The sequence below is a fragment of the Mus musculus genome, chromosome 4, assembly GCF_000001635.26.
Source record: "Mus musculus strain C57BL/6J chromosome 4, GRCm38.p6 C57BL/6J".
Lineage (NCBI taxonomy): Eukaryota > Metazoa > Chordata > Mammalia > Rodentia > Muridae > Mus > Mus musculus.
In genome coordinates this window covers 130,961,489-131,033,290 of record NC_000070.6, presented here as the reverse complement: position 1 = coordinate 131,033,290, position 71,802 = coordinate 130,961,489, and the positions used below count along the sequence as shown (strand labels likewise).

At 49.3% G+C, this 71,802-nt stretch overlaps 2 long non-coding RNA genes across 4 annotated transcripts; one reads left to right on the top strand and one right to left on the bottom strand.

Annotated features, from left to right (window-relative positions):
* Positions 1-22,816: 22,816 nt before the first annotated feature.
* A930031H19Rik (RIKEN cDNA A930031H19 gene) lies at positions 22,817-32,459 on the top strand. The gene is made up of 5 exons (NR_130167.1): positions 22,817-23,002; positions 28,910-29,049; positions 29,401-29,498; positions 29,592-29,635; positions 31,979-32,459. It is a non-coding gene; the product is annotated as an RIKEN cDNA A930031H19 gene (long non-coding RNA).
* LOC108168713 lies at positions 31,099-58,074 on the bottom strand. Of its 3 annotated transcripts, XR_003955121.1 has the most exons (5): positions 58,028-58,074; positions 57,704-57,858; positions 51,553-51,623; positions 38,536-38,674; positions 31,099-32,084 (listed from the first exon to the last, which is right to left on the bottom strand). It is a non-coding gene; the product is annotated as an uncharacterized LOC108168713 (long non-coding RNA). The 3 variants fall into 3 exon arrangements; XR_001784454.2 differs by lacking the exon at positions 58,028-58,074 and having other exon boundaries at positions 57,704-58,014; XR_001784453.2 differs by lacking the exons at positions 31,099-32,084; positions 58,028-58,074 and adding an exon at positions 36,059-36,965 and having other exon boundaries at positions 57,704-58,014.
* Positions 58,075-71,802: the final 13,728 nt, after the last annotated feature.

Below are 71,802 nucleotides of genomic sequence, written 5' to 3'. Positions count from 1 at the left end.
AAATTCCCAAAGAATTAACAATTTTTTATTTTATGTATGTGACTGGTTTGCATACATACATATCTGTGTACCATATATATATATATATATATATATATATATATATATATATATATATATATATATGCCTGGTACCCATGAAGGCCAGAAGAGAGTGTTGGATCCCCTGAAACTGGAGTTACAGATGGTTGTGAGCCACCATGTGGTTGCTGGGAACTGAACCTGGACCTCTGCAAGAGCAGCCGGTGCTCTTAACTGCTGATCCATCTCTCCGGCCCCCACAAATATTATATATTTTCTAATTTATCTGCTTGTCTTCTGCAGCCTCAGAGTCAACACTATTAGCTCTTTAATGAGGACCCTGAGGAGCTCATGGCCTCACACAGGGACCTGGTGATGAGTTGTGATCTTTTCACAGGCGTCAGTGCCCCTTGCAAACACAGCCCCACTGCTCAGAAAGCTCTAAACCTCCCCCACCCCCCACAGGATTCTTTCCTAATCCATAAATGTGTAGCACTGGGAGCCAGGAGCAAGTCAGGGTGAGCCAGAAGGTAAGGGGCCCACGGAGGTACACTACGTGCCCGAACAGGGCAATACTTAACCTGCAGTGAGCAGTGTATAATGGTCCCACAGAAGCAGTGGGCAGTGCCTTCACCAGCTTAAAGGGCCCATGGCATCAGCATGACCTGCAGAACCAGCTCTTCCAAGACACATGACTCCCTCACCCTGCTGCAACTTTTGTCTGTTCCGGATACGAATGCAGCTTTGAACTAACTCACAGTGGAGCCATCCATGCCCTGGTTCCCGGCCAATGTCCAGTGTCTCCTGGGGCCTCTGAGGGGAAAAGCCAGGCAGAGGGGAAGTGGGGTGTTGAAGCCCCACCTCCAACTTGGACAGGAATCCCAAGGAAAAGAGCAAATGCCAGCCTCAGCTGAGGTGGGGTTAGTCAGGAGGGAGGAAGCCTTCCTTCTCCCAACTTACTCAGGGAATTCCAACATTTGCTGAGAAGGTCTGGGTCTAACTTGGAGCCATGTCATAGAGGGACAGGTTGGAAGGCCTATGGGAGGAATAGCAAGGAGGAAGGACCCTAGTGGTCCCTGGGGACCAGCCAGTGTGCACAGCAGCAGACAACCCCACACTACCGCCCACAGCAGCCTGAGGGGCTCTTTCAGAGACATCCACTCATCCACTCGACTGAAGCCAGACCCTTGACTCTGCCGCAGGAGGGGGTTTCAGAAAGAGCCAGCATGAATCAGCACTGGGGCTTATTAAAAGAAGAAACTCTGACATAAATTTAACCGCAGTCTCGACAGAGAGGTGCCCTGAAGAAAAGCTAGGCTGTAGTGGAGCGAGCCCCTCTGCCTCACAGGCCATTGTTATGCCTTCCCTCATGTGAAAGATGCCCTGGTTGCCAATAAACCCTTCCTTCTTTCTTGAGTCGTTTTGGTCAAGCATTTTGTCACAGCAAAGAAAAATATCCAACACACCTGTTTTCTTTCTCCTCCACTTCTTTTAAAAATGTATCTGTGGTTCCCAGTCACCCAAATAGAGTTCGATGGGAAGAGTCGCGGTAATAACACATCCTCTGGAGTCAGATGGACCTGGGATGGAGTTCCACTTCCTAGCCATTCGGCTACTACATCTCAGAAGAGCACCTGAGTTTCTTGCAGTTTGACCAATCCCATCCCAACCCCCACCAGGGAAAGGAACACACTGGAAAGGCTGCCCCACATGATTCTGGGTGAGGATTAAATGGTGTAATGGGCAGAAAGGGTTTGCACACTCCTGGTCTACATGGGACCTTTGTAGGAGTAGGCAGGGATATAGCAAGACAGGCAGATAGATAGATAGATAGATAGATAGATAGATAGATAGATAGATAGATACGTAGCCATTGGTGTGAAGCCAGAACCTGGCTCACAAGCTCCCTCGTCAGCCACTGCAGTGATGCGGATGGCCCTGTATGTGTGGCCAGTCCCAGGCTGTGTTTAAAGCACAAACCAGTGAGGTCTTTTGGTTAAGGTGAGCTCTTGTATTAGCATCAGCTTTTGGAGAAGTGGAAAGCATCTTTCTTGGATTTTTCTCCCAGCCCAGCCCTGTAGCCTTTCCGAGGAACAAGGCCCTTCTGGTTCTGAGGGATCCTCCCTGCTGAGAGAGCGGTCAGGGATGCAGGGATCGCCCTTCTTCAATTACTGGGTTCTGCGGAGCCACGGGGCTGCCAACCCAGCCAACTTGCTATCTCCTGGTAGGAGTGAATAAGGAACTGAATAAAGAGAGAGAGAGAGAGAGAGAGAGAGAGAGAGAGAGAGAGAGAGAGAGAGAGAGAGAGAGGGAGAGAGAGAGAGAGAGAGAAAGAAAGAAAGAAAGAAAGAAAGAAAGAAAGAAAGAAAGAAAGAAAGAAAGAAAGAAAGAAAGAAAGAGAAATCAAAAAGGAAAGGCTTGCTCCTGGGTATGGTGGAGGAGAAGGTTTAATGTAGATACAAGGGAGAGCACAGACAGAGACAGCGATACCTGCGAGTCCAGAGTGAGCAAGGCCACTCTAAACTGGGTCATGTAAAGGGAAGAGGGAACGAGAGAAGGGAGAGAAGGCACTGACCAAGTACAGCCTGGAACAAGAGACTGGTATAGCCAAACTAGATGCATAATCTAGGGGCCAGAGGAGCTGTGGAAGAGAAGCCAGGGCTGGAGATGGTTAGGATAGAGGGCAGAGTATGCTAGCCAAACCCTGTAACAAGTAGGGACTGAGGGATCCTGGGAGAACCTGGCGGCTAGACTAGCATCCACTTTGATATGTTAACGGGCTCCTCAGTTGGCTGTTTGTCCCAGGTTTGAGACTCAACAGGAGCCGCCTCTGTCCACTTTGGCCCAGGTGGCCAAGGAAGGTGGCCTCCCTGCAGAGGTGACATTTGAAGAGAGGCTATTATAGAACCCCAGGCCTACGTGGGCCTGGGCATTGGATCCTCTGCTCCAGGGTCACCTCCTGGAGCCCTTCAGGGTCATCAGGTTGCAGAAGTGTCTGAGTGGGTCAGAGGTGATGCTGTGCTCAGAGACAAAGACTTGAAGGCTGAGAGAGTGTCTGTAGAACCCTAGGTGCCCTTGTGGGACAGAACCTCAGCTCTCGGGTCCAGGTGAGGCCACATCCAGTATGGCTCGAAGTCCTTGTATTTCAGAAGAGAAAGTCCAATTTCTGTTCGCACAATCCCAGTTTTTAAACACTGCTCCCCACACCCTCCTTTCTTCCCTGGTTCTTTTCTCTCACTTCACACAGTTTGTTTTCAGAAATCCCCCCAAGCCTGTGACATTTGCTTTCAGAGTTAGAATATTTTCTTTTTCTCTATCCCAGAGCAAGGCTACTGGCTGAGATTTCCTCAGGGTCCTGCCTGCCCTGCTGGAGGGCAAGGGTGCGTGCAGCCCTGACTTTCAGAAACCAGCTACAGGAAGCAGTGTTTACACAGCATCTGCTGTGCACACACACAAACACACACACACACACACACATGCACACATGCACACATGCACGCACACATGTACCCTGAGAGATGAGGTCACCATCTGCACCCCTCACCAGATGAACAGAAACCTAGGGTATCCTAGCATCCATCCATCTGTGGCCACACAGCAAGTGGGGCTGGAGCAGCCATTGTGTTTCCAGAGCAGGGGAGACATGGCTAAGTGTTCCTCCATTCATTCATCCAGCTATCCACACAGTCATCACAAAGCGAAACAAGAGAAAGACAGAACCCACGGGGAAGCCATAGAAGCTGGGAGAGGACTGTGCTGGAGCCCTAAGCACACAGGAAGGGCCTGGGCACCATACTGGAAGATCACCCTGAGGAGATGTGAGCACAATTCTTGTTAAACCTCAGCACTGCCCCTGTGAGTCACATCTAAAATTCCATGGCCTAAGAGATCAGGCCACACCCCTAATTTAGGGTTTCAGCAAAGACTCAACTTCTCTATGTCCTTGTTATGTGTGCTATGTTGAACTAGGTCACTCGATATAAAACTTCCCAACAACTCCTGAAAAGTTGGGTCGTATTTTATTGAAGGCCCCTCGAAGAGTTTCTCTGAAGGTGCTTCTCTGGCCACCCCTACCATCCCTCTCATGGTCATACAATATGTTCTGTCTGTCTGTCTGTCTGTCTGTCTGTCTGTCTGTCTATCTATAGCTCTCCCTTCCTTTCTTATTCTCACTTTTTTAGAAAAAATATTTGTTTTGTATTTTACTTGTATGTTTGGCTTTGAGATAGGGTCTCATTATATAACTCTGGCTAGCCTGGAGCTTGCTATATAGACCAGGCTGATCTTGAATTCACAAAGATCCACCTGTTCCTGTCTCTGACTCCTGGATGTTGGTATGAAAGGCATGTGCCACCATGCCTAGACTATTCCAACTCTTCTTTATTTTAATTTTATGTTCATTAGTGTTTTGCCTGCATGTGTGTCTGTCTGTGTGAGAATATAGAATCCCCTGGAACTGGAGCTGCAGATAGCTGTGAGCTGCCATGTGGGTGTGGGGAATTGAACCTGGGTCCTCTGGGAGAGCAGTCAGTGTTCTTAACCACTGAGCCATCACTCCAGAACACCTCCCCCATTATCACTCCTAATGAAGCTCCCATACAGCACCCTACAGACCCCAACCTCAACCAAAGCAGACTCATTGTAGGGTACCCCACACCAACAGAGCAGAGAAATAAGGAAAGGGCAGGCATGGGTCAGGAGGCAGAGGTGATGGCTAGGAACAGTTCACTGTTTACAGCCCACTCTTTACACTTAGAGATTCCCCTCCTTACAGGGCATGCTCATTGAATAAACCCAACACCGAAATAAGAGGGACCCAGACAGGACACTTGCCTGAGATTGAGCGCTAACCACCATAGGAGTCACTATATCGTTCCTGTCCTGAGATAGGAGGCGGCCAACTTCAGAGTCATCCATAAGCCCAGCACAAGGACACCTCCTTGGGGACCACCTTCATGCAGTGCATAGCCAGGGGACTCAGGACACAGTAGGTAGATCTCTGCATTGGATATTGTCTTTGCCTGAGCAGGGAGATGGGCGTCATTTGGGTGATACAGTTGACCACTGACTTAAGAACACACAGTCCATTTGGGGTTCTGGCTGCAGGACTCTCCAGAGCTTTGGTTCCTGGGCATTGCTGGGCTGGTGCCACACAGGCAAGCAGAGACCCAATCACACATTTACCAGGTGAGAGACTGCTATGCAGAAAGTATCTTGGTTTCCTTATCCGGTAAAAAGGATCATGGGAGTTATTATTGAACTCTCTAAATGAGCATATGCTTACGTTCTGCAGTGCAAAAGCAAAACATCATGCATCGTGGATCAAACAGAGGCGAGGATCATGTCAGGGTGGAGGGGGTGTCAGAGGGGATAGTGACAGACCCGTGAAAGTCAGGCTAGCAGTTTTGATAATGATGGCTGGAGTTGTTGCTGAAAACCGTTGCTCTTGTCAGGATGCTGAAGGTGTGGCTTTGGTCCTTAGAAGCTGTTCCAGCTATAGCAGCAGTCCTCAACCCAGTAGGTTGTGACCATTTAGAGATCAAAAGACCCTTTCATAAGGATCACCCAAGACCACCAGAAAACACAGATATTTACTTCAGACTCGTAACAGTAGCAAAATTACAGTTAGAAAGTGGCAACAAAAATAATTTTATGGGGTAGAGGGGTGATCACAACATGAGGAACTATATTAAAAGGCCTCTCAGTCTTGGGAAAGTTGAGAACCACTGAGCTGTAGAATAAGAATTGAGCGCTTCGCTGAATCCAACCAGGAGGTCAGAGACGCTCCAGAGGGGAGCTGACAGTAGAAGCTGGGAGGTAGAGTGGGGGCTTCCTGGGTAGTTCTGGTGGAATGGGAAGGTCATCCCAGCACAGTCAAAGGCCTAGAGACTTCTGCAGGCTCAGTCTGCTCAAGATGAGAAGGGCTAGAGGATGGATGGGTTAGAGATTTGGGAGAGAGGCTGCAGAGGTGAGACTGAAGGTCCCTCTCCTGCCCACAAGCACCAATCATGGTGCTCACAGGTCTCCTTTCAATGCCTGAATCCAAGTCTCAGTTCTGCTTGACTTTGTGACTCTAGACAAGTGGCTTTGTGTCTCTGAGCCTAGCCTCTTCAGTGTCAAAAATAAAGATACCAGGAGCCTTGAAATCTCGTTATAGGTGTATGGATTCATTCATTCATGTGCGTACCCATCCATTCATTCATGCATTCATCCTTGCATTCATCCATTCATTCATTTATCCATCCATTATACATACATACATACATACATACATACATACATACATGCATGCATTATCCATGCATTCATCCATTCATTCATCTATCCATCAATTATCCATACATACATACATACATACATACATCTATCCATCCATCCATTCATTCACTCATCAGGTGCTTGTGGAGGCAATGGTCAATACCAAGCTCTGTGCCAGATGGCAAGGACACTTGGCCTCATGTGACTAATATGTTCTAAATGGTACAATGGTTAGACAGTCCTAATACACATGTGATTGTGGCATTATTTGACCATTGTTCAAACTGAGAGAAAACTGAGGCATGTAGTGAGTGGTGAGAGCACAAGGCTGCACCCCAGTTTGGGTGTGAAAAGAAAAGATGCTCACGGGGACATGGTAGGGGAACAGCAGAGAGCCAGGGTCAGGGAGTTCAACACAGAGGAGAAGCGCAGTGAGGCCCCCCGGGAGGGAGACTGCTCATAGTGTATTGAAGGAGCATCGATTCGCTCCCTATGGCTGGGACCGCTGAATGAGCTCTGAATATACAAAGCAAACATTGACTGAATTGAAGGGAGAAATTGATAGCAGCCACGTTAGCAGAAGACTTCAATATCCCTACTTTCAATAACAGATGAAACAACCAGACCGATGAGGGGAGGAAGCAGGCACCTGAACAGCCTTGCTGACCAGTAGGACTCAAATAAGAGACACTAGTGTGCATTCTCCAGGACAGGCTGTTGTGTTAGGCTACAGAGCAAAACACATCAATAAATTTAAGAAGATTAAAATCATGCAAAGAAGCCTTCCCAGTCAGAGTGAAATGAAGCAGGCAATCAATTCTAAAAGAGAAATGGAAATACAAATATGTAGAAGCAACATTATCAAGGGAGGGGGGTGTCTCTCTCTATAGCCCTGGCCTGAAACAGACCAGGCTGACCTTGAACTCACAGACACCAAGATGCCTCTCCTTCCCAAGTGTCAGATTAAGTGCATGTGCCACCACACCCACCAAGCAGTTTATTCTTAAATGACCAGTGGGTCACAGAACAGCTAAAAAGACAAACGAGAAAGTATCTTGAGGGAAGCAAAATATGGCTGAAAGGGTGGTTTTCCAGGCGTCTGCTGCTCTCCCAAAGGACCGGAGACCATTACCACACCTCACACAGCCTTGTACAGCTCCAGTTCTAGGGGATCTAACACTCTCGTTTGGCTTCTGTAAGTGCAGTGCACACACGGTGCTCATGCATACCCTCGGGTACACACATACACGCTAAATAAGTAAATACTTAAAAAAAAAAATACAGTGTTCCAAAATGCAGCCGGCATAGCAGGATGTGAGGGAAGGTTACACTGTAAGCATCCACAATGAAAGGGAAAGATCTCAAAATCTCAACTTCAGAACTCAGCAAGAGAAATAAGAACAAACTGAACCTACAGCCCCCAGAAGAAACAAAGTAGCAGAGACAGGGGCAGAGCTATAGGAAGTCAACGGAGAGGAAAGGAATACAGGCAAATCAATAGTGCTAACAGTTCATTAAAGATCAACACGATTGACAAACTCTTCACTGGAAAAACTAAGGGGAAAAAAATAGAAGGAAGAATCCGGTAAACAAATTCCGATATGAAAGAAGATATCACAATTGATGTCACAGAAATTAGAAAGCCTCTAAGATAATGTTGTGCTATTGATGTGCAACACTCAATAACAGCCTAACAGAAATGAATGGATTCCTAGGAAGGTAAAGCTTCCTAAGAAGTAAAAAAAAACAAAAACAAAAAACTAAGAATATATATACATACATATATATACACATATATATGCATGTGTATAATATATTATCTATTATATGTCACATAAACATATATTATATAGAACATATTATACATTATATGTTCTGTATATTTGGGACTAATAAGGAAATTGAATCTGTAACAACCTCACTACTAAAGCCGTGCATGGCATGAGACCTTTGTTGCAGAGTATCAGACTTTTAAGGAATTAACATCAACTCGTTCCCATGAATTTAAAACAACCTACAGAGAAAGGGAAGTTATAAGCTCATTCTCTGAGGCAAGTGTCCCCCCAATAGCAAAGCCAGAAAAGCACCACCAAGTAAAATAAACCCACAAGCCTCTATTCCTGATGAACACTCACATAAAAACCTACAACAAAAAACACACACAAGGTAAAGTTAATGAAGCATGAAAGACATTCTACACCTGACGTGGAATATGGAGGTCTAAAGAGAAATGACTCCCATAATCTCAGATATTTGAACACTTGGTCCCCAGTTGACAACCCTGTTTGGGGATGTGGTGTAGCCTTATGAGAGAAAGTGTACCACTGGGGAAGGGGTTTGAGAGGTTATAGGAACACCTCTCTCTCTCTCTCTCTCTCTCTCTCTCTCTCTCTCTCTCTCTCTGTGTGTGTGTGTGTGTGTGTGTGTGTGTGTGTGTGTGTGTGTGTGTGTGCTGCATGTCGAAGGTGTGGTCAGTCTCTCAGCTACCTGCTCCAGCAGCCTGCTACCAAGCCGCCCCCATCACTGTGGACTCTCCCTCTGAAATCAAGAGCGGAAATGAACCCTTCCTTCTATAAGTTACTCATGGTCACAGAATTTTATCACAGTAACAAAAATGTAACTAATACATGGGATTTTCCCTCCTAGACTTCCAAGATTCTTTAGCATCCCAAAATCAATCAATATGATGCACTGCCTTAAGAGAGGCAAAGGAATACAGTCATCCCAGTTGAAGCAGCAAAACACTTAGTGAGAGTTTAAAATCCTTTCATGTTTAAAACCATAACACTCCACCAAGTAGGAACAGAAGGAAGCCACGTAGTGAGAAGCCACAGTCAAAGTTGTTCTCAACTGTAAGAACAAGGAAGCTTTTCCTCTTGGACCAGAAGCAGACCAGGGTGACTTCCCACATTGCTCCCATTCATCACAGTACTGAAGGCTCCAGACAAAGCAATTAGACAAGAAAAATAGCTACACAGTATCTGTGATGGACTTGACAGGATTTAGAATCACCCAGGTCAGGACTCTGGGTGTATGTGTGAGGCTGTTTCCAAAGTTTAACTGAGGAGGGAAGGCCCTCCCAGGGCCCATGGTCCCACATCTGGAACAGAATATAAAGGAGGCATGGAGCACAATGCCGGCATTCTCTGCTCTGACTCTGTTCCTTTAAGATGAAAGGAAGTAAGGAGTCACAGCTGAGCACCTATACCATCGATGAACTCAAGCGATGAGAGGAAGTGAGGAGTCACAGCTGAGCACCTACACTGTCGATGAACTCAAGTGATGAGAGGAGGAATCGCAGCTGAGCACCTACAACATTGATGAACTCAAGTAGCGCTTGAAGTCTAACAACCTGGATGAACCTCAAGGTCATTATGCTCAGTAATACAAGCCAGTGAGTTACAAAAAGCCAAATATACCACAAGCCTGCCTATATAAAGCATCTAGAGGCGGCCAGTCACAAAGGAGTTCCCAGAGAGAAGGATCATACCACTCACTGCGACTTGCAGTCAGGCAAGCTAAAAGTGTTCTGGCATTACAGGTGGTGCCGGTCTCACAGCCTCATGACTGCAATGCCCTGGTTCTGCACATCTAAAAATGCAGATGCTATTAAATGAAGGATGCTTCACTGGGTATATTTTGCTATAATAAACAAAAATTTAAAAAAGCCTCAACTAGCATAATGTACCATATTGATAGCCATCTCAAACTGATGCAAGAAAACAAGAAAGAAAAGGAAAGAAGGGAAGAAGGGAAGAAGGGAGGGGGAGGGAGGGAAGGAGGAAGGGAGGGAGGGACTCTTTCTCCCCATACATTTCTACCACTCACTCCACACCAAGGGGATGAAGGCAGCTTCCTGAGTAAAAACTTCTTTCACCTATCAGCAGGAGGGAGGTGCCCTCCTCTCTGTACCAGGAGGCTCCCAGCATCCTTGCCTTCATCCACCTCAGCTGCACACAAGGGTTGATCCATACTCACTCTCTTGAAGGGAAAATATAGATTAAAGAACAAGCAGCTACGAGCCTCCGAGATGCCCAAGCAACCTCAGAGCAGTGAGCAGGGAATGGCTTGGAAGCGGGAGACGTTACAGGGACCGTGCCTGGTCAGTGAGGAGACTGGAAATTTCTCAATATGTCATCATTCTTCACGCAGCTTCTCTGCACGCTCCTTGCGGTCACAGGACCCATTCTGGTTCCCTTCTTGGGATCCTTGAGTTAACCTATTGTCCCGTTATTTGGTTTGTCCTTTAGTTCTTTTTGGTTTTAAAAAACAAATGCCACTTTTGTGGGACATGAGCTGCAATGGAGGGACGGATATAGAACATTGCTTCCCTCCTCCAAGTCACCTTCTGCCCCTGCAGACCTGTATCCTCACCCATCCAGCCCTCCACTTGTGTGCTCGATGCTCTTACAGATAGGGCCAGGAGATGCAGAGTGACCCTTCAGACATTGCTTCTGTGCACACTCTTTGAAGAGCTGCCTCCACACCAGCCATGAAGCCTACACCCCCCACCCTCCCCCACCCTGAGCATAGCTTAGCCTCATCTGTGTTACCCCACAGGCCAAACCCAAGGCCCAGCCAGCGTGGAGTGGGGCAGAAGCAGATTCAGAAATGTGCTGGTTGAATTGAGTAGAACCTGACACCGAAATAGAATAAGCCCCTGAGGTTGTGTCATTTGGAGTAAAGGTTTGGAAATGAAATATCTCTTCTATGGATCTCTGGGGACCACACCCTTCTTCAGAGTCAGCTCCATGCCTGTGACAATGGGCTGCCAGCATGTGTGTGCATGCATGAACATCGATGTAGACCATGCAGCACTAATGTGTCAGCATTGGCACTGAGGGTTGTCATGAGTAGATCATGCAGTGACCAGCATAGCTTCGAGATAGCATTTCTCCATCCCATGTCCCCAGAAAGCTGGCTGTTATATCTGGAGTTTTTCTTAGAAACTGCTCAGATGAGAAATATCTTACAATCTCAGAATGGGATCCAATTGTTCATTTATTACAAGACAGAAAATTCAGGAAGCCAAGAGCAAGAAATGCCATGTGATAGATGACCCTGACACTGTCGACCTGATAAATGAAGAGCCAACTTTGAGGCCTACCTAGGCACACCTCTAGGCTAGGCTGCAAAGGTGTATCCAGACACAATGAGATGCCGTGGACTTTAACCTAATAAACAAATCTTGCTTTTAAATTTTATTTTATGTTTATGAGTGTTTTTTCTGCATATATGTTTGGTGCTTGGTGTTTGGTGCCCTTGGAAACCAGAAAAGAGCATCGGACACCCTGGAACTGTGTAGCTATGAATGATTGTGAATTTCCATGTCAGCACTAGGACCAGGTCCTGTGCAAGTACAGCAGATCATTTTAATCACTGAACCATCTCTCCAGTCCTATGGACAGCTTTGTGAGCCATCAGTGCATTCAAGTTTTTAATAAACTATAGTCACGTAGTGGCACTACCCATTGGAATTTTTAAAAGGCTGAGACTCTTAAAAGATGAACTGTGTTTTATATTACAATGTTAATATTAATTATGCACTCTTGGGGACAAACAAGAAAGGAAAGGTTATGGTTCGATAGTGACGTGTCTGTGTGTCAAGTTGACAAGGGCTCAATTGCACTGGTTAGCGTGTAAGGAAGACAGAACCTAAACTGAGGAATTGCCTGTTAGAATGGCCTTTGGCTATGTCTGTAGGGGCATTTTCTTGATTGATGATTGACGTCACAGGGCCTCGCCCACTGTGGGTGGTGCCACTGCTGGGCAGGTTGTCCTGGATTGCAAAATGAGCAAGTCATTGACAGCAAGCCATTGAGTAGCCTCAAAGCCAGGGAGCCACATCACTGTCTTCCCCAGCTCTTCTCTACCTGCCAATCAAGTCACCAACCTATGACTGACGCAAGTGCCTGCTGTGAACCAAACTCCTGCTGGCAGCATTTCCAGCTAATGCTGGGACAATGACAGACACAGTCAAAGAGAGGGAAGTGGGATTGTAATCTCCAACTTCCAGAGGGAATGACTGATCAGGAGAGAGGTGGAGTCACCTCCAAGGTCACCACCATCATCCCAGAGAACTGGAGGATTGTTGTCATAGAAACAAGGAACGTGTGTGTGTGTGTGTGTGTGTGTGTGTGTGTGTGTGTGTGTGTGTGCTTGCGTGCGCGCACACACCCCTCCACCACCCATCTGCAGAGATGTAACCTTCTGTGACCTCCAGCCACATCCCAGGGCAATTCCTCACAGCCCCTCCTATCTACCCAAATCATCCCATGAATCCCACAACATAAATATCAATGATTGTCTTCTGGGCCCAGAGGCCATGGCCGTCTGTCTGGAACCATAGCTCTGCTTCCCAGGGGACTCATCTTGCTGACAGTCACAGTATCCAAGATGCCTCTCCACTTACAGCTTGTTAAGATAGTGGCTTGTTACTAAGAAAGATTTATGGAGGCTGGCAGTCTTCATGATGAAGACTCTCATGATGTGATTGCCCGACTCCAACAAATCTGTCCACTGTCAAATAGATGCACAGAAGACATGCAACAATGATCATGACATTTTAATTCCACTTTTGCTTATATCGGATAATTGAGTGTGAAACTAAATTGCCCAGACACGCACAGGGCCTGTCTCTGGAAGGAAGCTAGCTGGACCATGCCCATTTATGATAAAGGCTATCCTACTCACAGGTATTGAGAGGTGTTTTTTAGGCTAGTGGTTCTCAACCTTCCTAATGCTATGACACTTTAATACACTTCTTCACGTTGTGGTGACCCCCCCACAACCAAAAATTATTTCATTGGTATTTTATAACTGTGATTTTGCTACTGTTGTGAATCATAATGTAACTATCTGATAAGCAGGATAACAGATAGATGACCCCTCAATGAAGTCACAACCCATAGGCTGAGAACCACTGCCCTAGATGCTCCTTCCAGCTGCCTCCATGCAGGCTGCCTCTGCTCATGGGAATCTCCAGAAAAAAAAGGGGGGGGACAAAAAAGCATGGAAGAGCTCAAGGGAGGAAAATCTCCAACAGCCATTGCTTTTCTTGCTTTAACCCACTGCAGCATCTCCTGGATGCTTGTAGAAGCTCTGCATCCTGGAGGCTCTTTAGCCATCCTGGATTATTTCAGGTACCTACCAGAGACCACAGGCCCACACCAGCCAGATCCCAGACTCCCAGGAGTCTGAGCTCCTTCCTCCTCAGCCCACACCCTCATACTGATTTGCCAGAGCTCTTCCTAAATCCTAGCCTACACTTCTTGTCTCTAAAACAAATTAGGCCGCAAACCCCAGCTTCCAAGAAATACTTTCTGACTGCTTCTGCCTCTCCCATACTAGAAAGGAACACAGTCCGGGTCTGCAGTAGCCATGCCTACCTAGAGACCACAGTTCTACCTCTGATGAGGTATCTCACCTCCAAGTTCACTTGGAATTGAAGCACCTGCGCCTCATGATACAATGTATCTTTTCTAGGATAAATTCTCAGCAGATGGAGCCTGGGATGGAAGGAGATGCCAAATCTCCCTTCCCTGGGCAGAGCCATCATCCCAGGAGAAAGAAAACTGACTTAGACATTCCCTTCTCCAACGAGGGACAGAGGGACCAGAGTGCAGGAAGACCACTTCCATGTTGTGGTGACAGCGTCCATGATCACAGATCAGCTCAGTTGTGTAAACCACCCCCCCCCTGCTGTTCTGGCCTGGGGCATCAGGGGCCTCTACTTTTCTCCTAATGTGTGTTCCACATTGGCTGTTTCTCTGCTTGACAACGCGCAATTCATTTAAGGCTCTCTGGTGGTTGCTTGGTGTCTCCAAAGCCCGCTTTTCACAGGAAGATCAATTCCAAGAAGGTACTTAAGTCTGTGCAACATAGAGCCATTAACCAGAGCTAAGTGGCCCATTGTTCACAGAGGGGTCTTTGCCTGAGACCCGGAGATGATAAAACTCTGCCTGGCCACCCCATGGGGAGCCCTGAGGCCACAGGCGCAGCACAATTTTACAAGCCTTAATTATTTTCCCTCCAACCAAAGTTAAGTTTCAATACTGAGTCCAGGGAGACCAATGAAGGAGCCTCAACAGAAGCCAAATTAGATGCATAGAAAATCCCTCCCAAACCATCCACCTAACGTCTGTCTGCTCCACCAGACCTCCTTCACAGGTGGGGGATCTGTGGGAAACAGATGAAGTCTTGAATGTGCATTGCTGACATGGACACACATGTGTCAAGGACCCAGTGTCTCGGACTCATGGGAATGAAAGTGAGACAGAGTGATAGCAACGCCTTCCCCTGCCCTGAGTGCAAGAGTTGACAATGTTTAACCAGCATGTGCAAAAACTAGCAACTGAAGCTCCCCCTGCCAGGATGCTGATCCTCTGAGACAGCTGCCTATAGACTCCTCCTGCCAGGATTAGCTAACTGCTCTCCCTGTGCTGTTACACAACAAACTCAGTGAGACTTCAGAGTGTTACATAGTTATAGCTCTAACAGAATATGCACAGCCTACTTGGCCCCAGCTTTTCTACACGTGTGTCTATGTCCTTTCTTCATTCCCCGGAAGACTCTAGTCAAGGTTCCAGGATCCAAGATGCATAGGACACAGCCAGGAGCCTCTGGTTCCCCCAAGCCCCAATTTCCAGCATCCTACATCATCCAGGCTCAAGGGATGTGGGAAGGATGCATACAGCCAAGATGTACCATCAGGGTGAGGCCACTGAACCAAACAGCTTCTGGCCAGTGTTCCACAGTGTCCTAACCACCCTGGTGTACTCATAGCCCCAGCTAAACTAGCCTAGCTCTGGCCAGAGCAACATAACCACACAGAAGAACTGCAGGCTACACACATAAACAGAGAGAGAGGCTTCTGGCCAGTGTTCCACAGTGTCCTAACCACCCTGGTGTACTCATAACCCCAGCTAAACTAGCCTAGCTCTGGCCAGAGCAACATAACCACACAGAAGAACTGCAGGCTACACACATAAACAGAGAGAGAGGGGGGGGAGAGGGAGAGAGAGAGAGAGAGAGAGAGAGAGAGAGAGAGAGAGAGAGAGAGAGAGAGAGAGAGAGAGAGAGTCTTCATGTCTTAAGGCACTGTGACACTTGTGTACCACGATTTGCATCTCCTCAGCATTTCCTTTGTTCAGATATTTGACAAGTATTTGCTGAGGGTTTGCTTTCTGTACTAACTGCTCATTTCCTACTCTCAAAGAACATACAGATGACAGTGGCATTAAACAAATAACATAGATATAAATATAGTAAAAATACACAATCTTTTGCTCTGAGTTGCCTTAAAATACCATAATAAGAAATTAAGTTGCACAGAACTTCATTGCACCAGATAGAAGAGTGGGCCCTTGTTCAGAGGGGACTCAGCCCCCTGAGTGCACAGCTGGGCTCACTCTGCATGTGGGAGCATGGCAGTTGGAACACAGTGGTGGGTTAAGCCAGCATCAAGTCCCTGGGACTGCCATGGCATGTGATAGGACCTCTCTGGAAAAAGAAGCAAGCATCCCATGAGTCCTTCTGTCTCTTCTGGACACCTTGGAGTTGGAGCCAAGCCAAGGGGAGGAAAATGGAGGTGACATTTTGGGGCCATCAGGGGAGGGGGAGGAAGCAAATGCAATCTTGCGGGATGTGTGATGTGAGCAGAAGCCATGGCCACAGAGCCTGTCCAGGAGTGGGAGTGTTCTCTGTCTTCTGTATATAGCACATCCCCACCAGGTCACTGGACACCTCTGAGGCCCTATTCCTCAGAGATGCGAACTGCTCTTGGGTAGTTTGGCAGAGGGTTCTTGAGGATCAAGTATGACCATACATGGTGAAAAGTAGACCCAGATCCTGTCCTGTGCTTAATGAAGTCTCCTCCCTGATTCATGAATTCACAGAACATACAACATGCAGGCTCTGAGACAGTAGCTGTCCATCCATCAGAGCCTGCACATCTGGGTTTCAGCTGTCTCCTCTCATCCCCACCTGCCCAGCCTTCAGCCTCCATTCAGTGGGACAGTCCCTCTGAAAAGGCAGTTCTGCTGTCCCCTCTGACACTCACTGTCCTTTTATCGTTATGACTTTTATCGTTAACTTGATGCAACCTGAAGTCACATGGGGAGAAGAAACCACAACTGAAACCTTGGCCTGTTGCTGAGAGGCTGTACCTGGGAAAGATTGCCTTGACTGATATCGGTGTGGGAAAGCCTTGTTCACTGTGGGCAGCACCATCCCCTAGCCTGGTTCACTGTGGGCAGCACCATCCCCTAGCCTTGTTCACTGTGGGCAGCACCATCCCCTAGCCTTGTTCACTGTGGGCAGCACCATCCCCTAGGCAGGAGAACTTGGACTATGGAAGAATGGTAACTGACCCTGATTCAGAGAGTAAGCCAGTAACTAACATTCCTCCATGGTCTCCTTCAGACTTCTGTTTAACTTCCTGCCCTAGTGTCTCTCTGTGGTGGGCTGAGAGTATAAGCTGAAATAAACTCTTCCACCACAACTTGCTTGCTTTTATCACGGCACAACAGGGAGTAAAGTAGGAGAACGCCTCTCCAAGTCACTCGCCAAATTCTCTGCTAGGCCGCTGCCAGGGGTTTGTTTGTCTTTGTGTCCGGAACCTTTGCCTACTTATCCAACCCTGGACCTGGACTGTGTCTGGAGCCCACTCACTTCTTGCTCTCCACCCAGCTGTGAACACTCAGAGGTCACAGCCTGCTCTGCGTTCTGTTTGGTACCTTGGTCATGGCAGGCTCAGGGTTTGAGTCAGTTCTGCACCTCCATATGTCACCTGTGAGGGGACAGGTCACCCTCCTAGGGACTAGACCCCAAATGACTGTACCAGGAGCCTGAGGCAGGACCGGGGCTGAGCACCACATATGCCTGGAGCTTTCTCAGATCCTTCCATCTCCAGAGTGAGTGCTTGGGTAGGAAGGACACTTCCCGTCTTGCTGATAAGGCCTGAGAGTCAGAGAGTGTCTTCGCCCGGAATATGTCCCTGAGCCAGGGTGTCCTAGATACATATAACTTCTTCTCTGTTTTCTCTCTTAGTAGTCAGCTGGGGGCCTGTGGCTCTCCAGACTCTTGGGACACGGGCCCTGGAAGTAAGCCACAGTGATGGTGTGATGACATCAGGTGTACCAAGGTCTGGGGGCTTAGTAAGTTTTGGGGGACTGTTACAGAGAGGGATCACAGGATGAATCCCCACCCAGAGTTCTACTGACCTGGGTTTAAATCTCAATCACTTTACTTACCCAGGTGAATCAGTACAGAGTCAGTACAAGACAAAAGCATTTAACTGCATTCTGTGTGTGTGTGTGTGTGTGTGTGTGTGTGTGTGTGTGTGTGTGTGTGTGCGCGCAACCTCAGGTGTTAAGACAGAGTTCTTCACTGATCGGGCTAGCCAGCAAGTCCCAGGAATCCACCAGTATCCACTCCCCCAGTGCTGACAAAGCACTCACCACTACACCTGGCTTTCCATGTGTGTTCTGGGGACCAAATTCAGATCTTCTTGCTTGCAGAGCAAGCAAGAGCAAGTTCTTGACTGATCAGTTCTCCACACCCCAACCAGGTTTCCCTGAGGCCTCTCAGAGTCCACCAGAGTCAATGTCTGGCTTTGACTCGGAAGAGGCTGTGGCACGTGGGACTGAATCCCCAAGCCCCCCTCTTGTTCTCTCTTTGTTCTAGAGGTGAAAGCCAGTTTCCTCCTTGTGGAAGTAGCAACCCCCATCCCCCACCTCCCTTCCCATCACTCACTCACACACACACACACAAACACACACACACACACTCACACACTCACACACACACACACATACACACATACACACACACTCACACACACACACACACACACACACACACACACATACACACACACACACACACAGAGTCAGGATCTATTCTCCCTCTCATGCCTCTTTCAGGCCAAAGTTGGCCGACTTAATCAAGGCCCTCACAGTCAAAGCCACGGGGGCAGTGCCCTCCCTTTTCTTTCTCCCTCCATTTCACAAAGAACAATTACTGAGCTCCTGGAGACAGGAAGGTCCCTCTGAGGACTCTGGAGCCTTCCCTGTAATGACGTTCATTAGTGGCCTGACACCAAGGCTACTCTCAGGTCCCCATGTTTAACTTAATGAGGCATTTATTTTCAGTTGGGAAACTCCTGAAGAGCATGTTTGTTCCCCGTGAGCTATGGTGATGAATAGATCAATACCACAGGAAGAAAATGAAGTTAACAGGCTCCATTTTCTTCCTCAGTTATGGCTGGCCTGGAATTAATTTGCATTAACCTGGTTATTTCTTATGGGAATGAACAAGACGTTTCCTGCTTGGATCCACTGTCTGGGCACCATTTGTCTGGACTTTTCTCTTTCTAATGATTCCGGGGAAATTAAAAACAAATTAAAGCAACTAATAACAGCCTATGACGGGGAGAGACGGCGCTCCTGGAACGGGAGCAGCGGGAGACGGGAACATGAGCCAGAAACTTCCCCGTGATGACTGAAACGGCAGCCACAGTGGGCAGGACAGAGAGTCCTGTCCTTCCTCACTGCTCTGTTAGCTTCTCACAGCTTCTCACAGCCCCCATACTTAGCACCCAACAGGTGCTCGTGGAAGTTTGTTGATTGACTGAAGGAGATGCTCAGCTTTGGAGACTCTCACTGCCTCTCATGAGAGACAAGGTGCCCAATAGCACACCTGGGTGGACCAGTGGTTAGCGACTCCTGACCCAACTGAAAAAGACAGTGCCAAAGACATCTTTTGATGATTGTCAGGCAGCTGTGCTCCCTGTCTCTCCCAATTCAGCTTCTGAGAGCCATAGCCCATACGCACTACCCCTCCTTCTGAGCAATGACTCTTTAACATCTGCCCCTACCTAAAGTCGGACAACAAAGAGGGGCCCGGTGGGTGGCAATGGAGCCTGATTCTAGTGACTTCACTGCGTTCCTGGGTGGATTCTGAGCACACAGACAGAGGCATTGGTCTTAAGTTATTTGCCATCTGAGGGGCCTGGGGCAGGTGCCTTCCCCCTCCAATGCTCTGTGTTCTATTGAAGATGTGAACAATGCTTCCTCTCCTGCATAGCTGAGATCATTAAATGGAGCCACAACAATTAATTGGCTCAGTGCGTGATGACTGACCATATCTGTGGTTTTAATGAATTAGAAGGGAGCGTTGACGTCATCGTGCACACCAGGGAGTTCCCTTCCAGATTTCTTTGAATCTGTGTCCTTCTGCAGGTGTCTCATCTATCACCTGGTAAGATTTCAGAGTCTGATATGTTGGGGTCTCCCACCCTGCCTGCCCTCAACTGCCCATGACACTGGCTGTCACCACAAGGCTGGCACTATGCTCTGTCCCCTTATTATGATTCCTGGTTCACTGGGCACCTATTGGGTGAATGTCACACCCAGTCACCTTCATTTTCTTGACCAACCTCCCCAACCAGAGATCTTGTGACCCTGAGGCAGAGGGAGGCAGCTTAGGTTGGCCATCCTGATGCTAGACTACCCAGCCCTAGCCTTAAACAAATCTGGGCTCAGAAGCTCAATCAAAACCTCATCTCCACCTGTAAATGGAGAATCTGGTATACCTCAGTGCCTCTGCCCTGTCTCCCAGGGTACTTGATGGTCCCTCAAGTGACCAGGAAGAGGCCATCTGGTGATCTGAAAATGAAGGAAAAGGCTCCTCCTGCCCTGGATACCCTGTGGCATCTGAGAGAGGCCTATCAGTGAGATTGTCTTGACTGATGGTTGATGTGCCCACTGTTGGCAGCACCATCCCTAGGAAGGTGGTCCTGGGCCATATCAGAGAGCCAGCTGAACATAACCTAGAAACAGGGCCAATAAGCAACATTCCCCTGTGGTTTTTGCTTCAAGCTCCTATAATTTTAATTTTTTCAAATCCTATTTTTAATGATGGTTCTTAAACACTTTAACCTTCCTTGTAACCCACCACCCAACAAAGGTAGTGGAAAAGAAAGGATACAAGGGAAGTGGGCACGTTTAGAAAAGTCCTTTGGAGCAACTCCTGTCCATGTTATCTGGAAACTGGCAGTTCAGTTCACAGGTTAGCAGTGGCAGCAATCCAGTTCAGTAGAGTCGGATTAGCAACAGTGGTGGCATGACCTAGCAGAGACAGTCAGGCCTCAACTGTGGGGAGCCGCCCTCACATTCGCCGTTACAAGATGGCGCTGACATCCTGTGTTCTAAATGGTAAACAAATAATCTGCGCATGTGCCAAGGGTAGTTCTCCACTCCATGTGCTCTGCCTTCCCTGTGACGACAACTCAGCCAATGGGCTGCAGCCAATCAGGGAGCGACACGTCCTAGGCGGAGGATAATTCTCCTTAAAAGGGACGGGGTTTCGCCATTCTCTCTCTTGCTCCTGAAGATGTAAGCAATAAAGCTTTTGCCGCAGAAGATTCCGGTTTGCTGCGTCTTTCCTGGCCGGTCGCGAACGCGCTTAAGACTCAACCTCAGCTTGAGTCAGCTGGAGGGACCAACAGGAACACCAGGAGAAGTTCTCAGTTGTGTCTCTCTCAGGGAAGCAAAGATCAGCGAAGGCATGAGATCCACAAGCGTTGTACAGCTCGCTGTACCAGCAAGCCAAACTCTGTCTCTGTCACTCTGTGGAGTCCTATTTATACCCTCAAAACATCACATGTCCTCCACGTGCCTTGCCTTGACACATGTCTTGCCTCAGCATGTGCATCCAATCCAGCCCGAGTCCTCAGAAGCAGCAAGAAGCTGCAGCACACCACCAGAAGTTTTGTGGTGTGTTTCTCTCTTTGGAGTCCTGACAAATGCAACTCAACTCTGCAATGTAAGGTGGTCTAATACATGCATGCCGTTAGCCAAGAATCCTTCATCACGTGTCCTTTCACTGCTTGCTTTAACAGAACGTCCTCTCTCATGTGTCTGCTTCAGGCAAACGTTTTCTTCATGAGTCTGCCTTCGCCTTTCACACCTGTGTCCACTTTAACGAAACATTCCTTCACGTGTTAGCCCCAGCAAAACACCATCCAACTGACTTTCCAAAAAATCCTTAAGTTTCCACTTCAAACTCCTATTTGGGGTCCTTACCCTGGCATTCCTCAATGATAGACTGTGACTTTTTTTTTTTTTTTTGAGGCAGGATCTCATGTAGCCCAGGCTGTTTTGGAACTTGATGTAGCTAAGGATGACCCTGAGAGCGCCTGATCCTCTTGTCTCCTCTCAGTGTCATCTGGGTAAACACCTTCTTCCCCTAAGTTGACTTTGGTTGGAACGTTTATCTCACAGTAACAGAAAAGCACATTAGAACACCACCATAAAGGGATGTAGCCACGGATCTCAAGCTAAAGAAAGCTCTTCCTTAGGTGGCTTCCTGTAAGGTATTTGGCCACAGCTCTGAGGAAAGCCTCTAATATAATGCCACACACTATGACCACTGACATCTCTCACTAGGAATGTTATACTACACAGTGACCCCCCCAAACTCATTCTTCCTGTGTGATTAAATTCTGTACCCTTGGACCAACATCTCTCTGTTCTTGATGCCACCCCAGGTCCATGGTAACCACCATTTAAACTGCACTTATGAGACCAGCTTATCTCACTCAGCATAGTCCCAGCTCCTAGCTGGCACATCATCACCCTTCACCTAAGCTCTATAAAGCCCCCTTGTTTGAGCCTGGATGCTCAATTCCACTGACCTTCACCTGAGAGCTGGGCGAACCCGCTTGAGAGCTGTCTTTCAATAAGCCTGTCTTTAGGTTTTTGATTCCGTTTGTATTGGTTATTAGTGTTTCCTCTCTAGCCCTCTGGGAGTTTTTCAGTATTTTGTTTTTATGTCTGCTTCTTCTCAGCCCTTCTGTCTATAAAACCAACCCGTGGGAACACTCATTGCTTTGTGGAGCCGTGTCCCACTCTACTCTAGAATTACAAAATAAAGCCTATTACAACCCTCAAACTAAATGGTTGGAATTTTGCCCTTTAATAATAAGTAAACAAATGAGTCAATTAAAGAAGGAATGAATGGATGAATAAATTAAAAAGTGAATGAATGGCTGGATATATAGGTATGTACGTGTACGTGTATATATGTATATATTCATATGTATAGATGATATGTATAGATTATATGTGTATATATGTATAGATTATGATAATGGGGATTGAACACAGGACCTTCTGTGTGCTAGGCAAGCACTCTACCGCTGAGCTGTATCCCTAGTCCTCACATGTGACTGACTATTGGATGAGAAAATGGGTAAGGTACCACCAAATGGAAGAGGAAAATACGTCCATTAGTGATGGAGGGAAAGGGCAAACACATATGAATGCCTACAAGGAATAACAAACCTGTCATCTCAATACTTGAGGGGCTGAAACAAGAGGATCACAAGTTAAAGGCTAGGCTGGGCTATGTATAGAAAGATTATCTCCACAATCTCCATCTAAGAGAGATCGCTTTAGATTTTCACACTAGTTGAAAAGGTAAGGGGATGGAAGTGTGGATGGGTGGATTAAGGCTAAGGTCAAAGGGTCACTCACTGAATGAGCAAACACAACAGGCACACAGGCTGTCTGGCCCCTGGGGGTCTGAGAATAGTGGAGGAACCTGGGAAAGGATGCTGCCAGAGGCCTTGTGGTCTATTGAGCAGGGGTCTCAGCAAACTGGTCCAACTCTTCTCAGATAAGAGACGCCTGCTGGAATCTAAGCGGATCTGATTGAACAGGTATGAGGGCAGGCAGGTTGCTCCCCAGGATGGGTGGCACCAGCTAAGTGGAATTGACTCCACTGTTGTTCTGTCCCGGGCAATTACCCATCATGCAGCAAGCCCCCAGCATGATCTTAACAATCACCTGTTAAAATAACTGCCTTGCTGTTTCCTTACCAATTAACCTCCGGGAGGTATAATTACCTCTAGCAAGGGAAGGTGTGCAGTGTGGTCTGGGACTGGATGGGAGCTGCTGCTGAGGCTGCCCACTCCCCAGGTCTCAGCAAGGATCTTTCCAGACACAGGAGCACAGGGCTGTAACTGGGGCCTCTGAAGTCCACTGCCATGGGGGACTCAAGATGATGGTGGGTCCCCAAACCCCAGTGTTTTGGGAAAACTTTGTTCCCTGCCTGTGCCCTACAGTAAGGGCACATTTCCCACTGAGGCTCACAAAGGAGTTTTCTCTCAACGTCTGCTTTTCCTTCCCACTCCACACCAAGGCCAGGACTGTATCTGACTCTTCACCGTGTCCTCGGCCTCTGGCATGGTGTCCAGTCAGGTGGTCAGCACACAGTAGTGGGTACTTGATATTGTGGTCTCTCTGGTAAGCAGACTATTTAAGAGTATTTCAAGCTCCCTGCCACAGCTGTGGATCAAAAGCTAGACACCCCCAAAAGAAAAGAAATCACACAGGGCACAGACAGAGGGGGCAAGTAGTGATGGTTGGTTTCATCATATAAGAAAGCCAAGTGCCCCCGCCAGAGTGGAGGGTGCTAGCATTTTGTCTAGGCTCTGTCCCACAGTTACCTGGCAATAGCCAGGTGTGCCTGACTCATTATAAAAGGGGCTGCTTGCCCCCTCCTCTCTCTCTCTCTCTCTCTCTCTCTCTCTCTCTCTCTCTCTCTCTCTCCTCTTGCTCCTGCTCTCTCTTCCCATCCCCCTCCTCCCCTTCTCTCTCCACATGCTCATGGCCTGCCTCTACTTCTCTCTCCTCTCCTCTCCTCTCCTCTCCTCTCCTCTCCTCTCCTCTCCTCTCCTCTCCTCTCCTCCCTTCTCCTCTCCTCTCCTCTGCCCTGAATAAACTCTATTCTATACTATACCATCCTGTGGCTGGTGCCTCAGCATGGGTCCTCAGAGGCACCCCTTTCCCCCACACCTAACCACACATCCAAACATATTCCTTCCCTCCTTATCTTTTTATAAAACATAACAGAGGGCAGACCCAGCCGAGCAGCAACTGCAAAAGGACTGCTGCCCCTGGGATTTGGACTTGAAGCCCTGATTCTTCATTTCTCTTTCCCGTGCTCTCCCCTGGGATGGCCTGGGATGGCCTCTTCCCTGGAAGAGGATGAAAACATGTCTGTGACTTCGATAAACTACTCTGACAAAAAGCGGCTCACTCACAGGGGTGAGGCAGGGGACAGGGTTATTTCAGCTGATAATTCCAGCTTACAGTCTGTGATGGTGGGGAAGGAAGTCAAGGCAGGAATTTCAAATGTCTATGCGTCACACCCGCAGTCGAGATCAGAGAGAGATGAACGCACATAGACTCAAGAGCTACACGTGTTAAGCCTACATGTTCATTCTTGCTGTGGCCTCATAGTGCCCTGTCCTCAAACACTCTTCCAGCTGTTGCTTGCTCTCTTTGCATAAGAGGCCTCCTGTCTCTACACCTCCAGCCTGTGCTTATTTCTGGGGGTCCCAAGTAGCAGAAGGAGCACACATGTGGAGCACTCGTGGAGCATGCAGGTACAGGAGTTGAGTGAGGCTGGGGCATTGCTCTAAATGATGGTCCGTGAGCTGAGTCCAGGTCTCCACACTGAACCTGATGCAGCCACATTGACCAGAGGTCAGCATAAAGGACTGACCCCCATAGTACAATGGGTTATATTTGTCTGAGTCCTGCCTGAAAGGGGGAGGGGATCCAGGGTCCTTTACAAAGGCTTGTTTGATGATACCCCGACGGTGTAGTATGGAATTATTTTTAAAAATCCACACTATGTCCGGCTATGTGCTGGCAATGGAGGTCTTGTGTTCCCCCTCCCCTGCCATGGGGGTCCACAAGCAGCTGTCTGTCCAGGTTCCCGTAGTTAGCCTGCCACCGAACTGCTCCACACTCTGAAGCCATCTGTCCCCTGCAGCTAGCCTGCTGAGACTGGCTACCACTGGCTCTAAACCCCTAGCCCCACAAAATGAAAACTCCAGAGGTTTGTACTTTTCCAGCCAGATTCATAACAGTAAACCCTCAACCCCCAAAACGCCCACACAACGAACTCAAAACTCAATTGATATAGATACAAGCTGCGCGCCTAGATTGGACAGATGTGCTCCACATTACTCAGTTGTCTATCTGTGAAATCCCCAGTTACTATGGCTCCTAGGACCACGTGGCTCCGGCTCATCATCCTCTCCTACAGGTTCCATCTTGTCTTTCCCATCTTCACCTTGTCTGTCTCTGTCTCCTCTGCCTCTGCCTCTGCCTCTGCCTCTGCCTCTGCCTCTGCCTCTGCCTCTGCCTCTGCCTCTGCCTCTGCCTCTGCCTCTGCCTCTGCCTCTGCCTCTGCCTCTCTCTCTCTCTCTCTCTCTCTCTCTCTCTCTCTCTCTCTCTCTGTGTGTGTGTGTGTGTGTGTGTGTCTTTCTCTGTCCCCTCTCTAAAACTTTCAGCTCCTCCTTCTTTTTCCGCTGCCCAATCACAGGCTCTAGCCTTATCTGACTAATAAGATTTCCCCTGACCTCACCTGCACCTCTTTACAAAGAGGGGGCAGAGGAAAACAGACGCAATCCACAACCCCCGCTGCTGCTGTTCTCGCATGGCAGTATTGCCCAACTCTGTCCATCATTACTCTAGCGTCCCTTCCCAGTTCCCTCTGCTCATCCTAAACCGTCCTCACCGCCCAAGACCAGTGTCCGACACACCCAGGCCCTGAACCTAGTGAGCTCCTCTTCTGATCTTGATGCCACCAGATTGCCCTCACCTGTCTGACCAACACTGCGCCCCTCATTACAGGGGCACTCAATTGTCCGGATGAGGCTAGATGGAACTGGTTCCAGTGTGAACAGAGTTGACAAAAGTCACCTAAAGTCAAAAGGAGGCTCAGAGCATTTCGGGGAGTGCCTTGGGAGCCTTGAAGTGACTGTGATAAGCTCAGCTTCCGCTCTATGCCAGGCTCAGACTGGGGAAAGAGAGGCTAGGGCGGACATCAGGGGCGCCATGCCCTATGGCCCTCACAAAGAGAACGGGCAGGGTTGACCAAAGTACTTATGGCTAGTGTGTATCTGATACTCAAGCACCCCACCGTTGAGGACAGGACCTATAGGGTGTATGGGGTGCTCAGATGGTGGGGTGGGGACAATTTTGGAGGTGGTAGGGTAAAATATTGAGTGGAAGAGGTCAAAAGAGATGGGGAGGAAAGGTCATAAAAGCTGGGATAAGAAGCCCACCTGGGGGCTTGGGGTATAGCTCAGCCTGGAACAGCATTCAACTGTGTAAAATGAAAAGCTAAGCAGTGTGTTCAGAGGGCCAGAACCAATCAATGGGTCTAATGGGGGTGGGGAGGGGCGTCAGTAAAAGATGAGGCAGACAAAGGAGCACAGGCTGGTCACACAGGGCCTCCATGTCCCTCTGAGGAAAGTGGACTTCATCCCTAGGCTCCAGAGGTGGTTAGGTTGCTGAGGTAAAAACTCTGAGGACAGCTGTGCATGGCAGCTGACTTTCCACAAAGCACTGCTCCTTCTTTTAATATAATTTGGGTAGAAAGAGACCTGGTGGTTGTCCCTCGGTATCCCACACACACACCAGTGAGCATGGCCACATATTACCATAGGGACTTTGTCTTCTAAGCCCTACAATGAGTCAGATGGAGAGGCAGTCCTGGCTTGTCTCAGCTCTGTGTAATGGAGCTGCAATACCTCCGTGCCAGGATACACCTTGCCCTCTGCTCATTCTCTTGTCGCATCCCCAGCTCTCTCCCTGGGAAAGGTTTCTGAAAAGCCAGTCCTTCTATCCTTGTGGGGACTGGAGGCTTCTGGGACTTTAAAAAAAAAAAAGCCACAGGTTTTTTTAGGTGTCCTTGGCAATTCACTTTTCAAACCTGCACCACCTGGTGTTTGTAGCCTGGGAACGTCTGCCTGCAAAGGTAGAAATGGGGCAGGAGCGAGCACGGGTAAAACAACAGGGCCCTTGAACGCCCTGGGACTCATGCATTCAGAACACGACAGGCCATGGCCATTATCACCCAGTGAAGAGCCAAGATAAAGCAGAACTTATCAGAGACACTTCTTGTCTCTGTCCCTGGGAAAGTTCCCTGGTGACTCTCTGAGACTGCGTGATAATCTCTCATTCTCTGACACAACGAGGCTTGGCTGCAGAAAGCTCCTTCATCACGGGAGAGAAGAGAGACCCATTCAGAGCAGCACCTATCGAAGCCGTTTTCTACAGAAGACTCGGGGAACAGGTACAGAGAGCTCAGCCCTGTCTGCATTGTCCTGTACTGGGGACCACTGTGCCTTCACAGCACCCCAAGGGCCATCATCCTCCCGAGATGCAGAGAAGGGAACTGAGTCTCAGAGCGGTGACATCATTCTCTCTCTCTCTCTCTCTCTCTCTCTCTCTCTCTCTCTCTCTCTCGCACACGCACACGCATACGCATACGCACACGCACTCAGGTGACTGCCAGAGACAGGCTTCCCCCTTCTGACCCACTGTTACCTCAACTGCAACGTCTCTGCTGCTTTTTCCGTGGTCTTCTTGTCTCCCATCACCTGAACTGCATGCACACAGATCTTAGCAGCTATGGCCATTACTGTGCTGTGTGATCAACGACAGCCAGTGGTTTCTCTTCCCAACAGGATACCTTGAGCCAACCCCTCCTGCTCCTGGCCACACCTTCCCTGAAGTATGTCATATGCTTGTCTGGTCTCTGAGCCAGGGCCTGGGAGGGATAAAGTTTGTCTGAAACTTTTTTCTTTTCTGCCTCAACTTTGATTGAAAGTTTAGCTGACTGTGAACTCTTCTGTCGTTGGTCCCATGGCTGCTCCTGTTCCATTGTCTTCTGGTCTCTGTTGCTGTTGATAAAAGTCTGTTGTCTGACGAATTGTTCCTTCCTAGGAAACCAGGTCTTTCTCTGATTATCTTTTCTACAAACCTATTTTACTTTTGTGTGTATCTGTATATGTGCATGAGTGCCTACAGAAGCTACAAGAGGGCTTCCTCTCCCCAGACAGTTCTGAGCCACGCCACATAAGTGTTGGGAACCAAACCTAGGTCACTGGAGAAGCAAGCAGTCATTCTTAACCTCTCCAACCCTGCTTGCCATTTTTAATGTGAACGATTTGATAGTTCATAGAGAAAATGCACAGATCATAATATTCACTGGGTACAAAATGCGCAAACCATGAACAGCGTTCAGTAAGCAGAGCATTAGCACCAAGCCCACTCACAACCCCACCTAGTGGCTACATCTTTCCGTGCACTTACTCACCCCTGTTTATTATTTTTATTTGGGACGTGGGAGTGTTCACCTACGTATATGTCGGTACACCTCATGTGTGCGTGGTGCTCACGGAGACCAGAAGTCATCAGATCTCCTGGAACTGGAGTTGCAAATGGTCCTGAGCCTCTGTGTGAGTGCTTGGAATCAAACCCAGATCCTCTGTAAGAGCAACCAGTGCTCTTAACCCATGAGACGTCTCTCCAGCCCCCAGATGTCTAGCTTTTAACTGATAGATTTAGACCAAGCGACACTGAAAGTGACTGTTGATGCAAGCCACTTTACATGGCCATGTTTGTATCTGTTCTTCAATTACCACCATACTTCTGTTTTCTGACTCATGTGGCTTTAACTGTGTGGTCTGTAGGCTTATCAGATTTTGTTTTGTTTTGTTTTGTTTTGTTTTGTTTTGTTTTGTTTTGTTTTTCTGAGACAGGGCCTCGTGGTTCCCAGGCCAGTCTCAACCTTGCTGCGTAGCAGAAAATGACCTTGAACGTCTGATTCTCCTGCTTTCCCATCCCAAGATTCTGAAACTGTGGGCATCGGCCACCACACACCAAGCTTATTTATAGAAATGTAAGTAGCTTCCCTGGAGTTTATAGTATAGACTGCTCCAGTCTGGGTCCATCTCTGACAACATTGTTCCTTCCTTTCAGTATGTAGTGCTGGGGCATTATAACCGTGCTCCCTGACAGTCAGAGCTGTCAATCACTTCACTGCTCAGTCACTCAATATAGAGTCACTATTATTACTCTGAAGAGGTAAAAATGGCTCTGGGTCACTGTTATTGTTTGAGTGTGCAGTGTCCCTCCATGAGCTACCATGTTGGATACTTGGTCCCAGATGCTGCTGCTGGGGTTTTTTGGGGAGGTTGAGGGAACTTTAGAAAATGTGACCTAGTCTACAGAAGTTGGTCTTTGGGGGCAGGTGCTGAAGGGTAACCCGGTGCCCACTACTGGTCTGAGCTCTGCTTCCTGATCTGCCAGTACGTGAAGAAGTCACGCCACCAGCTCCCACCTCCACAGGTAGGACAATTCAACCTTTCCCTCCACGGTGAGCTGTGCCCTCTAAGCTGTGAGCTGAGCCTAGCCTCTTTCTCCCTCTGGCTGCTCTTTCAGGGATTTTATCACAGCAACAGGAAGAGGAACTAACGCCATTGAGGGTAAGAAGAACAACATTTTTCCTCTGATTGTCTTTTGCTTTGCCTCCAGTGTTCTTTCTTTTCACAGACTCGAGCATTCAAGTGCATCCTTTTTCTTTTGCCTAAAGAGAATATTCTAATATTTCTTTTCACGGTTAGGGTTCTCCTATGGTTTTGATACATGGTGTGTTTTCTTACTCTCACATGGTCCAACTCCCCTCCCAGAAACTTCTCTGAAGTGTTTACATTTTTCCTACTAGTGTGAGGCTCTGGTTGGCTGCACAGACTCGCTTCCACCAGGGCTCTTCAGTTCCAGCCATCTTGCCCGGCTTGACTGTGATGGCTTCCACCAAGAGCCTCAGTTCTCTGGGAAAGTCCTGAAGAGCTGTTGATTTCACCCTACCTGGCTTCTTCTAGTAAGAACGGATCTGGTGTCTCCCTTGCTACACAGAGGCAGGCAGTTCCTGATTGTAACAGTGTCTTCTTAAAGCCACGCCCTGGAGGCATGTGTCGACTCTGAGGAGTATCTTGGTATCCATAAAGGCTTTGCAGATTTTCGGGTCTCTGAAAGTCCTCACATTGCTCTTCTCTGTTCCCCTCTGTGGTGCAGGCAAGGTCATTTCCTTCCGCCCTTATTTCAGCAGCTGGTTCTTCCCCAGCCCTACCTAAGCCTCCAGCCAGGCCTCCCTTGGAAGAATTTCCAATTGCAGTGACTCCAAACTTCAGAGCTAGGCTTTCTGTGTTCCTAAGCCAGCCATTCTTTTTTCTAGTATGTTCTAAACCTAGGGTTTTCATCTTCATCTTTCAAGCTTTTGTTGACTTATTTGCATCGGGATTTCTGTCAGAGTTGCATTTATAGCTTGAAATTCTTTGGGGTTTTGTGGGACTGGCTTCCATGGTCAACTTGGCATGGTCTGAAAAAGGAGTCTCAACAAGGGATTGTCTAGGTTAGGTTGGCCTGTGGGTGTGGCTGTGAGGGATCTTCCTAACTGGATGAACTAAAGTAAAGACACACCCTAACTATGGCTGGCACCATCCCACGGGCTGAGGTTGGGACTGAATGAAAAAGAAAACAAATTTCTTGAAGCAAGGTCCTGCCCAACCACCCCCAATCCTCCCAACCTTACCCCTCACCCCTCTGCCCCACCCCACCCCCACCCTGTGGCTTCCCTGCAGTCCGAGTATTTTATCATAGCAATGGAAAGGAAAACTAAGACAACAACTAGTAGTCATGGTGAAGTGTTTTTCTCAGTTGTCTTCATTGGAGAGAATTCGGTACTTGAAGGAAGCCACACCCCTCTGGAAACAATTCTAGCATGACTTCCACCAGATGTTTCAGGCTACCCAAGGTATGCTGCTGTCAGGTATGGCTTAATTGCTTAGCCTGGAGGTTTAGAAACAGTACCTGCAATACAAACTTGGGCCACAACTAAAGATAAACCTATAGGTACTCTCACCCAAGGAAGTCACTTCTCTCAGGGGTCAAGCAGAAGAAAGGCAAGTTTGTTTGTTGTTTGTCTGTTTGTTGTTTGTTTTTGTTTGTTTGTTTGGGCTCAGCAGACTCAGTCCATCATGGCGGACAAGACATGGTAGTTGGAATTGTCCTGTCCAGGAACAAGTCCCAGAGGTGTGAGTTAGTCTTTGAGCATCAGGAAGCCATGGTCCTGAAGACCTGCCCTGGCCACCCACTTCTCCAGCTAAGCCTCACCTCAGAAAAAGTTCTACCTAAATAGCACCAGGGATCCAACCTTCAAATGTATGAGAGCCCATCTGTCCCGTAACACCAGCCCACACCCCCAATGCTTCCTGGTTCTTGAAAATGGTATACTCTCACTGTGTACAAACTGTCATCTCACCAGCTCCTGTTGATGGAGGGGATTAAGCCGGAACTTTTATCATGGGTCCAAGAATTCTAAGCTTTTTAATGGTAAGTGCAGTGACCGATCTTGATCACCAACTTGATCAAATGGAGAGGCACCTAGCAGATTGCTAGAGTACTGTAGGTCTGTCCGCCAGGGCATTTCCAAAGACAGTTGGCATGTGGGACAGCACTGGCCTGTGGAACAGCCACTGGCCTGTGGCACAGCCATCTTGGATGAAGGGTTGACCCACCCAGACTATGGACAGTTCACCCAGTAGCCTGAGGGTCTGGACAGAGCACAAATGGAGAGAAAAGGTGAGGGCAGGCTTACTATCTCACTGTCTCTGCTTCCTGGCAGCCATAGGCGAGCAAGCACCCTTGCTCTCCCATGTTTTCCCTCTGCCATGGCTTCCTGCCTCACCACAGGCTCACAGTCATCCAGCGAGCCGGCTGTAGACTGACCCCATCAGCCCACATAAGATTTCCTCCATTTATTTTCTCAGGTATCAAGCTGACGGCAGAGCTTGAGGAAGGGCAGCCGCTTCACCAGTTCACGTCCTTGCTTCCCGCTCCACATGGCCGCTTCTCTCCACCGCCCTGACCATTTTGCTGCATGTGATGAAACAGACCCAGGGATTAGAGAGTTGTACGTTCAGAACCAGAAGTCAGAACTCAAACTAAAACAGGTCTATCACCTCCCCTAGACACCTTTGAGACCAGAGATGGCCACCGGAGGATGTTGGAGCCTTACTACGGAACAGCTTGACGCATCGCCTTCTGCAGGGTGCCCTAAGGACGTCTCCCAGTGTCACACTCTGTGCTCCATCTAAACAAGAAGCGGTGATGGCTCCACACCAGCCCCGAGTATCTCAGAACAGAAGAGCCAGGCTCCCAGATGGGAGCATCTTTTTGATTACTTTTTAATGAAAAACGCATTTGCATCCAGCCTGAAATTATATTGTCAGCAGTTAATTATCACCTGTCAAACAAGCGTGCGCCCAGATTGTGGGTTTAATTTCCATATCCATTTGCGCGGGCCTCGTTCCTTGTGTGTGATGAGGCCTCTGAGCAGGAGACACTCACTACAGGAAGAATTGTTGCTTTTTTTTTTTTTTTTTTTTTTTTAAGCAGGTGGTTTTGTTTTGTTTGGTTTTGTTCTTCTGTTTTTGCGGTTTTTTTTTTTATCCTTAATAAGCAGTGGGGGTTGGAGCATCTAAATCAGGACTCTTTGTAAATAATAGAAAAACACTTGGTGATGTAACTTAAAGCAAAGGAGAATCAGGGGATGAGGAGAACTGGGCTCCAGAGGTGCCTCTGGGAACTTGGGGAACCTGAGTCTGATACAGGCTTGGAGCTGTGAGCTGGAACTCCCTGGCTGGGACCCAGGAAGCCACCCAGCTCCCAACTCCGGGGATGCTGGTATGGACCAAAGCTCCCTCTGTGCACCTGCTCCATGTCCACTCTGTTCCTATGTGCATCTGTGAGAGAGGATATGTGCACATGTACAGTACATACACCCAGGCTCACGCGTCCATGGGGAAGCCAGAGGCTGACATCAGATGTCTTGGTTGCTCTCTACTTTCTGAGACAGGGTCTCTCACTGACTATAGGACTTGTCACTTTGTTTAGTCTGGCATCTGTCTGTCTCTGCCACCCCAGCACACCCTTTTATTCCAAGGGCCAGGCAGACCTGAATTCAAGTCCCAAACCCGGCCTTGGCCCAGACCCTTATCCCCACAGAGCTGTTGCCTCTAGTGATGTGAAGCCAGAGGCCACTTGTCATTTGCTCATTTGCATATGTTAGAGGACAGGAAATAAGTACTTTGCACATGGACAGTCACGTGATGGACTCTTCAAGGAAGAGGAGCTACAGCTACCACTGCTGCCATGGTGATCACTGTCAGGATAATAATAGAACCATCTCCACCAGCTGGGGGGGGGGGGTCCTTTACTGGCAAGACTGAGGTGGACAAAACCCATCACTATTACAGCCTCATGGGAGTCCCAAGGGTCCATTTCCCTGACTGTTAGTGAGATGGGAGAGGTTGATAATGCCTCCCTCACAGCATCACAATAGGGACCAAATGTAATAACAGAGTCTGGCACGAAAGTGCTCAATAAACCATCCAAGTGCCCGGGACCTTGGCCATGGAGGTCCAGAGAGTGCCCAGTGAATGGAGAAAGGAAGAGGAAATCAATGATACTTCCACCCAAGGTGATAAATCACTGCTCTGCTTAGAATCCTCCACAGGCCGGGGACTGGAAGGAAGCCCTTGCTGCAAGTTTATTCCTCTGCTCTTTGGCTGACGGCTCTCCTGGTTCACCTGGAGAGTACACCGGGCCAAGAACTGAGTTTTGCTTGTGATTCCCTCCTATGGACCTATGTAGCAGGGAGCACACAGAAAGCATTACAAAAATGCTGAATGAATGAATGAATGAATGAATGAACAAACGAGTGAGCAGACAGGGTGCTGCAGGCAAGAGAACATGCCTGAAAGAATCCCTGTGTTCTTGATAAACGCTCTACATTGTGGCTGCTCACTGCCCAGAATCTTGACTGAACACCAGGCAGAAGGGAGGCGGCCAAGGGTGGTCTTTGACTCCTCGGCCGCTGATGAGGCTAAACCATCCCCCAGATTGGAGTAGCCAGTGCAGGAGAGTTTTAGAGGTGGGCACACTTTGAAATCAGAGAGAAGCCCCGAACTTTGGCATTCTAGCCCGGAGGGCAGTGTGGTCCACGTTGGTGCTGCAGCCATCAGACGGGAAGGGGAACATGACGCATTCGCTCAGAGGCAGAGCAGACTAGAAAGCGCTGGCTCCCTGACCTCAGCCAAGATGCTCAACCCATCTCTGTCAGACACCCAGTCTGCCATGTCACTGTGGGGCCAGGGTTGGTGTGTGTGGCATCTTCTGTGGCCTGTCTTGGCCTTCAGCTCATGATGCTGGGAATAGAGAGATCTTCTTGAAAGCTTTTTGTGAACCCTGCTTTTCCTCAGGGATTGAATGGCATTGGAATCTCAGAGCTAGCAAGTTCCCCCAGGCTCCTGAATAGGAAGGCTTTAAGAAACAGAGCTCAGAAAGTAATGCTAACTTTCAGTGCAGAGTCCATTCACTCACTCACTCACTCACTCACTCACTCACTCACTCACTCGCTCATAGAACCAGATAGAACCAGTACAGGCTAAGGATTCATGATGCTTCCAAGCATGTTCAAGGTGCAGGATTAACTTCCTAGGCAAGTAAGATGGAGACAAGAGTCAAATGAATTAATTCATTTTATTGTTTCTATCAATAGTTTGTTCCTTTTTGTCTCCTGCCTAGTATTCCACTACCTAGATATGCCATAGTTTGTTCATCCACTAATCCATGAAACAAACACTTGGGTTGTTTTAGTTTGGACCTGTCATAAATAAAGCATCCATATGTAATTCCATATGTATATCACATATGCCTTTATTGACACTGGCTATTTATAAATACTAGCTGATAATGTTGGAGTTTATTATTGAACTTTTTAAGACTCCATAAATTAATTTCCAACATGTATGAGACATCCATCTTATTAATTTTTAATTTTATTCTACTTGTAATTGTGTGTATATGTGTGCTGTGTGTGGGTAGGTGCCCAAAGCAGGTTGCTAGAGCCCCTGAAACTGAACTTCCAGGTGGTTGTGGTTCTAATACACCTGATGTAGGTGCTAAGAACCAAGCTCTGGTCCTTGAAGGAGCAGCAGTGAGGGTGGGAAGCAATTCTGCCTGAGATCACTGGGCTACCTCACCTACAGCTACCAGAAGGTTCTGGAGGTCCAATCAGAGAGTGGCATCGCTGGGGTTAAGGAGGGAAAATGGAGTTTGCAACAAGCACATGCCAACTCCAGGTCCCAGCCCAGCCTTGGGCTGCCAGCATTCTGCTCTGACAGTGACCCCAGCCAGTGTGCCCCACCCAGACACCTTCCCTCCATCCCCTATCTAACTAAGCCATTTCTTGCTTCAGCCCTGTCCAATTTGCAGACACATATCTGTCTGTGGCTCTGGAGAGAGTATGCTGACCTAACCCCACTGCTGCTGCTCCCTCAGGGGTCTTTAGAAAATGATGCAGCAGAAAATATTGTATTGTAGTGGATCAAAAAAATAAGATATTTTTAAAATATCGTAAGGAGGAGAGAGACAGAGAAAGAGGAAGGCAAGAGTTTGAGAGGGACCACAGAGGACTCCAAAGAGCAGAGTGATGACTTCATTACACTCCAAGATGCTCTCCCTCATCCCAACACGGCATCCCCTAGTGCTCCACAGTGGGTGAGGAGTTGCTGTGCATCCATACTACATACAACACCTTATAGAGTACCGAGTGGCCAGAGTGCCCCTGGCTGATCCGGAGACCAGCATGCAGCTTCTAACTCCACCCAGACAGTTTAGGCAGCTGAGGGCAAAGCAGTCAGATACTGTGACACGTTCTTCCACAGGGGCAAATCTGACCACCATCTCCCTACCCCATACCACCCCATACCAACCCATCCCCTCTGTTTTTCAGTCCACAGAACATCTTCTCTCTAGCGCCCTCCACAGACTGCAGAGTCCCCGGTATGCTTGTCTCTTGGTACTAACTGCAGTGTCAGTGACTAAGGCAGATAGAGCCATGCCCTGGGGTCTCCAGAGAGATGTATGGGCCACCATCACAGCACTAACTGTAAGAAGAACCAAACAGAGTGCACGGAGGATCACAGGGGCCTGCCCGCTAGGGACATTCTAGCAGATTTAACACAGGAGACACGAAGGTTGCTGAGACACAGCTACGCATGTGGCAGGAACTGCAGGTGCAAAGGCTCAGAGGCCTGAAGTGGGCAAAACAAACATGGCTGGATTATTGTAAATGAGGAAAATGGGATAAAGACCTAGGCGGCACAGGTCAGTGGAGCCAGACTGCAGGGCCTTTAGAGCAGGTGACACTGGAACAGGACCTGAAGGAAGCAGGGGGCAGGGGGCAGGGGGCAGGAGGCAGACTCAGAAAGTGATCTCTGTGGGTAAAAGATAAAAGTGAAGCCTGGAGCAGGAACTACGGAGCTGTGGGTGCTGGAAGGAGCCAAGGCTGGGAGGGAGCAAGGAGGGAGTGGGGAGGGCTGGAGACTGCAAACCCCAAGCCGCTCTCAGAGTGGACTGCCTCAGAGTGAGGCAGAGCCATTAAGAGAATCTCCAGCAAGACATAGAAGCCATTTACTCTTGAGAGGAGCTTAAGCAAAGGCAAGAGCATGCAGGCGGCCACGACAACCGGCCCAAGCGAGGTGAGAGCTAGAAAGAATTAAAAGGAAACAGGGCTGGAGTTATATCAAGACCCGGCAGGCAGGGCTTGCAAGTGGCTCATCCCTTTATATGAGGTGTAGCTAGCTTTCAAGCCGGTCCATTCAGCATCTTCTAGGAGGTCTCCCTCGCAGCAGAAACAGCCAGAGGGACTTTAAAGAATGAGTGTATCCATGGCAGTACTGTTTGTGGTAGCTAAAAGAAGAAAACCAAAACCATTCAGACTTCAAAAGTTGACTTTATAGTGTCTTGGTTCACTTCCCTAAGAGGAACCAACAAGTGGCTACTTCATAAAGAAAAGAGAAGCAGGGGGTGGGTGGGTAACTGGAAACCTTAGGAACAGAAGCTGGGGGCTATCATGCTACACTGGAGTCAGAGACTGTTAATCAAATAGAAAGAAGTTCCATCGCTGGACAGATAGGAGTGGCTCTAGGATAACAATACTGTCAAAGTATCAGGTGAGGGCCACAGAGGAACAGCCTGTGTTAGGCCAGGTACCACATACATGCCTGGTACATCACAGAACTCTGGAAACTGTAAGTCAGACTCAGGCTCAGGAAGCAGTGGGGTTTGAGGTGTTTAAGGACCTTGGAGGATAAAGCCATAGGCAGCCACCAGCTTAGCCAGGTGTCTTAGACAGGGAGGGAACTCAGACAGGGCAGGAACCAGGAGGCAGGAACTCAGACAGGGTGGAAACTCAGACAGTCAGGAACTCAGACAGGGTGGAAACTCAAACAGGCAGGAACTCAGACAGGGTGGACACTCAGACATGGCAGAAACCAGGAGACAGGAACTCAGACAGGGCCAGAATTCAGACAGGGCAGGAATTCAGACAGGGAAGGAACTCAGACAGGGCAGGAACCAGGAGGCAGGAACTCAGACAGGGCTAGAATTCAGACAGGGCAGGAACTTAGACAGGGCAGGAACCAGGAGGCAGGAACTTAGACAACAGGAACTCAGACAGGCAGGAACTCAGACAGGGTGGACACTCAGACAGGGCAGAAACCAGGAGACAGGAACTCAGAGAGGGCCAGAATTCAGACAGGGCAGGAATTCAGACAGGGAGGGAACTCAGACAGGGAGGGAACCAGGAGGCAGGAACTCAGACAGGGCTAGAATTCAGACAGGGCAGGAACTCAGACCGGGCAGGAACTAGGAGGCAGGAACTTAGATAACAGAAACTCAGACAGGGCAGGAACTCAGACAGGGCCAGAATTCAGACAGGGCAGGAACTCAGACAGGGAGAGAACTCAGACAGGGCAGGAACCAGGAGGCAGGAACTGAAACAGGGCAAGAACTCAGAAAGGGAGGGAACTCAAACAGGGCAGGAACTCAGGCAGAAAAAGAACTCAGTCAGAGCAGGAACCCAGACAGGGCAGGAACCAGGAGGCAGGAGCTGATGCAGAGGCCATGGAGGAGTGCAGCTTACTGGTTTGCTCCCCATGGCTTGTTCAGCTTGCTTTCTTATAGACCCCACATCCATCAGCTCAGGGATTGCCCCACCCACAATGGACCAGGCCCTCCAACAAGCTTGCCTGCCTACATCCCAGACTCAATGGAAGCATTGGCTTAATTGAGGCTCCCTCCTCTCAGATGACATTAACTTGTGTCAAGTTGACACAAAACTATCCAGCTCACCAGGACGTGGCACATACATGCTCCTTAGCCCCAGACTGCCCGGCTATGCATGTCACCTGGCCTTTTCTGCTTTGAGTCATCCTATGTGACACAGGACATGTAGAACTGGCTGTGCCAGCTCACTCACCTTTGCTCTCCCCGATGAACATTTGTCAGAACGTGTTTCTTCAGCTGCCACCAGTCCCCTGTCGCTGACAGCCTACGTGCACAGATGAACAGGAGAGCGAGGAACTACAGCTTAGCAGTCTGCAGCCATTTCTGCAGTTCTGAAAGGAGAGGCACCATCCTGGAGTCCGTGACTGACAGGCAGCAATGGCTCACTCAGGCCCTATCTGTCCTGCAGGGAACTCTCTAGAGGGTGAGCGAGATTGTAGGGCAAGGAGGAGTGAGGTGAGTCTGCAGGTGGAGATCCTGGAACACCTTCTCCAGCAGGTAGAGGGGAGCTCTGTTCCAGAGCAGGAGGACAGGCCAAGCCATCTGAAGCTGAGAGGGGCAACGGTCACCCAGTGTCTTAGTCAGGGTTTTTATTCCTGCACAAACATCATGACCAAGAAGCAAGTTGGGGAGGAAAGGGTTTATTCAGCTTACACTTCCATACTGCTGTTTATCACCAAGGAAGTCAGGACTGGAACTCAAACAGGTCAGGAAGCAGGAGCTGATGCAGAGGCCATGGAGGAATGTTACTTACTGGCTTGCTTCCCCTGGCTTGCTCAGCCCGCTCTCTTATAGAACCCAAGACTACCAGCCCAGGGATGGCACCACCCATGAGGGGTCTTTCCCCCTTGATCACTAATTGAGGAAATGCCCTATAGTTGGATCTCATGGAGGCATTTCCTCAACTAAAGCTCCTTTCTCTGTGATAACTCCAGCTGTGTCAAGTTGACACAAAACTAGCCAGTACAATTGACCCCTTGCCAACTTGACACACAAATACATCACTAGTAAGCCTCAATTCTTACATTCTTTTTTTTTTTTTTAAGATTTATTTATTTATTTATTTAATGTATGTACACTGTCGCTGTCTTCAGACACTCCAGAAGAGGGAGTCAGATCTCGTTACGGATGGTTGTGAGCCACCATGTGGTTGCTGGGATTTGAACTCCGGACCTTTGGAAGAGCATTCGGGTGCTCTTACCCACTGAGCCATCTCTCCAGCCCAATTCTTACATTCTTATTCATCCCCAAGATCTAAATAACACAGTCTTTACATATTCTTAAATTTTCAATCTCTTTAAAATATCCATCTCTTTTTATTTTGTTTGTTTGTTTTTTGAGACATGGTTTTCTCTGTGTAGCCCTGGCTATCCTGGAACTCACTCTGTAGACCAGGCTGGCCTCGAACTCAGAAATCCGCCTGCCTCTGCCTCCCAAGTGCTGGGATTAAAGGCGTGCACCACCACGCCTGGCCCATCTCTTTTTAAATCCAAAGTCTTTTTACGATTAGAAGTCTCTTAACTGTGGGCTCCACTAAATAGTTTCTTCCTTCAAAAGGGAAAATATCAGGACACAGTCACAATCAAAAGCAAAAATCAATCTCTAGCCATCCAATGTCTGGGATCCAACTCACGATCTTCTGGGCTCCTCCAAGGGCTTGGGTCACTTCTCCAGCCATTCCCTTTGTAGCACACGTGTCGTCCTCTAGGCTCCAGATGCCCGTACTCCACTGCTGCTGCTCTTGGTGGTCATCTCATGGTACTGGCATCTCCAAAACACTACATTACCCCTTCAGTCCTGGGCCGTCAATTGCAACTGAGGCTGCACCTTCACCAATGGCCTTCTATGACCTCTCACAGTGCCGTGCCTCAGCTGCTCTGCGTGACCCCTTCAAAACCAGTACCACCTGGGTGACCCTTACACATTACCAAGTCCAGCCACAGCACAAGGTACAACCTTGGCCATCCCTGGAACACAGCCTCTTTGTGCTTTCAGAAAACACCTCCCAGAAGATGTCACCTCAATGATGCTGGTCTCTTCTCAATCACCACTAATTTCTTAGCTCCAGCTAACCAGCATCAATAGTCCCAGTAATGCAGATTTTTTGCTTTAGTAGTTCTGGCATCTTATTAATCACAGCTGATTCTTCAGCCCCAGCTAACCAGAACCACAGAATCTTCAAAAGCAAAATAACAACGGCCCTGAAAAGAGTCTTTAATTTTTCCCTCTGAAATTTCACAAGCCAGGCCTCCATCTTCTGCACTGTTTTCAACATGATCTTCCAAGCTCCTATACAACATCTGACAGAGCTCTTAACAACGAATGGATCTTCTAGCCCAAAGTTCCAAAGTCCTTCCACAGTCCTCCCCAAAACATGGTCAGGTTGTCACAGGAATACCCCACTCTGCTGGTACCAATTTGTCTTAGTCAGGGTTTCTATTCCTGTATAAACATCATGACCAAGAAGCAAGTTGGGGAGGAAAGGGTTTATTCAGCTTACAATTCCATACTGCTGTTTATCACCAAGGAAGTCAGGACTGGAACTCAAACAGGTCAGGAAGCAGGAGCTGATGCAGAGGCCATGGAGGAATGTTCTTTACTGGCTTGCTTCCCCTGGCTTGCTCAGCCTGCTCTCTTATAGAACCCAAGACTACCAGCCCAGGGATGGCACCACCCATGAGGGGTCTTTCCCCTTTGATCACTAATTGAGGAAATGCCTTACAGTTGGATCTCATGGAGGCATTTCCTCAACTAAAGCTCCTTTCTCTGTGATAACTCCAGCTGTGTCAAGCTGACACAAAACTAGCCAGTACACCCAGCTTGGACACACAGATGGAAGGATCACAGGGGAAGATATGGAAGGACATCGCTCCTGTTTGACCTCCAGGTTATAAGGAGGAAGCCGCATCTCGGGCCCCCGACATCCTTCATGTGGGAGCATCCTTCATGTGGAGGAGATGTCTTACTCGGTCTCCCTGGAGCCAGCTAGAGGATAAGGCCGATTTTCCCTGAAAGTGCCATTTGAAGAGGGAAAAGAAATCTGCTGGTGGCAGAAAAACACCACTTTGGAGCAGCTGAAATTGCTGTCTTTACACAGCCAAGTGGCGCTGAGCAATTCCGGGTGTCAGATCATCCAAATGTGTCCATTTGTGTTGTGAGCAATTCGCGTTTGCATAGAGGGTCAGAAAATGCACCGCATCAAGTCTGCAAACCAGGCCCTTCTGATGGCTCCCCAGTTGATAGCAGAAAATCACACTAAGAGAACTCAGCCTGCATTGCACTCTCCCCGTCCCCGTACCCCTCATCCCCCATACGCAGCACTCAGGGCCCAGTTTCTATGTTCAGAGCCCAGGAGTGGCTCCTCCTCCAGGGGAGACAGCCATCCCTCACCCCTCCCAAAAGTTCAGGGCTCCTCAGATAACCTCCTGACTCTGACCCTGCCCACAAGGCCCAGAACTCCACACATGAACTCCCACCCACCTCTCCTTCTCTGAGTCTCTACTCTACTCCATCTGCACCCAGAGCCCCTCCTGCCTTAAGGTTCCAACACATAGTGTTTCCTGTACTTGCATATCCCATCTCTCTGGGAAGCCAGGAGGGCCAGCAGGCTGTGCTGGGCACAGTCCTGTGTAGGACCACAGTGACGGTGGAGGTCTTCCATAGCCGAACTAGATGCAGGCTCTAAGTCATGCCAGGTACCCAAGCTCACTTTACAAACACTGTGCGGAGACTTCACACAATTATACAGACATGGTCATCTGTGGGTGTGAATCACTGGAAGTGGGTTTTATGCATGGTGACTATCTCAGTTACTGTTTGTTGCTATGAATAGATATCATGACCAAGGCAGCTCTTGTAAAAGAAAGAAAGAAAGAAATCGGAGGCTTGCTTACAGTTTGAGAGGGTTAGTTCATGATAATTATAGTGGAGAACAGACAGGCATGGAGCTGGAGCAGTACCTGAGAGCTTTAGATAATGATCCGTGATTTTCAGGCAGGAAGCAGACAGGTGTGGAGACTGGGCCTGGCATGAGCTTTGGAAAACTCAAAGCCCACTCCCAGTGACACACCTCCTCCAACAAGGCCACACCTCCTGATCCTTCCTAAACAGTTCCACTAACTGGGTCCAAGCATTCAAACATATGAGCCTTTGAGGGCCTTCCCGTGCAAACCACCACAATAACCACCACAATATGCAGAGCGACTATTGTCATTAGCATATACTTCTGTTCTGTGTAACTGCATGCTGATTCTCAAAGAAATGCCAGCAGGACACAGACACCAACCAGGAACTGTATCCCACCACTGAGCATACATAGTGTGTCCATTCATGGTCTTGGGGAGAAGAAAAGATCTCCTCACATCACAGGCAAGTTCTAAGGTCCTAAAATACTAGTAGGGACAAAGAACAGGATTGAGAAAGGCCAACCCAGCCACAAGCTTGGAGCTGGTGACAGTCTTTGAGACCAGGAAACTCTCCCTGGATATCTGCCTGTGCCAGTTCCACCTGCAGAGGGACAGATGAGGCACAGCCCTAGAATCTGACCACCACCTGCCCTTCGTAGATCTGGGGTCAACTGCCCTGAACCTCAGCTTTCCAGCGGTAAAGCAGAGACAAAAGCAAGCACTTTTCCAGGGGTGTTGTGAGATCATGGGAACACGTGAAGCAAGGACTCCATGAACCAAAGTGTTCTCATGTGTAAACTGACCCTCCCCATGTTGCTCAGGGCTGGGCAGAGTGAAGGCCACGGGTCTGTTTCGCAAACAGTGAGAAACCCCCATGCAACAGGTACCTATACATGACTCCCATGTCGTGGTCCCTAACCTAGAGGAGACAGCTACACCATAGATACTTCTGGATCGCATGTTTCCTGGTCCCCAGCCCAGCCCCGACACCTCTGAGATGCTGCTGGTGAGTACATTCGCCAGCACGGAGGATCAAGCAGTGGTGGACAGGACTCTCCCTCTCTCCTTCACTAACAGGCCCCTGGCTTGCTCTGCAGCAGCAGACAGCCTATGGGCTTCTGCTCCAGAGAGTGGTTTAGGGGTGGACCCACAGGGCAGTGAGGGGAATCTGCTGCCACCACCCTTGCCTTGCCCTTCTTCCTGATTTCAACGCTCTCATGAGACTATGTTGTGACAGACATCATGTAACCATGAAGCCAAATGCTAAGAATAAACAATCAGGGGTGGACAAGAAAGCAGACAGCTTCCCTTACACTGCCAAATGTCTGACCAAGCTGGAGCAGGGGTCAGCAGGAAAGACAGCAAATATTTAAACCTTTCTTTGAGCCCAGAGGGAACATCAGAGATCCAACATAAATACTTCATAAGAGAGAAAACAAATTTCCACAAATCTTTTATTGATGAAATTCAAATATAACAATCGGGTCCAATTTCTTTACAGCACAGACTCACTGATGAGGGTAAACACACTCTTTCACCCACTCGCGATTCAAAGCGGGTTTCCCCTGCCATCAAATCCACAACAGACCTTTGTCTGTAAAGCCATCCTTAGCTGGGAGCTCTGCAGAAGGTGGCTTACACTACCTCTCTTTGCGCATCTGGTTCTGTGAGCCTTTCAGACCTGAATCGCCTGAGCCACTGTTGGCTGCTTGCCTGCCATGTGCTTCCCAAACTCTCCAAATAACGGAAGCTGTGTGCACAGCTTCCATCTCTGCCAAAGTGTGAGTGGCACGTCCCCCACCCCCAAAAAAAGGAGGTCCCCACGTCACCATTCGAGGTGAGGAGTTACATCTTTGATGTCTGCTAGGCCAGAGCTTTGTAGGGATTGTGCACATTCTGATCCACAGTGGTCTACGGTGAACCACAGGGCCAATAATGTCACTAGAGTTGTTAGGGTCAGTGCCTGGACCCTGGCAGCCATAACAGCCAAGCTAAGCCACCAGTCCTTAGTATGCCCGTTAAAGAGACTGTCATACTAGAAACCAGACAGACACCAAATCCATCTTCGGGGCGCTAACATGAGACTTAGGTTTAAATAGAGAATCTGACTTAGCTAAGGTTCTATTGCTGTAAAGAGACACCAGGCCTAAGGCAACTCCTATAAAAGAAAACATTTCACTAAGGCTGGTTTACAGTTTCAGAGGTTCAGACCATAATAATCATCATGGTGGGAGGCATGGCAGCATGCAGGCAGACAGGGTGCCTGCCAGAGAGGTACTGAGAGTTTTATATCTTGATCCTGAGGCAGCAGGAGACTCTCTCCCACCCTGAACGGAGCCTGAACATAGATCTCAAAGTCCATCTCCACAGTGACACAGTTCCTCCAGCAAGGCCACGCTTCTTCCAACAAGGCCACACCTCTTCCAACAAGGCCACACCTCCACCAACAAGCCCACACTTCCTCCAACAAGGCCACATCTCCTCCAAAAAGGCCACACCTCTAGTAGTGCCAAGCATTCAAACACATGAATCTATGAGGTCCATTCCTATTCAAACCATCACAGGGTGGCATGACTAAGCAGTCCAGGTCACAAGGATGCATGACTAAGCAGTCCAGGTCAAAGCATGGCCCAGCCCACCACCATCCAATCACTGCCTCAGCTTCAGTCTGTCTTGCATGATGCTATGACAACCCCATGCACTGGGCAACACCAGGTTTCCTCCTTGTTCTTCGTCCACCACGAGATTCTTGGGCAGATTTCGATTCCTGGGGGCCCTCTGTTTCATCAAATGGTCTCTTGAATATCTTCTCCCACCCGATGGTTACAGTAATGTGGGTGATTTCTCCGATGAGGGACGTGTTGGGACCAGTGCAGGTGGGGTAGTAGCAGAGCAAAAAACTGCAAGATGGAAGAGGTGTGGGTGGAGAGCCTGAGCACGAGGACACACCACCTTGGCCTCAGTGGGCACAGGGCACGGGCACTTTCTGTCCCTCCTGCTGACAGACTTGGACCTCACCATCAGACGCACTGTCCTCCCCTCCTCCTAGTCTCCATTCTGACAGCCAGCATCTCCTCCCTTCCCTCGACACTAAACTACAAGGCTCGAGTGCTGTCATTTTCCTCTGAAAAAGTAAAAAACAACAACAAAAAAAAACCGTCGTGAGAAACTGCACAGCAATCATTATACCCGAATGGTTCTTTGCCGCAGCATTTTGTAAGCAAAGGAGGACAGGGGCTCTGGGAGAGGGCGGCAGGGACAAGGGTGAGGGTGTTCAGCATCTTCGGTTTCACAGGGAGCAGGGATTAAAGAATCGGTGCGTGGAAATTTTGTCATCAAAGCAAGAGCTATGTCTCCCTGAGCACTTTATTTTGACAGTTGGTTTAAGAGGTCTGGTGAAACCATTTCCCAGCAGCTGAGACAAGAGGTAGCGGGCACTCTCCTGTTGGAGAAGCTCGTTGGCCATTTGAGGCTCTGTGCTCACCCATCTCCCTCTTCCCTGTTCCCTCTCCTTCCAGGTGCTCCCACCCTCCCTCCGACCTCTGCCTCTCCCTTTCAGGTGTCTTGGGGACCTCTCTGGCCACTGTTTCGTGCTGGGGAAGGGGGATAACTATGAAGAACAGGGAGTCTGGTGGAGCCCTTAGCAGGTAAGGCACATCTAAGACAAACACAGGTAAGGCTTTTCTGGGAGGGTGAGAACCGCTGAGCAGTGAGGTGTGGCAGCTTTTGAAAACTATAGGGAAGAGCCTTCCTGGCCTGGCCTGCTGGGGAACAGCCAGAGCGCATGCTCCAAGAGGGATGATGTCACTCTCAGCCTGCATACAGGACCACAAGGGGAGGGTCTACTCAGTTCAACCTTCCAGAAGGCTTCCTAGAGGAGGCGCAGCTAGAGGTTAGCAATCCCAACAGACAATCGGGTCAAGTCTCAAGACACAGAGGGGATAGAGTGGAAGAAGACTGGTCCTTACAGAGTACATAGCTGGAGTATGAGGTTTGGTTTAGTGACAAGTGACCTGGAGAAATAGTCACTTGAAACTACAGAGGACATAAAGACAAAAATGGTCATACTGGAATGACAACTGGAGACTCCCCACAGAGGCCTGAAACATCAGACTGAAGGACTCTGACTTGTATCAAATGGGCAAGGCCATGTCTGAAGTGATTTTAGAAGAATGGGAGGTATCAAGCCTGAGGCTTTGTTCACTGCTCACAGATGACACACCAGGGCCCAGCCCGGAAGTTCACAGACTCTAGTCATTCTTATCTCTGCATCCCAGTGGACAGAAAGGAAAACTGAGGCTGAGAGAGATTCAGTAAAGCCAGGCACTCATGAGAGATGTGGCCCCAAAGCCTGTGTTCCAAAGTGATGCCATGTGAGAAGGAGAGAGAGGAGCCCAGAGGCTCCGGGGCCCCAGGAGACTGTCCAGATGTCTACAGGAACATGAGCAAGATGCAGACCAGGGGTTATCAGCAGACCTCCTGAATCCTGAGCTAGCTGACACAGGGCAAATTTGGGAAGAGGTTGAGACAGTTTCTGGGAAGCAGAATGGTCCTTTAGTGGGTTGGATATTTAGTGAGGTCTGCCTCAGCTTCTGCCATTCCTGGCCTCTCAGGAAGAGTCAGGATGAGTAACTGTTACTATGGAGACCCACAGGAGACTGATGGAAGCCTGGTCCTCAGCAAGCCTGACTCGCTGCTAGACTGACAGACCTACCATGTGGGACACAGCCAGATCAGGAGGCCAAGGAGAATCAGAGCAGCAGAGTACCATGTAGCGGCTGGGGCTGGCCAGGGCAGCCAGCCCATCAGAAGAATGGACCACTTGGAGTCAGGAAGGCTTGAGTTGGAACTCTGGGTATATACAGTCTCTGGTCCTGTGGTTTGAGGCTCAATGTGACTATCCATATCGTTGTCTGGTCAACAGGCTCATCGAACATAGTTCTCCTCCAAGTCATGATACAGGGCCCCCCCCGGCCCCCCGCTCTGGGCAAAAGTGCTTAGCAAGTCAGGCCCTTTCTAATCCCCTCTGGACCCATCCCCATATTCTAGGATGTGAGTGAACGGTAAACGATCAGCAACTGCAGGAGTACCCCTACTACCCCATCACCCCATCTCAGTGCTAATCTCTACCCTAGAACACAGAGACCCTCACCTGGCCCTGGGAAACTGCATCCCACTAAGAGTCCTTACCTTTGGGCGACCACAAGTCCAGGGTCCCAGCCGTCCCACCTCCAATAAGCCTGGTGGCCTCTGATCATTTAACACACTTCTTACAAGCTGCCTACCATCCTTCTAGCCTGATACCCTCTGCTAGCTCTGTGGAATGGCCATGTTGCCTCCACTTAACAACTATCATGAGACCCAGAGGGGTGAAAAAAATAAACAGCCCGGGAGGTGGCATGGTCACCTTGATGGTCCTCTCTGCTCCCCAGCCTCTTCTTCCCCATCAAGGCCCTCTGGACTTTTCCAGGCAACCTCCCACTGACTGCTATCACCTGCCCCACCGGATGTGCGCGTCATGACAAAGCACCCAGAAAAAAAAATAATTCATGCATAGATCTCTAGGGCCTCTCTCACTCTGACTTTCATGAGCTCCCTAGTCCTCTCAGGATAGAATGTGCAGCCCATGGGAGACAGAAACACATAGGGTCTTGCCTATGTCTCCTCCACTCCCCACGTCTCCTCTAAAGCCATGACTCCCACTCCATCCTTCCACCTTGCTCTTTTGACCAGAGTCCAAGCTTGATGTGAGAATTCACATTGTTCCCTATGGTTCTGATTCTCTGACACCATGATGCTAAGAGTATGTCTACCCCAAGACATCAGCATTGCAGGACGTACTTGCTGTCCTGCATCTGAAACACACACACACACACACACACACACACACACACACACACACGCCATAATCCATAGAGACCTCTTCTCACCCTTCCCAGAGCTGGGGTTGCTCCCCTGCAGTTCCCACTCCCGAGTCCCGAAGGCACTGCGCACAGATCATAGGGAACAAAAGCTGATGGGGACTCGTGTGTATCTCAGTGACTGAATGCCAGGGAGCCACTTAAATCCCGGAGAATCTGGAGAAAGAGGAGAAAGCCGAAAGCAGAGGGAGCAAAGAGGGAAGAAAGATGTATCGGGGAGATTACTCTGTCACTCAGACGTGAAAGAAATCTGTGCAATTATTTTGTATCGTGTTTCATTGGAATGTGCACCTCGTCCTTGGCTGCCTGCAAGCCTCGGATTACCCAGACAGAAAGCACAATGAAAGACACGCAGCAACAAATACAGACACAAGTGTTCCTGAAACTGAGATTATTTACAGAGGAATGAAAATCAAGCCTGAGACAGAGAAGCCACCTGGCACTGAGACTCTCCAAGCTGGATGAGAGCTAAGTTCCCGGGGCCGTCATCTTGGATCTGCCACCAGTACATGTGTGGCTTTGAGCAGGCTGCCTCCTTGGCTGAGCTTCATGTGCTCTGTAAGACTCGTGGGGCTCTCCGTAGTAGCATGGCAGACCCTTGGACTGGAAAGTCCCTAGCAAGGGTGCCATCCTGGGCACTGGAGCATGCTCAGAATCCTCTGACTTCTGCCCAGCAGGTGGGTCCCACCAGCACTATGCCAGGTATGACAATGTAAAATTGTCCCTAGAGAACAAATCTACCACTAGAAGAGAGGGGAATTAGATGTCCTCAGAGCTCAAATGGGAGACGACAGAGACAGAAAGAGGTACAGGGATCCAGCTCAATCAAGGGGAGACATTTGCCGTGGGCTTATAATCTCTACCCACCTCATGCATGAGTTCAGACCAAAGGGTCTCAAATGAGTTAGAGCAGCCATTTGGGGGGAGGGGCAGGGGCACATAAACCGATTTTTAGCATTTCTCCTTCCTTCCAGAACTTTCTCTTTGCTCTGTCATCCTAGTCTATGATCTATTCCCTATTCCATGAACCCCAGCACCAACCCCCTAACAAGCAAACCTACCCACTACAGCATGGTTGGTGGAGGAGTAGGAAGGACTGGCTTCCATCTTCAAAGAGAAGAGATTTAGGAAGTCCAGCTTTTACCCATGGACTCTGCACAACCAGAGACCCCAGTGAGGGAAACCCTGGGCAGAAAACCTATAGATGATGAGGTGGGTTGGCAGGGGGTACCTGGATGTCCCCAGTGAGGCCAGCAGGTGGAGGATACACAGGTGTGGTGGCAGATGACCCCAGTGGAGATCAGGAGACACAAATGTCCCCAGAGAGGAATTGATGCCGTTTTTTTTTTTTTAAAACAATAAAACACATCCAAACAGAAATTCTCTAGCCTGATGTTAGTTCATGCGAGACTGTCGTCTCATTAAAAAGCGCACAGAAAAATATTTCTATCTGGAAATCAATGGAGGCTCATTGATTACTAGCAGAAAACATCACCAGCTGAATATTCAAGGACAGGCCAACGGCACTGAGCAAATTGGCAGAAAAGCCTTCTTCCTGCCTTCACCTGTCTGCTCGGGCTCTCAAAGGAGAGCACCACGGCCTGAGTGACCTGCTGAACAGTTCACTTCCTCCCTGTTCTCAAGGTTAGATGACCAAGATCAGGGTGTCCTCGGGGCTGGGTTCTGAAGACAGCTCTTTTATCTTGCCATTTCTCCTCAGGAAATCTTGTGCCAGGATTTGTGATCAAACCCTGGTTGGCCTCTGCTCAGAGACAGCCCAGCATCCTCTATGCTATCTCTGGGCCTGAATTGGTCAGCCCCTCTCCATCCCAACTATCGTCTTTTAGCCCCATATATGATGCACACCTGTGAGGAGTTCTCTAGACCTCCAGATTCCATCATCTGCCTGGTTCTCATCCTTCCTCCTCATCTCTCAGAGCTCCAGGTCGTCCATCATTGTGCTGGCATTTAATGATAGTATGGGGACAGGGCATTGGTCCAGTCATAGCCTGGACTCTGGGATCAGAAACCTGGGTCCATCTCCTGGTATTATGGGTAAACGTACAACTCCCATGGATGAGATGGGATGCTGAGGCTAGCAGCAGCAGCATCTTGATACAGTGCTTGCCCAGCATGCATAAGTTCAACCCCTAGCACTGCATAAAAATTGACTATGGCCGTACATCCCTGTAACTCCAGTATTAGGGAGGTAGAAGCAAGAAGATCAGAAGTTGAAGGTTATCTTCAGCTAGTGAGTTCAGGCCAGCCTGGGCTGCATGAGATCCTGTCTTTTATGACCTTGTGGTGGTTTACATGAAAATGGCCCCCATAGAATCAAGTGTTTGAATACTTAGTCACTGGAGAGTGGCAATATTTGAAAAGATTAGAAGGATTAGGAGGTGTGGCCTTGTCAAAGAAAGTAAGGTTTTGAAGTTTCAAAATCCACACCAAGCCTGGACAGTCTCTCTCTCTCTCTCTCTCTCTCTCTCTCTCTCTCTCTGCCTACGGATCAAACTGTAGCTCTCAGCTACTGCCTCAGCGCCCGCCTGCATATTACCATGCTCCCCACCATGATGATAATGGACTAAATCTTGAAAACTGTAAGCAACCACCCCCGCCCCCAGTTAAATGCCTTCTTCTCCCAGAAGAACTGCCTCAGTCACGGTGTCTCTTCACAGCAATAGAACAGTGACTAACACTGCCCTCCTTAGAAACTGTTAAGTGCTGTAATAACAATTAACTACATTTACTAAGCACACCCTGAGTACCAGAGACTCCACACAGCATCTCCTTCAACTGTGGTACTGATGCAAACATTTAGGCCACAGCATCTCCCAACATTCGGCTCTAGGTAGCAAGTTGATACGGTGATGTCACTGAACCTGAGGAAACACAGCTTCCCAGCAGCGAAACGAGCCGAAGAAATTGTGCATGATGCTGGAACATGGGGGGGTGGGTGGTGGGGGGGGCGTGGCCTCTGTTTTACAGATAAGGAAACCAAGGCTCATAAGGGAGTTCGAGGGACAGAGCTAAGTCAGAGTCTAGACCTAGGGATGTGACTCCTTATCCCAGGCACAGGTTTGGGGTTGCTTTGTGTCCCAACATACACACGGGATAAACGTGGTTTCTGAGGTTTCTGTCTCTTGCTCCTATGCACACGGCCAGGCCCTAACGCGATCCTTTGCAAAGTATGCAGCCTATCCTGCTCCCCACTGGGCAGAAAAAGCTGACAGGCTACTGAGAGAACAGGTGCAGGGCAGGGGCCAGGAAGCCCTGCAGGGAGGCACCCTGGATGGCTCTGGTTTGGGGAGGTTCCAGGCACTAGCAAGGATTTCAGTCCCCTCCCCCAAAGCCCAAAAGCAGACAAAGAGGGGAGACGCTTACCGCTCTTCATCTTCAGCATCCTCTTCATCTTCAGCATCCTCTTCATCTTCAGCATTGGCAGAGCCTTGTACCTGCATCAGTATCACAGGTTAGCTCTTTCCAGGCTCTGGGAGGAACCTACCAAGATGGATGCCTCTTAGCCTGATTGCTGCTCCTTCCAGGGTCAAAGGTCACACTGATAGCTACCAGCCCACTCCAAGCCTCCTGCTGAGCCATGCCCAGGCTGTAGACGTGTCTTAGCTGTGAAACCAGCTCTCTCCCTCAAATCACTGGGAAAGCCAGGTGTTGAATCCTTTCTAGGCCCAGAGTTCATAAACCAAGGTTGCTTACAGGTTTATGCTGGGCTGGCCAGGACCCCAAGGAAGATGCCATCCTGGAGTCCTCTCTATTGCTCCAAACCCTGTCCAGGGCCAAGGGACCAGCAAGGGCCATGAGGCTCAGTTTAGAGAGCTAACATCAGGAGAGTGATGTCATGAACGGGTCAAGCAGCTACTATCCCTGATACCTTGGCCCTCCTCAGCCACCCATGGTAGGCACTCACCAGCCAGGCCCAGGAAAAGAGGACTTGGGTTGCAGAGAGGTTTCCTGGAGAAACCTCAGGACACATTTGCCCGATACAGGATCCAGAGACACTCAGGGTTGCCACTGCTCAATAACTGGCCTCTAAGTTCATGGCTTTGGGGAGCTGAGAGCTTAGGCAAAGTCCTCAAGCCAGGCAGACAGGAAGTAGAGCACGTGCCCAGGGATTCCTGCCTATCTCACTGAAGGGTGTGGATTCAGCGCAGGCAGAGGAGACCCTGCTCCACCCTCCTCCACAGAGACCCTTGCCTACCATGTCACCCTGGGCCTTTACATGAGCAGCAGATACTTTCCTGATACACCAGATTTCTCTTCTCTCCCATATCGATCTCTTTCCTGTACAGAGCTCCCCTTACAGTCCACTCCACAGTGGGACTGTCACGGTAGAAGGCTGTGACCAGGTTTTCCCAGCCGATGCTTGACCACTCACAAATAATGTATATTTGTGAATGAATGTCTGAGCCAATGGATGAATGTGTGAGCCGGTAAGTGAGTGGATGGAGGAAGTGTGAGTAAGCCAATGAATGGATGAGTAAGTAAAGAAACGTATAAATGGGTGAATGAGCCAATGAAGGATGGAATGAGCAACTGAGTGAGCCAATGAATGAAGAAAATAAGCCAATGAATGAATAGACCAATCAGTGAATGTACAAATGATCCAATGAGTGAATGGATGAATGAATGAATGAATGAATGAATGAGTGTGAGAATGAATGAATGAGTGCAAGAACCTAACAATGAATGAATGAGTGTGTGATCAAACCAGTGAGATAGTTACCCAGTAAATGCAGAGGTCTTTTGTCCCTGAGGCAGCTCATCTCTCCTGTGAATGAGCTTGGCTCCAAACCACCAGCCTTATCATACCAATTGTCCTGGTTTCATTCCTATTACTGTGATAAAACACACTGACAAGAAGCAACTTGGGGAAGAGTGGCTTTATTTTAGCTGACAATTTTAGATTATGGTCCATCACTTGGAGGAAGCCACGGTGGCAGGAGCTTGAAGCCATGGCTCAGATCACATGCACAGTCAAGAGCGGAGAGAAATAACGACATCCATCCTTTCTTGCCTAGTTGATGTCTAGATTTCTGCACTCGCACATGGTTCAGGACCCCTGCCTAGAGGATGGCACTGCCTATGGAGAACTGGGTCTGCCCACATTAATCAGCTGAAAACAACTGCCAACAGACATGCTCATAGACCAGTCCGGTACAGACCACCCTCACTGGGATTCTTCCTAGATGATTCTAGCTGCATCGGGACGACAGTTCCAGCTAACCGGCACACCATAGCAGCCCCTCACAGGCACAGTAGTACGACACACAGTTCCCTCCTCCTGTCCTCAACTGCTCTGCACAACTCGACAAAGTCGGTGATGTTATCACTGTCTGAGGGGGATGGGGACACAGGCAAAGGAGAACAGCACTGTACCCAGTGTGGCAAATCCAAATCTGATTTCAAGGCCACATCAGCTGCTGGCCCATCTCCCTCCCCATTGCAAGCTCACTCGGGGGTTACATTCTCTTCTCCAGGCCAAAGCCATCCCTCTGAGCATCTGTCTCTGGTGGATTTTATTAATATAAATGTGCTATTTAGCTAGAGGATGTGGAGGTCCTAATGAGACCCAAGGGATGGTGTGTGCCTGTCCCGAGAGGGACCGGGCTCTCAGGGCTTTGCATAGGAATCAGATGTGTGGAAGGAGAAGTCTTCCCCACCGGTGCCTTGTCATGCCTTCCCAAACAGGACCAGCATGGTGTTAGCCCCTCACAAAACTGGAAAGGACCTAGATTTGGGCAAAAGGGTCAAAAGCTAGGCTCAATCTGGCTTACACCAACCAGAGGAGTGCTCTCAGCAACAGCTGACCATGCTGAGGCAGCAGGAACCGAGGATCCCAAACTCTGCTTCTCCCCTCCTCACTGGCTCTGCCTGCAGGCTGGAAGCCCTTGGCATGGCCATTGCTGTGAGTCACATTTTCAGCTGCCAGAGAGGCCCTGGCTTTGGCCCTTCCATCTCACTGGCTCAGCGGTCCTCAGGGAACCATGACTGTTTCCAGCTGTGGCCATGGACAGGAGATCCAGTGTGAACAGAGGAGAGATGGTAGAACCTGAAGAGAGGTGAAAACCCTGGAGAGATAGCATCCCCTCTGCCCCCCGTGTGTGGACAGGGAGGGGACACATGCCAGGAAGAGGGAGGACAGATGGACATCCACATTCTGCAGACACAGAACTCAAGGCAGCTGGAGCAGACAACTCGCCTGAGGTCACCCTGTGAGAATTAGAGCTGAGAGCCAAGGCCAGTCTGTCATGATGTCCATACCCTAGGCCCCTGCAGCACTGCTGAGCCAGAGGCTGGACCCCTGGGGTTCAGAGGGGCTGCAGAAGAAACCCCAATCCTGACCCCTTGGGAAGAAAGGCACTGCCTCTCCCAGAGGCCTAGCCGGGTAAGTCTATGCAGGTAGTCTCCGTGCCTCACAACCCAAGCAGGTGCCAGTAAATTAGTCCTAGCAATGGGGCCGTTCGCTGGGGGAATTCGGGAAGCTATAAACAGTTGCTGGAGTACCTGGTCACGTGCAGTGACGTGCCAGGCCTCCCAATGCTGTCCATCTCCTCCTAGAGCCCCCCTCCACAGGGAGTCGCAGGACCACTGCGTCGGTAAGGTTGAGCGTGTGACCAGTCAGGATGCTGGGATGCTGTGGAAACCACTAGAGAGGACCCTCAGTGCATGGATAGGAAATGAAGGTGAGAGAGGAAAATGCTCCACAGGCAGGAAGGAGAGGGAAGCCTAGAACCTGGGGCGGGGAGGGGGACAGCAGACTCTTGGTACACCTAGTTAAGCACGGGCCAAGGCCATCCTCCAGGAAAGACACAGCTCTGAGTGCAAAGGGCACAGGTGACATGAGCTGCAACTTCAGACAAACATCCATTCATTCTCTTCTTCATTCAACACACATTTGCGGGGTGCCTACTGTATTCCAGGGGCCAGTCTAGGCTCTGGATGGAGAGTACAGAGCAAAGGAAAGTCCCTGCCCCCATAAAGAGGAGGCTTCTAAGATGTAGAAACAGAGACAAGTCTGTCAAGAGATCCCAGGGACCTAGAGCCAGATGGAAGAGACGTCATGTTCACTTTCTACTGCTCCCTGGTACCTCACAAAAACAAAGGGCTCCACAGGTGTGTGCAGCATCAGGGCTTGCCTCTGTACTCTCACGGTTGTTATGAGGAGAAACGGCAGTTGCCCGTGCCTGTAGGCCCTATCACAAAGACAGGACAGCCACAACCTCCAGGTAGAGCGGAAATGCACTGCTACAGATGGGCACTGGGTACAAACTGACGAAGGAGAACAGGGTCTCAAGCAGTGGCACTGTGAAACCAGCCTTGGGATCTCACAGACTTGGGTTCAAATCCAGGCACCCCCTGCTTCCTGTCTGTGCAACCTTAGGCAAGGCATTTACCTCTCTGAGCCTCTGCTTATCTTCAGCAAGGAGATGTGAATGGATGGGCTTAAAGCTCTGGCTTTCCTTGACTTTTGAGCAGCAGCAAGTCGGGAAATTGAAGCTAATATCACCCAGCTTAGCACACAGGCCTCCAGAGACGCTGCCTAGGCAGATAGGAGGGAAGGAGAAAGCAGAGAGACAGTATAGAAAGAAAAGAGCCCAGAGTCTAAAATCCCAGCCGCTGACTCTACACAGGACATGTCCCATCAGAAGGCATAGGACAGCTCCTCTGAGAGGGCTGGAAGCTCCCACGATACAGACAGACAGAACAATGGTCTTTGGGTTGAAATTAAATCAGCTCAGCTCTCTAACAAATGAGAAGGAAGTGCCTTCTAGGCTCTGTAAGAGCAGCTCTCAGCCCCAGGGGCCCATGCTTAACATTTGGCCCCATTTCCTTCCATTTTTTTTCTATCAGCTCTTGCGGCACAGTCATTATTGATCTGTATGTATAATTTAGCATCCCAGGGGTCTTTTATAAACTTCATATTATAGCATTAAGCATTTCCCATCTAGGGTAACTGTAAACAATGTTTTCACTGCCGGCGAATATGCTGGATGGTCCACCAATTAAATTGTTCTCTCTCTCTCTCTCTCTCTCTCTCTCTCTCTCTCTCTCTCTCTCTTTATTTTTATCTTGTGCGTGGGTTATTCTAAGAGCATAATATAGTGGTAAAAATATTTGTCTGTAAAAGTTTTGAAAAGAAGCATGTGGGACCTTTTAATGAGTCTATGCCTCATTTAAACAATACAGAATATAGATGTGAAATCAGTCCATCAAACAGGTCGCATTTGATGAAGACAAAAACATGGTTGATGGCGTTGTCTCCTGTCTGCCTGCCCATGTGCTCTGGCTGTCTCACACCTGTTTTTCCCCTCAGGGACATCCTGGCTCTGTGGATTCCTCGTTCTGGGGTCCTTGTAGGTACACAGACGCAGGACCTGATCCTCTCTATCCATCAGCATAGGCAGCTCCAATCTGGGTGGGCACACACCTGTTCCTGCTCTATCTCTCTACCAGACACAGGAAGACCTGCTGGGAAGAAGGTGGGAAGACGGACATGTGGTCAGCTATCTCTTCTTGCTTCCTCTTAGCCATACCAGGAACCCAAAGCCCAGGGCACCTAAGCAAGCTGTCAAGTTCAACATCATATTCTTAGTCTCCATAATCCCTAGCACAAAAGGAGAGATGGAAACGGACAAGAGAAGATCAATGGACCTTCAATACCTAATGAAGAGATCCAGTGTCCTGCCAGACAAAGGACCCTCAACACACCTGACCAGACTACCTCAGGCAGGCAGGCCTTGGACTCCTGGGTGGTGAGCTACAGCCTAGCTCTAACAATCTCTTGCAAAAAGTCAAGTCTGTGCTGGATGCTGATGCCTCTGACCATGGAGGTCTTTATCGTAAGCTCTTCAATTATGAGAGGATGAGACCTTTGGAAAAAGTAGTTAAGGCTTTCATCAGCCTTCACAGGCCCTGCCCACTCACCCCCTGACCCTGGTTCAGACCAATTACATCACTGAATGCACTGATTCGAGAGAACTGTAGCAGGAAACCGTAAAAAACGCAATCACTCCTGACTCCCAAGAAGCAAAACCCTAGTACACGTATACATGTGCATATACACACATGCACACAGAGACACGTGCGCGCGCGCACACACACACACACACAGAGGCAAGCATCTGAATTGATTCCACAAATCCAGTACCAAAGGGATGTTTCTCGCATGTCTCCTGCTAAAAACCCCAAGAAAGGCTTGGATTGGCCCGTCCCAAGAGGAAGCCATCTGCTAATTGGCCAGTCCCCAGGTCACATGGCTATCACTGTGCTCTAAGAACTTTAGCAGTGGTGATTTGAGGAACTGTGATTGGCAGACTAAACGGCAAGGTTGTACCATTACCAGCTAAAGAGAGGGCTGGCCATCAGGTTCAAAACTGAGGCCACGTGATCCAGAGCCGATACGTGAGGCTTTTGAGGACCTGCCGTCTTCTGTAGGCCCTGCCCACCTACCCCACTATGACCACCCCAGACACGCTCAGAGACCCTCTTATGCGCTCCTGTTACACCACGTGCTTACCTTTGTCACAACCCTGGACAGCTGACACAGGTATGTATGTCCCTTGCCAGATATCAAGTGCTGCTGGCAGATACCTTCTTACCCACGGGCACAGAGGACACAGTGCCCGATGGTGGTTACATCCGTTACTGCGAACAGACACCTGACAGAAATGCCTTAAAGGCAGGAGGAGTTCCCTGGGCACATAGTCCCACAAGGTTCAGCCCACACCCTTCGGCTGCACTGGTGTAGCACGGCAGCAACAGCTTGTGAGGTTCAGCAAGGGCTGCTCACCTCCCCGCAGACAGGAAGGGGAGAGAGAGGGTGGGGTGGACCCGGTGTTACCTTTTTTAAGTTCCTCCAGCTAGGCCCTGCCCCCTGACAGTTCCACAACCTTCCAAAATGGTGCCATTAGCTGTGGACCTAGGGGAAGATTTCAGATCCAAGGAATCACAGGACTTTGGACAGTTTCTTCCACCTCCTCCCCCAGACTGGGCCAATTCAAACCACCAGTCAGCACAAACGGAAGAGAGAAGGAATAAGGGCGGGGTGCACCTCAGGCTCTGCTGACAATTCCACCAAAATGGCTGCAGGGTCAGGAAACATTGCCCGGAGTTGCAGTGTCACAAGGAGCTGGCCAAGGACAGGGCCATGGAGAGTGGCCCTTTAGATGTAAAGATCCTCTGCCATCCTGCAGCCTGCCTCCTGAAGCTGTCAGCCATCTGGGGCCACCGCCCGGGTCCTCGGCTTCCTGTGGCCTCCGACAACTGCTGTGTAGCGAAGCAATGTCTTCTGGGTACAGATGGCAGGGGAAAGTTCCATATGCACACGCAGGCACGCAGAAGACTCGGCCAGGACACGTGTGTGTGTGTGTGTGTGTGTGTGTGTGTGTGTGTGTGTGTGTGTGTATAAAAGAGAGAGAAGATATGATTATATCTGTGCATGGATGTGTGTGAAGATAACCGTGTGAGTAAATGTATATGTGTGAATGGATGAGTGTGTGTTTGTGTGTGTGTGTGTGAGTGTGTGTGTGTGAGTGTATAGACATGTGTGAGTGAGTATCGGTGGATGTGTATATAGATGCATGTGTGTGATTGTGTGTGCATGTGTGTGAGTGTGTGTAGGCGTGAATGTATGAGTATTGTGTGAGTGTATATGTATATATGTAAGTGCATGTATTTGACTGTGTGTGTACCAATGCGTGTGAGTGTGTATGTCTGTGTCTCTATTCGGATGCTCATAGGTGTGGGAGAGTGTGAGTGTGTTGTGTAGGTGTAGCTTTTTACAGGGGTGCTATGAATCCAAACATGGTCCTCACGTCTCATAGCAAGCACTCTTACCACCGAGGCATCTCTCCAGCCCTAGAACTTTCATGGGGAGGGGAAAAAAATGAAGGAATCTAAATATCTGTCAGTAGGAAAGTGATTAAAAGAAAAAGATACGCCGGGCCACCAAGCCTGGTGTAAGGCCTCGTTCTGTTTTTTAATAGGGTCCATGCTCCATATGTACTAACAGGGAGAGGTGTCTGAGCTGCTGCTGATGGGGGAAAGTGAGATGCACAAACATGCATATTGCATGATAGCTTTATGTTTTGTAAAACATCCATTAAAAATGCATGCGTCTGTCTGTGCGTCTGGAGAGGCATGGAAACGGTCCATGAGGGTCTCTCACAGCCCTGAAAGCAGCAGTTAGGTGGACAGGATTCAGATGTGGGGAGCCAGGCCAGGGAACTTGGGGGTTTTGTCTAAATTGTTTCACTCTGTTACAAAGAGAATAGATGCGCATAGCACTCGCATAATTGGAAAAGAGCCGAGGGGTGGATGGGGCGCTTGGCAGCCTTGCCAAGAATAGCGGGAGAACTCCCCAACAACCCAGGCGACCACCTGAAAGGAACCCGCTCAACAAACCCTGGTTCCTTTAACAAAAGGCTGCCTGGCAACTGCTGAGGGAGATGGGACAGATCCAAGTGGGAAAACGTTCTCAAAAGCTGCAAAATGATGCTCGAAGTACAAACTGTGGTTTTTAAAAGGAAGGCAAGTTATTCTACCCCGGCGGGGGTTGGGGGAGGGGAGAGAAATCCCTTCCAGACCTCTGTGGAGAGGGATCAAGAGACTGCGATGCAAAGACCAGGGTTAAGATCCAGTGGCCCCTTTACCCAGTCTTAAAAAGGACACCAGCAGGGACCTGGGAAGATGGCTTAGTCGGTAAAGCACTTACCACTCAAGCATGAAGACCTGAGTTCAAATCCCCAGCACCCACTTGAAAAGCCAAAGATGGCAGTACTGGGGAGGCTGAGGCAGGAGGACCCCTGGGACTCACTGAGCTCCAGATTCAGTGGGAGACCTCACCTCCGGCTTGGGGAAGAAGACATTTAAAATTCTCACATACTTCTTTATTGCTTGATTTTAACAGTGAATTCAGATCACTTTGTATGTGTGTGTGTGTGTGTGTGTGTGTGTGTAATGCTTTGGGAATGGAACCTCACCTATGACTGTTGCATACTCTATCTGTGAGCTACATCGCCAACCCTTTGAGTAACAGGATCCTACAAAGTTACCCAAGCTGGCCTTGAACTTACAATCCTCCTGCCTCAGCCTCCCAACTAGATGAGATTATAGGCCTGTGATGTCAGGACCCTCCCATTAATCCCACTTTTAAAAATCTAATAAAGGTCTGGGATTGTAGCTCAATGGTACAGCAGTTGTCTGGAACGTGTGAGGCCCCGGTTTGCATCCCAAGCACTGCAAACATCATCGGAAAACTGAGACTAGCCAACCTCCCTGTGCCTGTGGTGATCCATCCTGCCAGGCTCTCCCCTTGGCTCTGTCTTGGCATGCACGTCTGGGCTGTCCCTGGCTGTAGCCTCTGAGAGCACATGATGGCTGCCAGTTCCACCCTGACAACACTGCCTGCAATTCTAACACTGTGATTGTAAAGGAGCACAGATAAAATGAAACAGACTCTCTCCAAACACACCCCCTCCCTGCCAAGGGCCCAGGACCAGGGGGACCGAAGGAAGGTGGGTGACAAGCAGTCTCCTGTCTCCTGCCTGCACTCTGTGATTTAATATCATTTTGACATTTCTCCAGCTGAGTGGCAGCCAGGGCTCCAGTCGCATGAAATCAGGCAGATAAAAGCCAGAGCAGAGGGCGCTGAGACCTTGGCTCCCTGTCATTTTGTCACCGGCTCTCCCAGAGGCGAGCCGGCGCATTAAGCTGCCGAAGTCAATAATGAAATAGATCGGGAATGAAGGTGGAAAGAGATTGAGAACCCACAAAAATTTGCTATGTACTCGAGAGTCCCAGGGAGAAGGGCCACCACCGGGGTTCTGTGCAATTGTATAGGGGATACCCCGGACTGCTGGCAATGGAGTTGAGGGGTTCCATCCCATGAGCTGAACATCTTCTGTGCACACAGCCAGGATACCACCACAAACAAGCTAGGCAAGGCGAGAAGCCCCAGATAATCACCACGACTATCTTCATTTTCTTTTCCTGTTACTATGACAAAACACACTGACAAAGGCTACTCATGGAGGGGAGAGATTTTTGAGGTCACAGTTCAGGGAGCGGTCCCACCATGGGGAGGAAGTTAAGGCATGGGGGCCGGGGTGGGTGGGGAGGGGGAAGTGCCTGAAGCAGCTAGCCTCACAGGGCCCACTGCAATTCTAAGAGTACAAAAGATACACCCCTGGTCCTCAGCTTCCTCCATCCGTTCCTGCAGCTCCCTTCCCAGCCAGGGAATGGTGCCGCCCACAGTGGGCTGGTCCTCCCACCTCACTTACTCCAGTCTAGATAATCGGTATCTCCAAGGCCCTTTCCCTGGGTGATTCTAGGTTTTGTCAGGTTGACAATTAACCTTCATCATCCCAGTAATGAGTTTGTAGTCTAATAATGCTAAATATGTAATCATCTCTGTTTGCTTGTCTATTGAGGTCCTAAATCCTCAGCATTCTTTTTTTTTTTAATTTCATACACAAAAATACCTTCTGAAGGGCTGAAGAGATGGCTCAATGGTTAAGAGCACTTGTCACTCTTCCAGAGAACCCAGGTTCAATCCCCAGCACCCACATAGCAGCTCACAACCCTCTGTAATTCCAGTTCCAGGAAATCTGATGCCCTCTTCTGGCTTCTGTGGGTACTGCATACCCATGGTGCACAGGCAAACATACAAAGTACCCATGCACATAAAATAAATACTTTAAATATAAAAAGAAAAAAGACACTTTTTAATGCAAAAAAAGAAAAGAAAGAAAGAACGCTTTTGTAAATACAAAGCAAGGGAAAACACTTTTTAATACAAAAGGGAAAACACTTCATGTGTATAAAAAAAGATTAATACAAAAAAAGGAAAAAAAACACTTTTGTTAACACAAAAAAAGAAAAAACACTTTTTAAAATTTTTAAATAAAAAAGAAGCTCTGAAGTGATTCGAGGAAAATGTGAGGCTCTCAGGAGCTAAGACAGCTCCCACTGAGAAGCACTTAGTAACAGACAAAGCACTGGGCTTTGAACACAGACCTGCCTTGTGTGCACCCGTCTCTCTGTCTACACCGCACGCTAAGTGGGCAAAAGTCTCCCTCCTTCCCCAAACACCTGAGCCTCAAGTCCTGCTTGAACTTTGTGTAGCTATCCTTCAACCTCATGCAGCTAGCTGGATCCAGCCTTCTAGGGGCTGCTGCAACCGGTGAGATGCTGTGTTAATCTGCCCACTGAGAACTTGGAGCTGTGTGGAGCTGGGGGTTCAGCTGAGGACAGCAGAGCAGGTGCCCGCTCTCTGGGATAACCTTCTACAGGATTTGGACATTCCCAGAAAGTCAGGAAAAAACTAAGCCAGGGTTTTGGTTTTGGTTGGTTGGTTGGCTGGCTGGCTGGCTGGCTGGCTGGCTGGCTGGTTGGTTGGTTGGTTGGTTGGTTGGTTGGTTGGTTGGTTTGTTGGTTGGTTCGTTGGTTAGTTGGTTGGCTGGTTAGTTGACTGGCTGGTTGGTTGACTGGCTGGTTGATTGAGTGGCTGGTTGGTTGTTTGGTTGGTTGTTTGGTTGGTTGGCTGGTTGGTTGACTGGCTGGTTAGTTGACTGGCTGGCTGGTTGGTTGGTTGGTTGGTTGGTTAGTTGGTTGATTGGTTGATTGACTGGCTGGTTGGTTGGTTGGTTGGTTGGTTGACTGGCTGGCTAGTTGGTTGGTTGGTTGGTTGGTTGGTTGGTTGGTTGGTTGGCTAGTTGGCTGGTTGGCTGGTTGGCTAGTTGACTGATTGGATGACTGGCTGGCTGGTTGGTTGGTTGGTTGGTTGGCTGGCTGGCTGGCTGGCTGTTTGGTTAGTTGGTTGGCTGGTTGGTTGACTGGCTGGATGGATGGTTGGTTGGTTGGTTGGTTGGTTGGTTGGTTGGTTGGTTGATTGGTTGGTTGGTTGGTTGGCTGGTTGGCTGGTTGGCTAGTTGACTGATTGGCTGGCTGGCTGGCTGGCTGGCTGGTTAGTTGGTTGGTTGATTGGTTGGTTGGTTGGCTGGCTGGCTGTTTGGTTAGTTGGTTGGCTGGTTGACTGGCTGGCTGGCTGGCTGGTTGGTTGGTTGGTTGGTTGGTTGGTTAGCTGACTGGCTGGTTGATTCATTGTTTTGGGAAGCATTTTTGGTGGTTTGTTTTCTTTTTGTTTTGGGGGTCAGAGGTCAATCTCAGGTGTCCCTCCCAGGAGCCATTGATCTTGTTTTCTGAAACAGAATCTCTCACAGGGATCTGGAGCTTGCTGGATCAGCTAGGATGGCTAGCCAGTGACTACAGGGATCCTTTCTTCTCCACCCGCCCTGTGGTGAGATGACAAGAACTTGGCACCAATTTCACACAGATCCTGGAAATTAAACTTGGTCCCCGTGCTTGCACAAGAGCCACGTTCCCTGCCTGATGCTTACTCGTTTCTGTTTTAATTAGTTCGTTTTTTTATTATCGTACGTTAACTTTACGTAGTCATGGAGTAGTGTGACAGATCCCTATGCACATATAGCACACACTGATTGGATCTAGCTTCACACACACACACCCGCTCTCCCCCTCATCCCCTTCCCAACCTTCAGTGATCACCACCACTCTCTGTTGCTGTCCACTTCTCCCTATCTATGAGAACAAACACATCTGCTTGCCTGTCTGCAGTTGCTTCTTCCACCTGGCCTCAGCCACGTTGCCACCAATGAGAAGATCCCCATCTTTGCGGCTGAGTAATATTCCCTTTGTACATGCATACACATTCTCCTTCTTGTGGAGATGGGAACCTGGGCTAATTCTGATCTCGGCCATTTGTGCTCATTGCCGTCATGAACAGAGGCAGGGGTCTCCTTAGGTTGCTGGATTCCTTTGCCAATGCCACTCTCATGACAGCAGGTGGATTCCCAGAGAGAAGCTGATGTGTGACAATCACCTCCATCCCTGCCAGCCCCAGACCTCTGCTCCCTCCATCCCTGCAAAGTGACATTGACACAACACCTCACCTTGAAGAGTCCTAGGCATGCAAACCCACACTGAGTGACACAGCGCCAAGCTGCTGGGTTTTTTGCTCTATTTTACTTTATTTCTCTTCCCAACAAGCTGATTTGACACCGTGTCAATCAACTTGAACTCCAGGATGCAGCTTCTCCCTCCATGTCTCCCTCCTCCTGCCAAAGCACGGCTGCCCAGATAATCCTCTTGATCCCCACAAGTGACCCTGCTCTCCACCCAAGCCTGTGTTGGGCCCTCAACAGCATCTACTCCACTCCTCACCTAGAATCCTTGGTGAACAAGGACACCTGAACCCCCAAAACTTCCGATTTCTCACCACCGCCCACTCCTTCCTTCTGGAGGACACAGACTGCATCACCACAGGCAAGCCTCCGCCCCAGTCAAGGTCTCATTGTCCCCTCTGTACAGTGGGACCCAGAGGTTACTCTGCATCACTGAGAAGTCTCAGGGCCTGTGGCTTGCAGAATAGGACAGTCCTTCCCTGCGCTGCAAACCCGGAGTCAGCACATGGTAGGACCAGGCCTCATGGACTCTGAGCAATGACCTTCATCAGACCTGCCATTTACAGCCCAGGCTTAGCCCACCACCTTCCTGCCTCCCATGACTGCTTCTGTACCGTCCACACTCCAACCCCAGGACCACAACAACAGCAGGGACTGAGGGTTTCTGTCCAACTTGGGGCCAATATTCCAGCAGTCAAGTGGCCATCCTTATTTCTGGGAAAGATGTTATCACCACCTGAGAAGATGCAGTAAGACAGACCTGACATTAGGCAGGGACTGCTTGCTCTCTGGTAAAAGCTACCTGTCACTCCTGTCCTGGCTCTCTCCTCCCCTGACTCCCACAAGCCTCTGACACTCCCAAGCAACTAGCTGAAAAGCATGCCCACTGTCTGTCTGTCTGTCTGTCTGTCTGTCTCTTTCTCTCTCTCTCTCTCTCTCTCTCTCTCTGTGTGTGTGTGTGTGTGTGTGTGTGTGTGTGTGTGTGTGTCTATCTCTCTATCTCTGTCTCTTTCTCTCTGTCTCTGTCTCTCTGTCTCTCTCTGTGTCTGTATCTCTCTCTGTCTCTGTCAGTCTCTCTGTTTGTCTCTCTGTATCTCTCTCTGTCTCTGTCTGTCTATCTCTCTTTGTGTCTGTCTGTCTCCCTCTGTGTGTCTGTCTCTCTGTCTTTGTCTGTCTTTCTGTCTTTATCTCTCTATCTCTGTCTCTCTCTTTGTCTCTCTGTGTCTATCTCTCTGCATTTCTCTCTCTCTCTCTCTCTCTCTCTCTCTCTCTCTCTCTCTCACACACACACACACACACACACACACACACACACACACACACACACACCTGCCAGTATCCAGAGAGGAGACTTGATCTGCAGACATGGCTGTGTGGCCACACCCACTTCCCTTAGCTTACTGGACCAGAACAGGACTAGGGCTTGGGCTTAAGAGCTAGGCCCTATTCCCCACCTGCCAAGTGGACAGAATGGATAAGGCTGGACCACAGGAATGTACTGGAAAGCCACAGCTAGGACAGAGAGAGGAGGCAGCAGCCATAGGACCCACCCCTCTACTCTCTCATCCTTGGATCCCTCTGGCTTTGACAAGGCTAGATTTCTACCCCTGCAGAGAGGGCAGCCTGCAGGCCACCCTTGCTCCCTGTCAACTCCATCTGCTCTGTCCCCCTCCTCCTGACTCCCTTGCCCCCTATGCCCTTCATTGTCCTCTCTCAGCCTCTTCTGGCCATGACTGTGAGGAGAGGTGGAGAATCAAGAGGTCAAGATTGTAGTCTGGGCATTAGGAAGGGTGGGGGCTCCATTCAGAAAGATGGGATAGTAGCGTGGAACAAGCAAGCCTGGGGACTGTGGGGACAGTGCGGGCATCCGCTCTGATTGGAATGCTTCCTCTGAAGTGCGCATTAGACTGTGCACGGGATGCTTAAGGCAGGAGGCAGGGCTTGACAGCCTGTAACCAAGGCCAGAAAGGGCATGACTGTTCTAACGTCTCCACTTGGCACACTCCTATTAGTCCACCAAACCCAGATCTGAGGTCTCCTCTTCTGGAAGGCGCCCCTGGCTTCCCCTCATTCCCTAAGGAGAAAATCTGGCTCCGACTCCTGAGCTCTGTGGCTACCTCTCCATGGGCTACAGCTGGCCACACTGTGATGCAGTAACAAGGTCTCTGTGTCTCCCCAGCGTAAACAGGACTAATACACTGTGGAAAGGCCAGCAGGCACTTCCAGAGACAAGATGACTGCTCAGCACCCGCTAAGACTGGGCCTTCCCTCCCCTCCTCTTTTTATCAGGGTTCCTAGTGCTGGGGATCCCTCTAGTCCTGTGACCCAAGGAGTCAACTACAGGGGATGCACCTGAGCTAGGTGCCCTGTTCCCTGCACCCTCCCACAAGCCTCTGCAGCCCAGAGGCAGGGTCTACAGACAGGGTCTATAAATCCTGCCTGTTTGGGTCCCCCAAGGCCTCATGCTTCTCCCCTGGGAGCTCCATGGTACCTGAAACTTGAGCCACAAACAGGCGCAGGGCTGTCAGCAGAGCCTGCTGCCCTGGAGACCTCAGATCTGCGCCTAGGCAGAAAGATGGCTGCACTTCACCCTTTTCTTCTAGTGAGTCGAGTGGTTTTGTCAGAGCTGAACATCATGGAAGGAGCTGTGTACACAAACGTCCAAGCTCTGACACCTGCTCTCTGTTTCTGTGGGACCATTGGTCCCTCTGGGTCCTCCCGCTGCCCACCAGAAGGTTGCCAGGTAGCAGCTGGTGCCCTCAGAGCCCTGGATGTCTGTTGCCAGCACAGACAAGAGAAGACTCTTTCCTCTTGTTTTCTCCTTTTCTTCTTTCCATTTTCTGCCTTTCTTCCCCTGTGCTTCCCTTGATGCCTGTAATCTGTGAGATCTGAGAGGTACCCCTCAGAATGATGCCACGACCCTCCCTTAATCAGGGCCAATTCCCCTGTCTCCGAGTCCAGAGACCAGGGTGGGAGGTCAAAGACCAGAAGATGCTGACCATAATTAACACATCTCTGGTTTGCAGAAATGGGATGTGAAATCCAGGTATATTCTTCCTCGGGAGATTTAGCAGATGAGAGAGCCTGGGGCAGCTCACCAGGAGCCCCATAGGCCTAGTAAAAATTCAGAGGAAAGAGGGTGCCAAGCCCAGAGCCAGGGAGAATTTGAGAAAGAACTAAGAGTCCTCTAAATGGGCTAGAACCAGCCTGGATCCTCCAGTAGTGTCAATATACTCTAGGCCTTGGTGAGAAGGAAAGAGAAAAAGAGGGAGGGAAGAGGGAGGGGAGAGGAAAGGAAAGAAGGAGGGGGAAGGGAGAAGAAAGAGAGAAGAGAAGAGGGAAGAAGAAGAGGGGGAGAAGGAGGAAGGATGACAAGGGAAGGAGGGAGAGAGCCTAGCATCAGATCTCCCCAGTGAGACGCCCGGGGAAAAGGATTCCTTCTCTATGAAATGAAGAGTCTTGGCTGAGCTCTGACTCCTCCTCCAGCATCCGTCCACCTAACCCCTGAGTGACAGGCAGCTGAAGCAGATCAACCCTAGAGGCACCTCAGAGCCTTCCTCATAGGCCCAGCATCCTTACGTGACTGGCAGGAGAGCAAGCTCAGCTTTGGGAGACCTGAGGTAGTTGTTTGATTGGTTGTGGGAAGGTGGTTGTTGTTTGATAGGTTGTGGGTTTTTTTTTCCTATTTGGGATTGGGGCTGGAGCTGGAACTTGGGGGTCTCACACATGCTAAGTCTGGGCCCTGAGCTACACCCTCAGCCTTGACCTTGTGCCTTCCACCAGCCTAGGCCAGAGTCACATCTGGGGCCTAGTTTCTCTGCCGGTCCACACAGGCCAGGGTTATCTCAGTGAACTCACTCACTGGGAATGGGGGAGACAGAAAAGTGTTGGCTACATTGGTAGATCCATACATGAAAGGTGACTGCATGCATGGAGGATGGATGGATGGATGGATGGATGGATATGTATGTGGATGATGAATGTGTGGATGGACATATGTGTGCATGTGTGTATGATGGATGCTTGAATGGATGGATGGACGGCTAACTGGAGGCAGGAAGGAACAACAGGAGCAAGAATGAATGGATAAAGTGGGAAAAAGATCAAATAGATGGTATCTGAATGAATGAGGCTAGGGGTCTCCTAAACCTGGGCCACAGGCAGGCCCTCCCAACACACCTGGGGCCAGCGATATCTGGTTTACAGCCACCAGGAGCCAGCTCAGTTGAGAACAAGAGAGAGGTCACAAGGGGTGCCAGATACCTATCTAAGACACATATACATCCTCGCAAACGCAACAAGCAGCCCTGTCAATGACCAGAGAGTGAGGACTACTTAGATTTACTCAGGATAGATCTAAGGGGCCAGGTCATCCCAGCCCAACCAGCCACACAGCTCTCAAAACCACTACCTCCTCTGGGATAGACACAAGGGCTTCTTATATGGTCATGGCCATGGCAGGACCAGCCATGAGCTCTGTGCCCAGACTCACAGCTACCTTTCGGAGGACATGTCTGTTCAGCCAGAGCCACCAGGGGACAGATAAGAAAGAGCCTTGTGACCTCCTTATGCTCCAAGCTCCAGGACACCAAGGCTGGTACGGTCACAGCACAGCCAGAGGTGGCAGAGGCAGCTCTTGGTTGCAGCAAATGGGCAGTTCTCAGGCCCCTGAGCCTTGTAGGGTCCCAGAGAATTTGGAAAAACTTGCACTTTGGAGACCTTGAAGGAGAGGGGAGCCGGGAAATTGAAGAGTGGGAGGAGATTGCCCTTTGAGCCTTACCTGTCACCAGGTGCTGTAGTGGGGCACACATCCATATCGTGTCACACTAACCCTCACGACATGGTCCCATTTTTCAGAGGAGAAAACTGAATGTCTGCTGGCATATGGTTTGCCCATCACCAGCTGTTTGGTGGCAAGGCCAAGGTTCTACTCAGACCTGTCCAGCTTTTGATGGTCCATGATCCTTAGTAACCACAGACAGGAGATGACCAGCAGCTGCTAGCCCCATCAGGCAGATGAATAGGAAAGAGGGGGTGGGGACGGAGAAACCGAGGCTCAAACCATGACACTGCCCTCCTGAGATGTGAGGATGGAGAAACTGAGGCTCGAACCATAACACTGCCCTCCTGAGATGTGAGGATGGAGAAACTGAGGCTCAAACCATAACACTGCCCTCCTGAGATGTGAGGATGGAGAAACTGAGGCTCAAACCATGACACTACCCTCCTGAGATGTGAGGATGGAGAAACTGAGGCTCAAACCATGACACTACCCTCCTGAGATGTGAGGATGGAGAAACTGAGGCTCAAACCATGACACTGCCCTCCTGAGATGTGTGGCCCGTCAGCCTCTGCTTTCTCATCTTTTACGTGAAGAATGCTAATCTACACACACACACACCAGATGGATGAGAGTTTAAATGGTTCCTGTGTGCCAGACATGTCACCATCCAGTGACAGGTGAGTCTGGAATAAAGGCTAATCAGGTCAGGACTTCCACCAGTACACATGCCTACTCAGAATCTCCTGGCTCTGTCATGACTCTTTCCCTCCCTCTATCTATCCATCTCCTCCTTCATCCCTTCATCTCTCCTCCCATTCACTGTCCCTGTATCCCTATCCATCTCTCCATCACTTCCTCCTTCTTTCAATCCTTCTATTAACCCCGTCGATTGAGGATAGAAAATGGAGGATGGAAAGATGGATGGATATGTGGACCAATGGAATAATAATGTATAGATGGGTGACTGGATGGAGAAAGAGAATCAGTAGGTGTTGACTGGATAGGGGACGAATGGATGGATGGTGGGCAGGAGGATGATGGACGAACAGATGGTAGTTAGATTTGATGGATGGAAAGATAGATGGATGAATGGATGGGGAATTGATGGTGAGTGGGTGGGTGGATGGATGGATGGATAGATAGATAGATAGATAGATAGATAGATAGATAGACAGGTAGATGACAGATAGATGGATAGTGGGTAAATGGTGAATGGTGGATAGGTGGATAAATGATGAGTGAGTGACACATGTGTAAATGAGTAGTTGGTTAGATAGTGGGTAAATGGTGAATGAGTGGGTGGTGTGTAGATAATGGGTGGATAGATGGATTGATGGACAGATGGATGAGTGGACAGACAGACAGACAGACAGACAGACAAATGGATGGTAGGTAGATGGTGAATGAGTGGGTGGTGAGTAGATGATGGGTAGATGGATAGATGGATGGATGGATGGATGGATGGATGGACAGACAGATGGACAGACAGGCAGACAGACAGATGGATGGATGGATTGTGGATAGATTACAGATGGATGAGTAGACAGTGAATGAAGAGATGAATGGTAGATGATGGATGAATAGGCAGATGAATAGACACATGGATGGACAGATAGATGAATAAATGGGTGAGGTGGATGGGTGGATGGATGGGTGGATGGATGGATGGATGGATGGACAGACAAATGGTGGGTAGATGGTGGTACTCAGAGCTGGTTCACAGACCCAGAGATTCCACCACATCCTCACCCACACCCACTCACCAACAGATCTTGACAGGAGGACAAACTCCTCCCATAGGCTAAAGGCCGCCCGCATCTTGGGAGCTGACCTATCCTTTCTGATTGTTCCTCACAGTCACATCCCTGTGCAGTGAGCCTTGTGGCCTCAGCCTACTGTGTCACCAACCCAGAAGATGAAAAGTGGACCCTGCACCCAGAGTGTGGGGTTCCGAGGGGTCCCGGTGGGGACTGCTCGGGCACACTCTGCAGAGAATGAGTACTGAGTCCCAAATCCCATCCTCAAAGGAAGCCGTGGGTGACCTCACCAGAGCAGGACAATAAGCTACCTCCACTGCCCCCAAGCTGCCTCCTGTCAAGCTCTGTCAGCACTCCACCTCCTCACATGCAACCCTTGCCACACCTACAAACTGCTACCACTGTCCCACGTGACAGAGAAGGAAACTGAGGCTCACGGAGGTAAAAGACTTGCCCAGGGCCTTTGGTCATAGACAGAACCAGGATGAATTCGGGTCACTTGTCTTGAGGAAGCACAGACATCTCCAGCGCACCCCCGCCCCAAGCTCTCTTCCCTGTTTCCCACCACCCAGCCCCCGTATACATCACTTTGTGGTCCCTTTAAACCTGAAATGGGCTCGTTTTCCAATTTGCCTCACCCTGAGCAGTAATGTCCATGAAATAAAGCCTTGATGTGCTAATTGCTTATGGGGTTTTTCTCTGATGCCCATTAAAATAAATACATGGCTGGTAAAATAGAAAAATAGGAAATGTTTGCCCATGCCTGACCCAGACTCCTTCTCCTATCCCTGGTGAGCAACCCACCTCCTGGGAGGAGGAAAGAGAAAATAAAAAACTGGGAGGGGTAAGGGACAGAGAAAACTGGGAGGAGGGAATGTGCCTGGGAGGAGGGAGAGCAGAGGAGATGAGGGAGGGGGGAGTACGTGGCAGGTAGGTAGGTTTGCCCTCTCCGGCCCAGCACAGCCCAGGTCAGCCAGGTTCCTCTTTTGCTTGGGAAGGCTCCATCTTTGCTGCTACTCCTGGCTTGGGTCAACTGAGCACAAGCCACATGAATTAAGGCCTCTTGGGGAAATGAGTAAGAATGGCCACAGTG